General features: G+C 40.7%; 3 protein-coding genes and 1 pseudogene across 4 annotated transcripts; 1 reads left to right on the top strand and 3 right to left on the bottom strand.

Moving 5' to 3' along the window:
• The first annotated feature begins 551 nt into the window (after positions 1 to 551).
• On the top strand, positions 552 to 1,851 carry LOC148099738 (uncharacterized). Its single transcript, XM_087850527.1, has 4 exons — positions 552 to 609; positions 1,029 to 1,122; positions 1,269 to 1,356; positions 1,474 to 1,851. The coding sequence occupies exons 1-4, from the start codon at positions 552 to 554 to the stop codon at positions 1,849 to 1,851; spliced, it is 618 nt and encodes a 205-aa protein (XP_087706653.1).
• Positions 1,852 to 16,473: 14,622 nt separating this feature from the next.
• On the bottom strand, positions 16,474 to 20,231 carry LOC148099737 (uncharacterized). The gene is made up of 2 exons (XM_087851705.1): positions 18,969 to 20,231; positions 16,474 to 16,482 (listed from the first exon to the last, which is right to left on the bottom strand). Exons 1-2 carry the CDS (start codon positions 20,229 to 20,231, stop codon positions 16,474 to 16,476), a joined length of 1,272 nt encoding a protein of 423 aa, XP_087707831.1.
• A 19,925-nt stretch (positions 20,232 to 40,156) lies between these two features.
• On the bottom strand, positions 40,157 to 44,073 carry LOC148099736 (uncharacterized; annotated as a pseudogene). Its single transcript, XR_015720043.1, has 4 exons — positions 42,116 to 44,073; positions 41,938 to 42,003; positions 41,060 to 41,476; positions 40,157 to 40,559 (listed from the first exon to the last, which is right to left on the bottom strand). The product of XR_015720043.1 is annotated as an uncharacterized LOC148099736 (transcript).
• A 1,779-nt stretch (positions 44,074 to 45,852) lies between these two features.
• LOC148099735 (uncharacterized) lies at positions 45,853 to 65,532 on the bottom strand. Its single transcript, XM_087851704.1, has 10 exons — positions 65,509 to 65,532; positions 65,314 to 65,438; positions 64,586 to 64,664; positions 64,201 to 64,278; positions 63,454 to 63,531; positions 61,811 to 61,855; positions 49,797 to 49,841; positions 48,959 to 49,003; positions 47,331 to 47,420; positions 45,853 to 45,906 (listed from the first exon to the last, which is right to left on the bottom strand). Exons 1-10 carry the CDS (start codon positions 65,530 to 65,532, stop codon positions 45,853 to 45,855), a joined length of 663 nt encoding a protein of 220 aa, XP_087707830.1.
• Between the last annotated feature and the right edge of the window lie 6,557 nt (positions 65,533 to 72,089).

The following is a 72,089-nucleotide window of genomic DNA, read 5'->3' as shown; positions in this document are numbered from 1 at the left end:
GTTGTAATGATGGTCATGTCATCCATGTAGGCCCTAATGGGAGGAAGACGAAGGCAGTTAGGCAGTTTTGCAATCTTGACTCAATACACACAAACACACACACACACTCCATTTTTATCTGTATCTAACATTTCCGAGCAGCATGTCTTCATTATCTGTGAGAATAGTAACAAATCACACAGCAATAGTACATTTGTACTGGAACTGTTTGTATGTTATTTCTCCAGGCCCATAGGGGGCGCAGTTTTGCACAGTTTGCTATCTTGAGCCAATTAGTCACTAGAAGAAGTGTGATAGGAAGTGTTTGCTCATGAGTGAAGCAAGACATGGGCTGTGTCCCATTTCAGGGTCTGCACGCTTGAAGTACGCATTTCAAGTGCGATTACGTCACCGCCACGCGACGACGGCTGTCCCAATTCGAAGTGTACTCCAAATGCATACTCCAAATGCACCGTCGATTTCCCCAAATATCAAGCGTGGTCTGGTGCACGCTTCGTGGTCCCATATATCCCACAATGCATAGCGCGCGGCAGCCAGGCCAGTGCGTAATGATGTCAGCAGCTGCGGAGGAGGTTGAAACGGCGGCGGAGGACAGCAACTCCCGCAAATGTAAGATATGTGTGAAGGAGCGAAACAAATGCCAAGATGTAAAAGTTAATGGGAGGTTAATAGAAAATGTCAAGGTGAATCATGTGACACCTGCCCGACCCACGTAACCGTGAATGCACAGACCCGCAAAGCTGTAAATCCTGTACTAGACCGAGGGCAGTATGAATAGACGTATCACCACAGTGCAATCAACTGTACTAATATGAACCTGCCTGTGCCGCAAACAGGAATGGGCCTGATAAAGCAAATGTTTTGCCCCACTCAGTGCTGTCCCTGTCCCGCAGTAAACAGTATTGCCTGACATTGCAGTGTGTATGTTCCACACAGCTGTAAATGGTGAACTGACGGCAAATGGAGAAATGCCAAAACAGAAGTGCATGATGGTGGGGAATGAAATCCAATGTCACGCTGCATTACAGGGACCAAGGAGCAGACGGCAGACCTTATACGACTCCGCCGTGACAATGAGCACCTGTTCACGGGTGCGAAACACTCTGCCGCAGTGGATTGGAGGTACAGCAACAGTATGAGGTCTACAAGTATTGAGGCACAAGGGACAGTGAACCGTCTGCCCTGTGGTCCCAAGCCAGTACATCCTGCTGTGGATGCCATAAACGGAATGACCTGATATACATGTGCTCTCATATTTCGTTTGTCAGGGAGATCGTGGAGAAGATGGACCTGGCGGGGAAAATCTCCCCTGTGCAGGCCAAACGTAAATGGGAGAACCTGAAAAGAAAATACAAGGTATGTACAGTGGTAGTGACAGATGTAACTCCACACGGAACACTGAAAAGTCACCTATGTAAACCTGCACTGTTGCTGTTGTTGCTAACTGCCACCTGTGATGTATCCTCCCCTCAGGAGTGCAAGTATCCAGCGACGGGTGAGGGTGCAAGTGGGAAGCCCACTGCCGCAACATGGCCCTGGTTTGATGCCATGGATGAGGTGCTAGGACAGAGGCCCTCCACCAGGCCACCTGTCCTAATCTCCTCCATCCAGGAGGACGCACCAGGGCCCAGTGCAGCAGTGGGCAACCCACTCTCACACCAGGAGGGGCAGGAGGATGAGGAGCTGCCTGAGGCACGGGTGGCGAAAAGGAGGAAGGACGGGGAGGATAAGCTAATTGCCCTAATAAAGGAGGACATGGCCCAGCAACGGCAAATGGAGGAACGGAGAGCCGAGAGGATGGACAGGCTGATAGGCGTCCTCGAAAAGCTGGTGCAGCAGAAAAAGGACTGAGACAGCCACTGTACATAGTTGAACTTTATTTATGCTGACACCCCAACCTTTGTTTTGTACAAACATGATTATTTCAGTGATTAGATTTCTGTTGATACAACGCAATGTACATAGTTGAACTTAATTTATGTTGTTGTTCAAACCTTTTTCTTTTTTTTTCCAACCACAAAATTATTTCAGTTATGTAAATAAAGACAGTGGGAACATCCCAACTGTGAGTGCATGTCTGTCACAAACTACATGACACAATTTCGGGGGGCCTGACCTATTGCACGTGCCAAATTGTGGAAATGAAAGCAGTGCAACGTATAACACAACATGATTGTGGGAAATGCACTACCCACTGCAGTCCAGGATAAACCTGAGTGTCCCAGCATGCACACACATCATCAACCAGGCCTGACATGTGCCTGAGCAGGGAGTCTTGGGCAGTGCTGCTTGGTCCGCTGGACAAGGACCACAGAGATGAGGGAGGTGCCACAGGTAAGACCCCCGGTTCATAGCCAGGTACTGAGTGGAGCATCCCACATAGGCGTCCCCAGATGTTGCTCAGGCATGCTCATTCCCACTGTCCACCGCAACATCCTCCACTTGGGTCTGCAGGGCTGGTGGAACCGACAGCTGCCATGTCACTAGATTGTAATCATGGTGGTGGGAAAAAGACATGGTGAAAACAAGCATGTTAAGACAGATCTGTCACGTGAAATCCCAGCACTTTGAAGATGCACCACTAAGGGATACTTGCCTGCTGACAATAATCGTGGTCCGGGGGTACCTCCTCCAGGGCAGACACCTCAGCAGATAGCTGGTCCCGCCAGTGTGCACCACTGACTGCCTCCACACCAGTCTCCCCCTCATCTTGGGCATCATCCTCGGGTTCCTCATCTGGAGCCACAATGTCACCAGATGCAGATGTTGTGCAGCACGGCACATGCTGTTATGACCTGCGACAGATGTTTAATCTTGTAAGTACAGTGTACATGCCAGGGTATGCACTACAGTTGCCATTATGATTGGACATACAACAATGATGCTCGTATTAGCGTGACATACATGTGGCACGAAGGTGTGGTGCACCTCCAGCGCTTGCAGGAAGATGACACGGAACCTTGTCTTCATCATTACAAAGGCACGCTCTATGACAGAGCGTGCCCTGGAGTGATGTGCGTTAAAGCGCTGGGCTCCCACACCGTGGACTGGCCTCTTGTAGGGGGTGATGAGGGGGAGTGGATGTTGGAGACATGGGTACCCTCCATCTGCAAGGATGAAATGCCCTGGGGGAGGGTAACGGGCCTGTTGGTACAGTGGGCTGTGGCGGAGGACCCTGGAGTCATGCACTGATCCCGGCCAGCCCACATGTGTATCGACAAAGCGGCCCTGATGGTCACATACCGCCTGCAGGATTATGGACGGGTACAACTTCCTGTTCCTGTAGCACTGACCGTCAGGGCCGCTGGGGGGCTTGATGTGGACATGGCAGCAGTCAATTGCACCAGTAGCCTTCACAAAGGCCCTGTGGCCTGCCAGCTGTGCAAACCCATTGGACATGGCATCTAGGTCTTCTGGGGTCCGAGGGAGGTGGATGACCTGGTGGCGCGTGGCCACCACCACCTCTGTGACCCTGTGCACAATGCGGTGGACAGTGGAACGGGGTATTGCGAACACCCTGGACACGACCCTGTAGGCTGCTCCACTCGCCAGCCAGAAGAGGAACACAAGGGTCTCGATCGGGGCACCCCACCCATGTCTCCGTTCCTGGTTCAGTAGATTCAGCAGCGCTGTCACGGACTCCCTGCTGAGGCGGAAATCAGGTGTCCTCATTATTGAAGTATCTGTCCAGGACTGGGACACTCAGGTTAATCCTGCAGTACAGGGGTCTGGTCTGGTGAAAGTAAATACAGGACATGACCGACATTCTTTTATACTGGTTATTGTTCTGATTGTTGCTGTTCTTGTTTTCGCAGGCAGTGGACACTGTGCTTGTGGTGACCCAACTATTAACCTCTGTATATTTTATCTATTTTATTTTATTGTTTACTGTATTTAATTTGTAACATATGTATACACACACACACACACACACACACACGTGGCATGCCTGTTTTGTATACACATCCAGACATGCATACACTCTTATATTGTACATATATTTATTAGTCTCAGATTTAGCCATTCTTATATTTTGCTTGTTTTATGTTATTGTATTTTTGCACACCTCTACGCTTGTGAAGCTCGCACACAGGGATTTCACTCGCATGTACTGTACCAGTGTACCTGCACATGTGTGCTGGCTGCGGGCGCACACAGTTCTGGGACTCACATCTACAGTCGCATATATCAGGGTGTTACGCTAGTACACAGGTACACACGTCATATATCTCAGGGGGGAGGCATGTCGCTATGTATTTATCACTGTACCTGCACGTGGGTGTCCCGTAGTCGCAACAGGATCATTCGTCTGTGACGGGTGGGTTGTTGGGGCTCTTCCATTAGCAGGGAAATGGCACACGCAAGGACGTGGTCTGTGTCCATGTTGCCGATCGGGGGAGGTGGTACGGGCAGGCACAGCTGGTGACGCGAATTCAAAGGGTAGACCGTCCCATTTCACGGGCCTCTCACTTCCTACTCACTACAAGGTGGAATATTTGCAAAATCATGACTACTTGTGAAATTAAATGGTGGTTGCTCCTTATGTATGGACATTGCTTGTGGTGTACCCCAAGGCTCAGTTTTGGGCCCAAAATTCTTCAACTTAAACATTAACAACATCTGTAAAGTGTCCGAAGTATTAAAAATGGTTCTCTTTGCTGACGATACAAACATCTTCTGCTCTGGTGATGATCTGCAGAATTTATTGGAGGATATAACTAATGAAATAAGTAAAGTGAAGTTCTGGCTTGATAAAAACAAATTATCATTAAATTTGAATAAAACTAAAATGATGTTATTTGGAAATAGTACTTTAAATACAATGCTAAGATTAAACTAAATGGTGTTGATATTGAAAGAGTCAGTGAAAATAAATTTCTGGGGGTAATAATAGATGAAAAACTGGAGTGTATTACACTATTAGTACATCTCAGAGACACCTTCTTTCTCAAGAAGTCACATGAAGAGTAACAGATTACATCTCTTACTCTTAAATGAACGTTTGACTGAATGCTGATAAGTGAATACTGAGAATTTAGGAGGAAATGTTTTCAAATTTTCCTGCAGAGAATCTGATTAAAATGTTTTTTGCACTCAGCGAGCAAGAATCAGTTTGATCAGTGACCTTTTTTCAGCCAGTAACCTTTAAGGTCACACATCCGCTGTAATATTATAATTTGCTGTTCTTTTTTAAATACACCTTTATGGAGAAGAAAAGCATCTGGATGTCCTGATGCCAGATGTTTTTCTTTCCAAGCTCCTTATGTAGCTGAGCTATAATGTACTGAGTGAGTCATCGTGAACTTTCTCAAATGTGCATTGTATAGATTTTATTTTTTATTATTTAGATGGAATTTTTGTAATACTAAGGTTCCACATGTCACTGTTGTAGTGGGGCATCAGTGGGACACCGATAGTACATGTCACATGTGTGGGGTTTCCCAGCCAGAACTGCATGGACTCCACACTGATAAGGCTCATTCTCCGTAGCTCCTCCCCCTTTACTAAATTATAAGTCGGCATTTCCATCAGTGTAAAAGCACAGCAGGCTTTACAAATGCTGTTCATTTAAAACATATTCCCCCATCATTCCCCCATTTTAAACGCTTAAAACATGCTGTAAATAAAGACTGAGTGAAAACGTCCTGCTGATTTATAATCCAAAAATCAAACCAGCTCCGACAGTTTGAGTTTGTTAGTCCCTCAGCTGCAGATTCGTTTTTACCAACATGAGAAAGTTAAATAAAGTTGTGTCTATGACTTTGTTACTGATGCTCATCAAACAAACTTAAAGACTGTAAAGGCAGACCTGCTATTTTCATCGTCAACACGTTTCTGTTTGCAATACCCTGCTGGAAAACTCTCTACACAACTGATGAACGACCGCTTTTTAGTTTCAGAGACATGAGGAGTATTTCCCAAAGTCTGACCTGCGTCGATCCAGCCGTAGTTACCGTGGTTACTGCATAAGCTTACTGTGAATTAAACAGCTGGCACTGCAATAACTTACCACCTGTTCTGTTATCACTAAAAGTTGTGAAATGTTGTATCACCAAAATATCATTCTCAGTCAGTTGTTATTCATTATGTGTTTACAGCGCCCTCTGTGGTTGCTCCAAGTAATGCACTTTAGAAACGGCTTTATTTAGAAAAAACTTTATTGAACAGGAAGTCAGCTCAGTCAAGAAAAGCGAGTGAGCAAAAGAAGGGAAACATATCAGCATGCAGTTTATGGTGTCCTGTCGGAGAAAATACTGTCTGCATCTTCTGTTTGTGGTTGTGTCGCCGGCATGTACTTAAAGTATAAGTTGTAACTTTGTTTTTGTGCAATATGTTGCCCACCAATGCAGTATTTGGCTTTAAAGCTAGTCCTTTTGTTAAGCTAGTTACCCGCGATGTTGGAGGTTGTCTGGGATAGCATCGATAGTACAAGTTCACATAATTAGACATTAGACATTAATTAGACAATTAGACATATGCTATGTAGTAGCAGGGTGGTATATAAATGCATATTATGCTCCACATATGTATGTCATGTATTTTTTATCTTGTTTTCATCTGCATCTAAAGGTCAAAGGTCACTCTTTCGAGGATGCCAATGTTCACATTTTGGACAGAGAGGACAGATGGTTTGAAAGAGGAGTGAAAGAAGCCATTTACGTCCACTGTGAGCGACCATCTTTGAACAGAGGCGGTGGTTTACGACACCAACTCTCTGCCATCTATAATTCAGTTTTGAGTTCCCTCCCCAGACGCCTTAACGCCCACTCACATCCTGGGCCATCTGACCTCAGGACATCACATGATAGGGTCGGGCCAGGTTTCACAATGAGCTCACCCGAAACCCTGGCTGATTGTGACCCACACCCGCTTTCACACCTTGGCTCATGTGATTAGGTAGAGGATCATCAGGGGGTCCTTTGTCCCTCTTTGGGGGGGAAACTCCCACTAGGTTTAAATCTGGGACTCTTAGAACTGAAGAAGCTTCTTGGATGAGAGGTGAAACGTCTTCAAGCAACTCAAAGAAGTCCAGACGCTTTTCTTTCCAAGCTCCTTAGACTGTCTCGTTTTTAGTTTTACCCTTTTGAATGTCAGTAAACCTGTTGACAACGCTCATCTGTCTTCAGAGTGGTGATATAAGAAAGGTGTTAACGCCCTTGCATCAGACATGCACCCATAACGGCACACCAGCGATAGGAGTGTTTATGTTTTCATTACAAAAGAATGTATAACTCATAGTTTAGGATTATCACAGATAACGCCCATGTGAGCTGTGTCCTCGGAAACACCAGTATACTAAAATTAATAGGCTATTACTGAAATACACGTGCTGTATTATAAAGTATGATAATTTTTTTTTTTCAGTAAAAGATGTTGTAGTCCCTGATAATGCATTGCTTTAAATGGCGAGAATCTTGAGGGATGGCTGTTATGAGGAAAAGCAGCCCAGAAACTTTACCGGCAGCACACATCGTTGTGTGCCTAAACTTTCGATCTTTTACCCAAGCTAATCTACCATTTTTGGGGGGGATTAGAGATCTGATCTAGATTATCATATTAAGATTTGGGACACATCGTCAGTAGTGGAGCTTGGATTCATTGGGTGTTTTGGCCATTATCACTAGACATCCTCATCCAAGGAGGCCCTGCCAGGGTTGATCAGCCCCGGAGTGAGTCACTGGTTTAGAATCAGAATCAGAATCAGAATCGTGTCTATTGGCCAAGTATATGTGCAGACACATAATTTGGGAATGAATTTGGTTCCGGTAGATGGAGTCTCTCAAGCACAGCAATGTAAATCACACGCACACATAAACACACACGCACACACACACGTGTCTATATATACATTACACATACATACACAAAGCTGTGTAAACCAACTATAGATAACCAATCTAAACTTATGTACATAGAATACAAAAATGAGGTTGAATGAATACTACAGAATGTACATAAGGTGCAGTTGATGGAGGAGCACAGGACAGACTCAATGACGGCAGTGTAGAACTGGATCAGCAGCTCCTGTGGAAGACTCTACTTCCCCAGTTGTCTCAGGAAGTACATCCTCTGCTGGGTTTTTTGAGGATGGAGTTGATGTTGGTCTCCCACTTCAGGTCCTGGGAGATGGTGGTACCCAGGAACTTGAAGATCTTCACAGTCGACACAGGGCTGTCTGATATGGTGAGGGGGGGGGGGGGGGGGGGGGGGCAGAGTTGAGGGGTGTCTCCTGAAGTCCACTGTCATCTCTACAGTTTTAAGAGTGTTCAGCTCCAGATTGTGCTGACTGCACCAGCCGCTCAACTTCCTGCCGGTATGCAGACTCATCACCATCCTGAATGAGGCCAATGACAGTGGTGTCATCTGCAAACTTTAGGAGTTTAACAGCCGAGTTCTTGGAGGTGCAGTCATTAGTGTAGAGGGAGAACAGTAGTGGTGAGAGGACACATCCTTGAGGGGCACCAATACTGAGGGACCGAGTTTCAGAGGTGATCTCCCCCAGCCTCACTTGTTGCTTTCTATCTGTCAGGAAGCTGGTGATCCACTGACAGGTAGCTGGTGACACGCTGAGCTGGGAGCGTTTGGAGGAGAGAAGTTCAGGCACGATGGTGTTAAAAGCCAAACTAAAGTCCACAAACAGGACCCTGGCATAAGTTCCCGGGCGGTCGAGGTGTTGCAGGATGTAATGCAGCCCCATGTTTACTGCATCATCCACCGACCTGTTTGCCCGGTAGGCAAACTGCAGAGGGTCCAGCTGGTGGCCTGTAATGTCCTTCAGATGGGCTAACACCAGTCGTTCGAAGGATTTCATGACCACAGACATCATGGCGACAGCTCTGTAGTCATTCAGTCCTGTGATGGTGGGTTTCTTGGGAATAGGGATGGAGCGTGGAGCGTTTGAAGCAGGAGGGAACTTCACACAGCTCCAGGGGATCTGTTGAAGATGCCACTAAAGATGGGAGCCAGCTGTTCAGCACAGGTTTTGAGGCAGGAGGATGAAACACCGCCTGGTCCGGGGGCCTTCTTGGGCTTCTGGGTCTGAAATAGTCGGCTCACATCCTCAGTGTGTATTCTGAGTTTCAGGGAGGAGGAAAGGGGGGTGAGAGGTGTGATGGCGGTCGTTGAGTCTGGATTGGAGAGGGTGGTGGTGGTCATTGAGGCTGGAATGGGGAGGGTGGGGGTGGTCGTTGAGTCTGGAATGGGGAGGGTTGTGGTGGTCGTTGAGTCTGGAATGGGGAGGGTTGTGGTGGTCATTGAGTCTGGAATGGGGAGGGTTGTGGAGGTCATTGAGGCTGGAATGGGGAGGGTGGTGGTGGTCGTTGAGTCTGGAATGGGGAGGGTTGTGGTGGTCGTTGAGTCTGGATTGGGGAGGGTGGGGGTGGTCATTGAGACTGGATTAGGGAGGGTGAAGGGGGAAGAGGTGGGAGGTGTGTTGGGGGTCAATGTCTGAAGCAATGTCTCTGGGGAGGGGAGGGTGAGGCGTGGGAGTCTGTCTGTCTCAAACCTGCAGTAGAAAGTGTTTAACTCGTTGGCCAGGTCCTTCAGATGGGCTAACACCTCTAGGGACGGGACAGTGCACAAAGTATCATTGTATGCAGACGATTTATTGCTGTATATATCTAATCCAACGGCATCAATCCCTAAATTGCTTAAGGTATTATTATTATTATTGTATCCAGATATGCGTTACTTCGGACGCATATCTGGATACAAATTAAACTATTCAAAAAGCCTACTGTTCCCTATTAATAGAATAGAATAGAATAGAATTCAACTTTATTGTCATTGCACATGCACAGGTACAGGGCAACGAAATGCAGTTTGTATCCATCCAGAAGTGCTTTAGTGATATAGATATATTACAATATATATTAGCAATAATATAGATATGTAAGTATGTTACAGAAATGGGTCTATTATGGTATGTTATAATGTACATGGTATGAAGTATGTTATGAATATTCTATAACTATAAGTATGTACAGGCTGTAGTGAGTACAAGCTATGTACAGGCTATGAACAGGATATAAAAATGAAATAAATAAAAAAAACTATACAGAAATCTGAGATATACAGTTATACAGAAATGTGAACTATGCAAGTTATAAACAGTTGTAGGATTAAAAATTATCGTATGATTATTTACACGGAACTATACAGTAGTGCAGTTAAGATAAGTGAGATATGTGGATAATTTCTACAGAGGTATATAAAGTGCTGGTGGTTGTGAATGGTGGTTCAGTCCATGTTATTATTGTGTGTTTGAGGGTACGGTTGTCCATTGTGTGTGTGTGTAGGTGGTTGTGGGTGTGTGTATGTCCAGTCCATGAGTTTAACGTGGGTCAGATGTCAGGAGGCAGAGTTCAGGAGTCTGACAGCTGTGGGGAAGAAGCTGTTCCGGTACCTGGTGGTCTTAGTCCGGAGGCTCCTGTAGCGCCTCCTAGAGGGCAGGAGGGTGAAGAGTCTATGTGATGGGTGACTGGGGTCTTTGATGATTTTCCCAGCCCTTTTCAGACACCGCTTCCTGTATATGTCTTTTATGGCAGGAAGTGGTGCTCCGGCGATGCGCTGGGCAGTTTTCACGACCCTCTGCAACGCCTTCCGGTCCGAGGCAGAGCAGTTCCCGTACCAGACTGTTATGCAGTTGGTCAGGATGCTCTCGATGGTACAGCGATAGAAGTTCACCAGGATGTCTGAGGACAGGTGGTTTTTCCTCAGAGTCCTCAAGAAGAAGAGGCGCTGGTGAGCCTTCTTGACCAGCTTGGAGCAGTTGGTCGTCCAGATGAGATCCTCGGAGATGTGGACTCCCAGGAACTTGAAGCTGCTCACACGGTCCACAGCCGTCCCCTTAATGTGGATGGGTGGATGTGGGTCAGCATTCCTCCTGTAGTCCACGATGAGCTCCTTGGTCTTCTCTATGTTAAGCAGCAGGTTGTTTCTGTCGCACCACTCAGCCAGACGATCCACCTCCTCCCTGTAGGCGGCCTCATCGTTGTCACTGATGAGGCCAATCACCGTGGTGTCATCTGCAAACTTAATGATGGTGTTGGAACCATCAGCAGGTCTGCAGTCGTGGGTGAAGAGGGAGTAGAGGAAAGGGCTCATCACACAGCCTTGTGGTACACCGGTGTTCATTGTGATTGTAGATGAGCAGCGGTTATCCAGCCGGACATGTTGGGGGCGGTTGGTCAGGAAGTCCAGTAACCATTTGCAGATGAGGGGACTAATGCCCAGGTCTGTCAGTTTCCTGATGAGTTGTGAGGGGAGGATTGTATTGAACGCTGAACTGAAGTCTATAAACAGCATTCTGGCGTATGTGTTGTTGTTGTCCAGGTGTGAGAGGACAGAGTGCAGTGCGATGGAGACTGCATCCTCTGTGCTCCTGTTCTGGCGGTATGCGAATTGGTGGGGGTCCAGGGTGGGGGGGAGACAGGATTTGAAGTGTGCTAGGACCAGCTGCTCTAAGCACTTAGAGATGATGGGGGTGAGTGCTACTGGGCGGTAGTCATTGAGGCAAGATGGGTTGGAGTTTTTGGGTATCGGGACGATACCCAAAAACGATACGGACGATACGGCACTCCTGCAAGCTCCCCAGAACACGCTCTGAGAACACGCCCGGGGATGCCATCAGGACCTGCAGCCTTGTGGACATTGATCCTGCTCAGCACCGCTCCTACATCGGTGGGGGAGAGAGTCAGAGGTTGGTGGTCTGGCGTCATGTCTGTTTTGGTTGTGGTTGTTGGATTCCCTCGCTCAAAACGAGCATAAAAGTTGTTGAGCTCGTTGAGGAAGGAGACATCAAAGGATGCGGGGGAGGGTTTGGTGGTCCTGTAGTCTGTAATGGTCTGGAGTCCTTGCCACATGCGTCGGGGTTGGAGTTGGAGAAGTGTTCTTCTACCTTCTTTTTGTAGTGGTGTTTGGCTTTTTTGATGCCCTCCTTTAGATTAGCCCTGGCTGTACTGTAGGCGTGTGCATCTCCTGACCTAAAGGCAGTGTTGCGGGCCTTCAGGAGGAGACGAACATCCCGGTTCATCCAAGGCTTCTGGTTGGGGTACATGGTGATCCGTTTCTGGGTGGTGACACTGTCTGTGGTTTCGGAGATGTAATCCAGTACAGATGAGGCGTACTGGTCCAGGTCTGTGTGGGTGAACATATTCCAGTCTGTGTTTTTAAATCTGTCCTGGAGCACTGCGTCTGTCCCCTCTGGCCACACTTTAATTGTCCTCACAGCAGGTTTCACACGTTGGATGAGTGGTGAATACCGAGGTGTGAGGAACAGGGAGGAACAGGGAGAGATGGTCCGTTGTTATTAATAACACAGAGCAAGATTTCTCTGCCTTCCCTTTTAAATTAGAAAAAGAAACGTTTAAATATTTGGGAATAAATATAACCCGCACAATGAACGAGTTGCGGATTTATAATTTTGACACTTTGTTAGAACAAACATCACAAGATTTTAAAAAATGGGCAACACTTCCAATCTCATTAGCAGGCAGAATAAATATAGTTAAAATGGCAGTCTTACCAAAATTTCTCTATGTTTTCCAAATGGTTCCTGTTTTTATAACCAAATCAAGTTTCAAAGATTTAGACAGATTAATAGCAACATTTATTTGGAAAAATTCAAATCCCAGAATAGAAAAAACATATTTGGAAGTACCAAAAGAGGCTGGTGGGCTAGGGTTGCCAAATTTTATTTTTTACTACTGGGCGGCTAATATCACCAAATTATTGCACTGGAAATATGTTTATGAAAATAGCGAGGGTGAGGCTTGGGTAAAAATGGAACTGATGTCTAATCCACTTCCCCTCCTAACCTCATCCCTAGCTCTAAATCAAAAACAGAAAATAACAAATCCAGTTGTAAGAACATCTATTAAAATATGGCTTCAATTCAGAAGGCACTTCTGTTTGCAACAGGTTAGTAATTTTTTCCCTGTTGCTTTTAACCCTTTTTTCTGCCATCCATTTCAGATAAAGCATTTCAAATTTGGCACAATAATGGTTTGAAGTTTTTTTTACAATTTATTTTCAGGAGAAACTTTTAACACCTTTGACGCTCTGATGAGAGATTACAATATACCAACCTCACATATGTTTAGATACCTGCAAATACGAAGTTTTGCAAAAACATTGTTTCCTTCTTTCCCCTACCTACCTCCTAAAAATCAAGTGGATACCATTTTGGAAATAGATCCTTTTGGCAAAAGGAGAATCTCCGTCATATACAAACTGATACAGAGCTTAAGGCCTATTACTTGGGAAAAAAACTAAAAATAATTGGGAAAAAGACATTGGGGTGGATTTATCTGATGATGAGTGGAGATCTTGTTTGAATCGTATACATACTTCCTCCCTTTGCATTCGCCATGGTTTAATTCAGTTTAAAATTCTTCATCGTCTCCATTATACAAGAGAGAGGCTTTCAAAATTTTTCCCAGAAGCCGATCCTGCCTGTCCCAGGTGTGGACATAATCCAGCAAATGAGGGTCACATGATGTGGTCTTGTCCGAACCTGGATAATTACTGGGGAAATATATTTAAAGCATTATCTCATATCAGTGCGCAGAACTTAGTGCTTGATTTCCGCATTGGCATTTTTGGAGTTATGCCATCTCAATACAAAATTAGTAAATCTCAGGAAAATGCCAGAGCATTTGCTGCATTGCTTGCCCGTAGACTTATTCTATTCCACTGGAAGTCTGATAAGGCTCCTTCATACATACATGGTTAAAGGAGGTGCTTTTCTTTTTACCACTGGAAAAACTTAGATACAGAGTTCTCTCATCACAACAAAAATTCTCTGCGACTTGAAACCCATTTATTGACTATATAAAAACGTATTTTCCAGATGTGTGACATACATTTTTTGTTTTTTTTGTTCTGTTTCTCTTTACATGAGCCTCGGGTGGGGAGGGGGGGGGGGGGGGGGTTGTTTTCTCTTTTTTCATTTTTTTTTGTTTTGTTTTGTTTTGTTTTGTTTTTTGTGTATAATGGCAACGTTTTCATTATGTATTGTGACCATGATTTGTGAAAAAAAAATTTAAATAGAAGTTTCAAAAAAAAAAAAGAAAGAAAGAAATTAGGCCAGTCCAAACATTTGTGGCGTTCTAAGAGAATAACTGCAATTTTAAAACCTGTGTGTGACTGACCTCTGTTGGTGAAGGAGAACATTAAACTGAAATGTAAAGAGGAATAAACTGTTTTAACTGTTGGATTAACAAATATATATTTTGGCTCTTTTGGTTAAAAAAAAAAGGTATTTGTTTACATTTATCTCAGACAAAAAATTCAGTATGTGGTTCACAGAATACCTTCTTTGCATGTACTTTACATTTTTGTTTAAAATTGAATCAAAATATTTGAGAAATAGGTATCTATACTCATCAGTATCTCGTACTAAAATCATTAATTATTCAAATCAATATTATTTATTGTCAGCAACTACAACTGAAAAGTGTAAGTAAAACACAATAACGTCGAGAAAAACACAACTACATATTAGTTTGTTTGTTTTTTTAGACTTAGACTACCAGTGAAATACAATAACATTCATATTTGAAAGTTAGGGGGTGATCGTGCTCAAGAGTTGGCAGTTCGTCTTGTAATCAGAAGGTTGCCGTTTTGAGCCCCAGTACCGACAGTCTCGGCCGCCTACTGGTGGTGGTCAGTTTACATTATTAAGTAAATGGAACAAAATTTTGGATTAACTGACCATCTATATTTCAGTTACATTGACCAAGCATGTCAGTGTTATTTACTCACTTTTTTCATGTTTGTGTAACAACTACAATTATTCATTTCAACTTAATATGTTTAAGCTTTAGTTATTCAATTGATCAAGTATACTGAACAGATTTGACTAGTTTCCAATCTACTCAATATTTTTAAGTGTAAAAGTGTTGCCTCAAAAAATTTAAGTAAATGTCAGCTTTAGTTTTTAGAGTGTAAATCAGGTATCATACAAAAATAAAAATAGTTTCAAATACAGTCATGACAATAAAAGAATATAACTTTAAGGACTTAATAACATTACTCTGATACATTAGCACTAAGGGAACACTGAGTGACCTGGTGGTTTTTGTCCATAAAACTACTCATCTAAGATTACCACAAAGTAACAGATCTCTCAGCAAAATTATGCAACATTTTAGGCACTACTGCCCTCTATCAGATCAGTGAGCTGGGATTTTTTATTCATGAACTAGTGTTACAGCAACAGACATGGACTACTGGTGCCCCACACAACAACTCAATGTCCATGTGAAGGAGCCAAACCCACGCCTTCTTCTCTCGTTAATCTATAGCACCAAAACATCAGTCAGTCACCTGTGACCTCTTCACCTCTGTCCGAGCTACAACATGGCAGAGCTGCCTCTGTCACCTGATAAATAACAGTGAGACATTCCAAATACATGCACGTGTGTTTCAAATACAGTAATGAACCACCAAGTCATCTTGGGATGAGAGCTCCAAGGGAAGCACTACGAACACAAAGAGAACGAGGTAAACATGGTTAACCAAGACAGGCTGTGCTAACATAGTTTAGCAGACAAACTGGTGAAGGACAATCGAGAACACTGGCCTTAAATACAGCTGGCTGATTATCTCAGATTGCAGACAGGTGAGTATGTCAGGTGAGCTGATGAGGGCTCCTCCCAGAGGTGGTGCCGTAACCAAACATGGAGACACTCACCCACACATCCATGACAGGAAATGTGTTTCTACATTCAGTCAGTTGTTGTTATAAACTTCATCAGGTTGTAAATCCTGTTTCATTGTTACATTTACCTTTTCAGAGACAGCACAACGACTGAGAGAGAAGGATAGAGAGGGAGATAAAAAGCGAGAGAGACAAGTAACCACCTTTTTCCTCCCTTCAGCACCTCCTGACAGTGCCACGGTGCCTCTGCCGGATGAGTGTTGAAACAATAATGAATTGTAGCACGGAGAGCCTTCATCAGGAGAACCACATTTTGGATGTGAAAAAATGGTAAAAATAATAAACTTCTTTTTCTCTGTTAATAATAATAATAATAATAATAATAATAATAATAATAATAATAATAATAAAAGTAGGGATATTTCTGCATACATATGTCTTTGTGTGGTGCAGCAGGCTCTGTATCGTGATTGTGAGCTGCTAACCTCTGGATTAGCTTGCATGTCATTGCACTGAACAACTTTAAGGATTTTTATTTTTATTTTTAAACCGTGTCCTGTCTGGCAGCTGTTGCAGTCAGAACTGTCATCTGAACACACTGTGGTTCCAAACAGATGTTGCTCATCCAAGAACAGCTGTATAAGATCTCTCTAGACTCCTCTTGTTCATGTGAATCTTTTATCTTTATTTCTTAATTTCCACTTGTGTTATTTCAGTTTCAGTGTCTGAGGCAGGAGGGGAAAAGGAGGGCGAGAAAATATATTAAAAGGATAGAGTACAAATACACATGCAGAATGTGTCACTACCAGTTACTGCACCTGCAAGAAAAAAGTAAAGATACAACACCTGGAACACAAAAATTAGAAAATGCAGATACATAAACCCACAATCCTTTTGTAGCCTGAGAGGGAGAGGAAGAGAGTGCGTCTTTGACATGAAATGTACTTGAAATCGTTGCCCAGCAGCCACAGGGAGAGAGAGATGGAACCAGGACCACCGGACCATCCGCAGTCCCGAAGAGTACTGAAGACCTGAGAGCGCACAAAACAGTGACATCGGTGCATGCATCCCAGAAGGACAAGGAAGGAGGCCCCAGATAGGGTCCCCACGATGCTGCTAAAGGCCAGCCACCTGGTACAAGAAGTAAGAATGAGGTCCCAGGGCCCCAGGCACCCAAGAACCGCTTGTTACCCCCCCCCTTTCCCACAGGGGCCAAGTCTCAGCATGTGCTAGACCCAGGCCCAGGCTGGCCAAAAAGCTTTAAAGTTAACATTATGTCTTTTTTAAATAAAAAGTCTCCGTGTGACTTCCTGCGAAAGAAGGCGTTTCTGAGATGTACTAACAGTGTAGCGCTGTCTTTCTGGCAAAAAGATGAGACGTGTTTCTGGTTTCATTTCTTTTTGCTGTTGCTTTGCTTGCTGCAGTTTAGTATCTGCAGCAACAACAGAAAACATTGATCACACAAACAAGACTCACACAGAAAATCAAGGACTGAATCAGTCCAGCCATGTGCCAAAAGTTTCTCCTCTCTCCTTTTCCTAACATATTTTCCTTGACCACAGCAAGGTCACGGAGAGGTGGATAGGAGAACTGATGAGGAGTTATTAAAAGACAAGAGTGACACCATGCTGAAGCTACGATGTGCAGAAGATGGACAAAAAAACATCTTACTTCACCACAACATGATCTAACCTTGTTGTTTCATGCAGGTCATTTAAATGAGACGCATGTGTGAAAAATATCCGTTCAGTACAAAGATCGGAAATTTAAAGAAAAAGTTACACTTTGGGTCAAATTTACTAACATCTGCAGCAAAAAGTGTTTAATGTTAAAAAGCTGCTGGATTTACTGAAGAGGCACAGTGTCAGTTTTGTAACTGAAAGTTGTGAACAGGAATATTTTTGCAGCTAAATTTATGGCTTAGCCTGTGAGTTTGTAGTTACACTTATATGTGTCAAATAAATGTGAATAAGAAGTCTGTGGCACACAATTTATTGCTTTTCAAAAATGTCCTTTATGCACATTTTGACTGGGACGGCTCGTGATCTGAAGGTAAATAATGTTTTGTGCTCTTCAGCTCATTGTGCCGGTCACCTGTTCACATGCATTTAGTGTTTATAGGGTGGAACAGTTTGTAGTAATGCCACGCTCCTCTTGATGAATCTGCACCTGAGTCCTAATCCTCAGACCCTTTGCTCAGCAAATTCTACCCAAAGGGTTATTTGTGATATAAACAGCATGTTGATTTTTCTTCAGCCTCCTCATTTTTCTTGTTTGGAAATCAGCAAAGGGCATTATTACTGCAAACTGATTATATCGAGCCTTAAACACACCTGACTTTATATAAATGTGCGTTCTTCATGCAAAGCAACAACTCAACAAGAAGCAGTTTTTATTCCAGCAGTGTGATGTTCAGAGTTCAACAGTGAGCTTAGAAACTGTTAAAACTCCAAATATGACAGCAGGTTTTGGCATGAATAGGAAAATACAGTTAAAATGAACATTTGCATGATCTGTGCCACTTTATTTATTGTGTTAATGGTTTTCATGAATGGAGGCCCGCTGCAGTGAATTATGGAACAGCATCTTCTCATCTTCTGTTAAATTAGATTTAGATATTTTTATTTCAGAAATGATTCCTAACAAAAATGGAGAATATAAAAACACAATCAAAGCAGTAACGTCCATATTATGAAGTGTTTGCTGTATCAGACAATCATGTTTATTCACAACAATGAAAACAATATAGTGCAGATGAACATGGTGCTGTAATGAATCTGCTCTTCAACACAATAACAAAATACATTTTCCAAGAGAGATGATAATGATTCACATCAGAGTGAAGAACGAATACATTTACAACTGGTTTCTAACATTTATTATAGATCGAACTGATCACTGATAGAAACAGAAGAATATTCAAAATGATACTCTGAGAGATACATGAATGAGATATGGATAAACATCAAATCACATAAAACAAAAAAGCACATAATCATTATAACTGAAATAAAATATGAGCAGAAATAAACAAGAATTAAGTCGAAAGATAGAAAAAGGCAAAATGTTTAAAATATATAATCATATAAGAGACTGAACCGTCCAGTCAGGTCACAGATTCATATCTACAATAATATTTTTGTTTGTTTTTGTTTTGATTTCTTCACTTCTATGTATTATTATTATTATTATTATTATTATTATTATTATTATTATGAGCATATTAAGTGTGTGTCTGAGCTGAAAGCTGCTCTCCTCTCCTGGTTTTCTGTGTCACACAGACCACAACAACACAAAGCATCACCTGCAGACTGCTGAGCAGTATCCACCTGACTCTGTAGAAGGTCGAGTAAACCCCAAAGGGCTCTCTGTAGATCAGAACAAATTTTTCTGCTGACACACACTCATACGCTAAATGAAAACCTGCACACACATACTCTCCTGCATCTTCCAGTGAGACATTAGAGATTATCAGGCTGTCACTGGAACAAGTGATTCTATTGTCACTGCAGAACTTATCATCGAACAAAATGTTACCTTCTGTTTGGATCAACTTAATGAACAAAAAGCCCGCAGGACTATTTTTCCAATCATCAGAGCATCTCATAGTGACTTCATCTCCCTCTGAAAAAACCTTTACTGCAGGTGGACCAAGTTTAGGGCACACCAAAAGCTCGTACACATGTTTTACTGTTTCACCTACACAGTAGTAGAAATCTGAATCATTTAACATTAGTGATGGAAGTACCAGCGAGAAGTTTCGACCAATTTCTTGATCAGTATTGTAGGAACCTGCTTTCTTCATCCAAACTGGGGGCTGGTCATGAATGGGGTCCATGAAGGGACACTCCAGCACAGCTGTGTCTCCCTCTGAAGCATAACGTCGCTTTATTTCTTTGGTCAAACATACAGAGTAAGTGCTCACACACTGCTGTTGGTTCATCACCAGGCAGATGTAAACAGTATGTTCTTCATTCAAGACATGAAGAAGTGATGTGTTTGTCACCTCCAGGAAACTTTCTTGGACTTCATTCACCTTCAAAATTGTTCTGTCTTCAAAACGATTCGGCCCGGCTTGTTGCCGCTTACTGTCATGTCTGATCCAACGCACCGTCAGATTCTCACCTGCTCCTTTACATTGTACGTCTACAGTGTCTTCAGGACTTGTGATATCTTCCTCCCTTACTGTCTTACACACAGTCAGGCTGATGTTTCTCTCATATGTCACGCTGCCCTGAGTCCAGCACACTTCTTGGTACAGTCCAGAGTCTGAGTGGGTCAGGTTGTTGAGAGTAAATGAAGGAGAACCATGAAATGTCTCAGGAAATGAGAGTCGTCCTGTCAGGTCTTCATGTACTGTGAAGTTTCTGTTCCAGGGGTCAGAGATGTTCCACAGGACCAGAGTATCTTCACCAACACGTCTGGAGGTGATGCAGGAGCTGTTTTGATCTGGGAGCTTGAACTGTAAAGAGCCTCCTTCTTCTCTTATGGCGATAAATTCTTGTGCATGAATGTTGCTGATGAGAGTGAACAGCAGGGAGAAGCAGAGCTGTGCGACTGCAGCCATCCTGCTCAGAGGTCTCGTGGTGAGTGTCGTACAAGCACTGACACTGCTCGCTTCATGAGCTTCCTGTTTGTGGTTGGAGGAGGAACGCCACTTCTTTATCACATCATCAAGGAACACTTTGAAGCATTTGGCTCGATATCACGCCGTATATCTGCTTTCACTCTTCACAGGCCAAAGTGTGGACACGGTTTTTTATACTTCGTTGCATGGGTCCAGGGGTATCAAACATGTGGTCTGGAGCACAGAACCGGCCAGTCACAGTGTCCAATCTGAACCATTACAAGTGAGATAATGTCAGCTTTACCACACAGCCATGAATATTGTGAAAATGTAAAAGTCCTTTCTAAACTATTTTAAACTTTTTGAATAGTTATTTAGTTTCAAAAACAACTAAAAAATGTTGTTTCTTATGTGATCCTTCATAAAACATCACATATTTTCCAACATAATTCAGGGTTTGGTTTGGTCTAAGTAAGCAGAGAAGTCCAGGCATCCAGTTTCCATGCAGATGTTTACATGAAGCTCATCATCTGATGATGAAACTTACTTTGTACCCAAGCAGCCCAACCAGAAATTGAAAGTGTACATGCATCAAGGGACGGAGCGCATCCCGTCAATAGGTCCAAAGTGCAATCGAGGCTAATCCCATGATCTTCTTATTTTCTTGTAGACCGAAGTTGAAAATCTGGCAGTATTTATTTTTGTGATTTTTTTCCACTCTCAGCTGTCCTTCTCCTGTATTTGGGCCTGTTTGTTAATTTATTTCAATCATGTAAACAATATACAGGTACATTTAGCAAAGAAAATCTGAGAAAAAAATACTATACAAAATAAAGTTAATACATTTCAATATTGCTTCTGTTCTGATTCAGTTACATGTGGAAAGGGAGAGGGAAGAAGTACACACTTATTTAATCCCACCCCTTTGCCATAAGTTATCAGTCAATATTTAGTCACTTACTGATATAATCTGTAATAAAAATAGTGAACAGATTTCTGATATAATATATACTATAATATCACATCATGAAGTTTTCTAAATAGTGACATTCACTTAATTTCAACATTTTCCCTTTTCTTTATAGCTCAAGAAGATCATATCTTTATAACTCTTTTTGAACTGTTTTATGTTTGGATATTGCTTCAATTTCATATTCAAACTGTTCCACAGCTTCACTCCATGCACAGAAACACAAAAGCTTTTTCCTGTTGTACGTACCTTCCCTGTTTTGAAGTTACAAAAACCCCTTAAATTATAACTTACTCTGAATATAATCTGGCAGTTCCTTATTTTTTGCTTTGAATATAATTTGTGCTGTTTGGAATTTCACTAGATCAGCAAATTTCAATATTTCAGACTGCAAAAATAGTGAGTTTGTATGTTCCCTATAACCTGCATTGTGGATGATTCGAACTGCTTTTTTTGTTGAAGAGTAAAAAGTGAAAGTAATGTGGTTTAATAGTTGTTGCCCCAGACCTCTGCACAAAAGCTTAAGTATGGTGAAACCAGTGAACAGTAGAGAATATGAAGTGATGTCCCGTGTGATACCTGCTTTGCCTTGTTTAGTATTGCAATGCTACGTGATACTTTGGAATGAATATATCTTACGTGAGCACTCCAGTTTTTCATCTATTATTACCCCCAGAAATTTATTTTCCCTGACTCTTTCAATATCAACACCATTTAGTTTAATCTTAGCATTGTATTTAAAGTACTATTTCCAAATAACATCATTTTAGTTTTATTCAAATTTAATGATAATTTGTTTTTATTAAGCCAGAACTTCACTTTACTTATTTCATTAGTCATATCATCCAATAAATTCTGCAGATCATCACCAGAGCAGAAGATGTTTGTATCGTCAGCAAAAAGAACCATTTTTAATACTTTGGACACTTTACAGATGTTGTTAATGTTTAAGTTGAAGAATTTTGGGCCCAAAACTGAGCCTTGGGGTACACCACAAGCAATGTCCATACGTAAGGAGCAACCACCATTTAATTTCACAAACTGCTTACTTAAATAATTCAGGACCCAATTTAAAACTACCCCTTTGACAGCATAACGTTCCAGTTTTCTTATTAATATATTGTGATCTATAGTGTCAAATGCCTTTGTCAAGTCTTTGAGTAACCCAGCCACATATTGCTTTTTGTCTATGGAATTTGTGATGTATTCTATTGAATTCTGCTTGATCCGTACTCTCAGTGAGTAGTTTATGTTTATCTATAAATTTTTCCAGTTGGTTGTTAAACAGTTTTTCAAGAATTTCTGAGAATTGAGGTAGTAAAGACACCGGCCTGTAGTTTATGAAATGGTGTTTGTTGCCAGATTTGTATAGAGGTATAACTTTTGCTATTTTCATTCTGTCTGGAAATCGACTAGTTTGAAATGATAAATTACAGATGTACGTAAACGGTTTTATAATAGCCTTACTAAATCTTTTAACCACTATCATATCAATATCAATTGGGTTCCGGCTTGAGTGAACGCTGGTGCGCCTAGCTACCGCTACTCACCGGTACATTTTCGATTATTTGGATTCAGATTTGAATGAACAGGGACATTCACACTCAGGACCAGATTGATCTCTGCCAGGGATTGATTTGCAACGCTTGTCCTCAACATCTGCTATTTCAGCTGAATGTGCTCTGACGTCGTCTTCTCAGTGAGCTGCACTAGCTTAACTGTTTGAGCTATTTTAGCCTACCTGTTCGTCGCTCCGGCTGGCTCGGCTCCTTTTCCTCCACATAATCGAAGATGTGGCCCAAGATGTTCCTGAGCTGGTCGGCACTATTATGGATTCTCCTGACGCTCGTCTACCATCCTATGGCTGGTCTGCTCCGCTATACAGCCGCTGAGCTCCTGCACCTTCGCGGGCAGCTGTCGCTCCCGTCGCCGGCGGAGCTCCACTACCACCCAGACATCACTTTCCAGCCTCGCCGGAGATACATCCATCGCGGGTCCCGCTGGATTTTCCATAACTCCAATGGAACAAAATTGTTTTGGTCTGCTACTCGCCGCCCTCGCAGGAACCCTGATCGGGCTGTCAACCACCGATCTCTAGCCCACCTGCCCAGGGCGCCGACCACGATTAGCAAAAAAGAAAATACTCCACTCAACTTCTGTCTTCTAAACATTCGCTCACTGACAAATAAGGGGCCTCTCATCCAAGACCTCCTATCTGACCGTAAGTTTGAGTTTTTCTGCTAAACTGAAACCTGGCAACAACCTGATGACTTTTCTCAGCTAAATGAATCTACTCCTCCGGGGTTTGTTTACCTTTCTAAACCTCGCTGCATAGGTCGTGGGGGTGGTCTCGCGATCTTCTTTCGCCAGCACTTGAATGTCCTGCCAGTTAATCTTGATACCTTTAGTTCCCTTGAGTGCCTTGCATGTGAGCTGACTGGACCCATTCCCACCATCATAGCTACTGTATACCGCCCCCCTAAACCTAACCCTGTCTTCCTCAGTGACTTTGCTAATCTACTAACCCATCTTTCATCTCTCTCCCCAAATGTGATCTTGGTGGGAAATTTCAACATTCATATGAATAATAATGACCGTCTGCTCACCAGAGACTTTTCCTCTTGTCTCGAAGGCTCTGAATTTAAACAATTTATCGACTTTGCCATTCACTCTAAAGGACACACCCTGGATTTGGTCTGCTGTTCTGGTCTTTCTCCCTCGAATCTTTCTGCTGCTGAAATCCCCATAACTGACCACTTCCTCCTTTCATTTAACCTCACTCTCTGCTGCTCTTCTACCAAGCCAACCCGTCTCATCTCGTTCCGCAACATCAACAACATTGATATGGACATTCTCACTACCAGTTTGGACAATGTTCAGATTCCGGACTTCTATTCTACTCCTGATGATTTGTTGTTATATTATAATAATTGTCTACACATTGTCCTTGATTCTCTGGCTCCTGTAAAAACCCACTCTGTTTCCTTTGCTCCCTGGTTTACCTCTGACCTCTGAGCTTTGAAGGCCAAAGCTCGGCAGCTAGAGCGTAAATATAAGAAATCTAGTTTAACTGTTGATTCAGAAATCTATAAATACCATGTACTTCAGTATAAAGACTCCATCAGCAAGGCCAAACAAAGTTTCTACTCTGGTATTATCAGGTCTTATTAGGGTAATGCAAGGACTCTGTTTTCAGTTCCCAACAAACTAATTCAACCCCCCAACGCTTTACCACCACACTTCTATTCCTCTGAAACCTGCAACTCCTTGATGCTGTTCTGGACTACGAAAATGAATAACATCCACCAGCAACTCAGATCTAATGTTGTGTCTACCTCATCTCCAGAACCTTTTCTCTTTTTTGAGTCGTTTTCCACTTTTTATCTTCCCGATTTATCCGATATTTCCGAGTTCATATGTAAATCAAAGCCTGCCAAATGTCATCTTGACCCCATGCCTACAGTGCTTGTGAAATCCTGCCTCTCTTCTCTACTCCCACTCATCTCTGCTATCATTCACTCTTCTCTCACCACCGGTATCGTTCCCTCCTTATTCAAGACTGATTCAAAAAACCTTCTTTAGATCCTAACAACTTTAACAACCTCCGTCCGATTTCCAATTTACCCTTCATTTCTAAAATACTTGAAAAAGTGGTTGCAGCTCAACTTCATGTACACCTGGTTAATAATAATATTTACGAGAGATTTCGATCTGGTTTTCGCTCATGTCACAGTACAGAAACTGCTTTACTTAAAGTCACTAACGATCTTCTAATCGGAGCTGACTCTGGCCTTCTCACCATTCTCGTCCTTTTAGATCTGAGCTCAGCCTTCGACACCATCTCTCACTCTGTACTTCTAAGCAGACTTTCCTCTCTCGGCATCTCTGACACACCGCTCGCCTGGTTCAAATCATATCTCCTCGACCGCTCCCAGTTTATTCAACTAAGATCATTCCGCTCTCGTCTATTGCCCGTCACCTCTGGTGTACCTCAAGGCTCAGTTTTAGGCCCTATTCTCTTCATCACATACATCCTCCCTCTAGGTACCATTTTCCGCAAATTTGATCTTCAGTTTCACTGTTTTGCTGATGACACCCAGTTATATCTCTCTTGCAGACCTGATTCCTCCCTCCCACCTTCCTCCCTTTCAGAATGTCTATCCGAGTTAAAATCCTGGTTTATCTCTAATTTTCTCAAGCTCAACGAGGATAAAACTGAGATCCTTCTTATTGGTACCAAATCCAACCTTTTGAAGGTGAACCATTTCTCACTCACCATCGATAACTCCATAGTTTTCCCTTCTCCTCAGGTTAAGAGCCTTGGTGTCATCCGAGACAGTTCACTATCCCTTAAATCTCACATCAATAATCTCACCCGTTCTGCCTACTTCCATCTACGCAACATTAACAGATTGCTTCCTTCTCTTTCCACCCAGTCTACGTCCATTCTTGTCCACAGTCTTGTTACCTCCTGTATTGACTACTGCAATTCTCTTTTGCATGGTCTCCCCCAAAAATACCCCCATAAGCTTCAACTGGTTCCGAACTCTTCTGCTCACATTATCAGCAGAACCCCTCCTACAGCACATCACCCCTGTTCTTCAGGAACTTCACTGGCTCCCTGTGAAATTCCGGATAATATTCAAACTTCTGCTCACCTTCAAGGCCCTTCATAACCTCGCTCCTCCTTACCTTTCTGACCTGTTAAGCAGTACCTGTTCTGCCCGTTCACTTTGATCTTCTTCTATCCAGCTTGCTGTACCTTCTTTCCGCCTCACCACCATGGGAAGCAGAGCTTTCAGCTGCTCTGCTCCCAGACTGTGGAGCTCTCTACCCCCAAATATAAGAAACATTGGTTCTCTCCCCCAGTTTAAATCCCAACTCAAAACCCATCTGTTCAAATCTGCATATTCACATTATGTTTTGATCCTATTGTAAAGTGTCCTTGGGTGACTTGAAAGGCGCTCATAAATAAAATTTATTATTATTATTATTATTATTATTATTATTATTATTATTATTATTATTATTATTATTAATATCAGTACAATCCAAAGATTGCCACAACCTCCATATTATATTCTTCACGGTCATTACAAATTAAATACTTGGGATAGTTTTCTTGTCCAGCCCCACGTTTTATAACACTGTTCAGTATTTCCCATAAACTTTTAATATTATTTCTATTTATATCTAATTGCTTCCTATAGTATTCCTTTTTACTATATTTAAGTATATTAATTAACTTATTTTTATATCTTTTGTATCTGATTTCAGCATCTTCAGTTCTCTTTCTTAAGAAATCTCTGTATAGAGCATTTTTCTTTATAGATGCATTTTGCAGACCTTTTCTTATCCATGGACAGCCCATATATTTATGTTTCCTACTATATTGCTTTATTGGACAGTTGGTATTATACAATAATGTAAATATTCAAAGGAATTCATTATACGCACTATGAACGTCTTGTTTCTGATATATTTCACCCTAGTTCTGTTTCATTAAATCTTTTTTCAGGGCATTCACTCTTTCTTCTGTTCTTGCTTGTCTGTACTCTTATTTACTGTCCACTTTATTGATCTTGTAATTCCTATCATAGATGGTAAAAATTGGAAGATGGTCACTTATGTCTTTAATCAGGAGTCCACTTACAGTCTTATTTTTAATGTCATTTGTAAAAATGTTGTCTATGAGAGTTGCACAATGTGATGTGATCCTGGTAGTCTAGTAATTTTTCTGCATTTTGGATCTGAAGGAGCTTTACCTCCACAAGTTCAAGGATACTTTTCTGCTGCAACCTGATAGTGGAAATTTCCTCCATTAAGAAGTAAAGAGACCTTTTAATGTCCCCGACTTCCTCAGCTGACGGAGTCCTCTTCAGCCCCATTGTATCTGGCTCCACTGGTAGCAGGTTCAGTCAGCTGTTTCCTCGGTCAGCTGTTAGCTTTCTCAGCTGTTAGCCTGGTAGCTTGTTGGCTAGCCTGCAATTACCTCTTTAACTTTGATAATCCAGTCCAATATCCTGTATCAGAGTCATACAGTTATAACTGTCATGATTGTGTTTTTGAATGGATGTCCAAGGTGTAGTTTATACACTGGAGTAAGTATCTTGTTTGCACTAAAGAGGTTTGATATTAATGTCATAGACGGCTGTAATGCAGGCACCCAAAATGCAGACGGAGACGGGAAACTCAAAAACACATCTTTACTTGCTGAAAGGCAAATAATGCAAAACTTTACTGGGACATATATAAACTAAACATACGAAGAGGCACACAGGGGAAACGCACAGCCATGAGGGAGAATGCGACACTATACTTAGAGAGACAGCGGCAAACACAAAGTACAATGACGAGGGAACAGAAGACACATAAGGAACGCAAGACTGACACATGAGTTTGACAGAGAAGTGGAGGAAAGGTAGATTAGAGGGAGCGAGGGAACGAGAGGAGACATGAGAAACATAACAGGCAGGGGGGAAGAGAATGAAACATGAGGAGGGAAGCAAGACACAATAACTCACAACATATATAAACACAGACACACACAGAGACACAGAGGCCAAAAACACAAGAGGGAATCTGATCATCAAGACGCTAAAAAGGGAATATAAGAAACTCAAAACAGAATAACTAAGACTACAAATGAACCAGAGTATGAACTATGATACAAAGTAACACTAAAACACAAGAAGTCAAAAACACTGAGTCAAAAGGAACCAGAGCTGTGACAATTAAAAGATTCTGAGCTCAAGCACATTTTATTTCAAAACATTAAATAATTAAATTGTCTTCATTGCAGTAATTGGGTGTGAAGAGAGAGTCTCACTTCTCTATTCACTATGGAGAGCAGAGCAGCAGCGTAAAGGATGCTTTACACAAAAATGTATTTGAAATAATATTAAGATGCTCAAACAGAAAAACATTAAACAGAAATATATAAAATATAACTATTTACAGAGAGACAGGAATAAAAAGGACCCAGCTTAAAGTGAAAGGGCCTCAGGGAGAAGGAGGAGAAAAATAAGAACATTGTTTCTGCCCTGGAGAGCCTGCTGCCTCATCAGAAGACTACTGGTTGCTAGAATGAATGGCTGTGGCTGGACCTGCCCCTTTGAACTAGGTCAGAGCATCACGTCACCAGGCTCCTGATTGGTTGTCGTGGCGCGACTTGACGCTGGAGTTCAGATTTTTCCAACTCGAGCGGTAGACGCGATAAGCAGTAGCGGTCCTAGCCTGTTTGGCGCCCTGGGCGAACACCTCCTCTGGCACCCCCCCCCCCCCCCCCCTCCTCACACACACACACGAAGAGAGAGACGAAGTATGCATTGTATGCAAACGTTGTATGCAAACGGCTACTAAACAGACATCATAATTCCTCATACAATGAGAACAGGACAAATCAACAACTGACACTGACTAATTAATATTATATTATTGTATATATTGTTTGGAGTTTAGTCTGTTACTGTTACTATTTTTACCATTTCTTCTTGGAGGAACTGTAACCCAAATAATTTCCTTAGGGATTAAGAAAGTATCCTGATTCTTAATGTTTTAGGACACATGACCTGCCATTATCCAATGACACATCTGCTTACCTGTATCTTTTGCTCGTTCCTCCTTGTAGGAGTCATAATTAAATGTATTGAATTTTAATGATCACTCGGTTTTCATTTGTTTGGTTGCTATGGTGATGTGTAACGGGAGTCATGTGGGTGCTAGCGGCGACATTAAGAGGGCGTTGTCAGTCTGTCTTTCACTGGTTTGATTTTGACAGAGAGGAGGGCTGGGTAGCCGTAGTTTTTGTTGACCGCAGCACAACGAGTTTTCCCTTGTTGCATCAGAGCCTGTGATGTTTTAAGAGTTTGAATCGCGAGTTGATCACATTGCTCTGTAAACTTTTCAAGCACTTTAATAAACAAGCGAGCAATTCCACCTCTGGCATTACTGCGTAAAGTTGAGAGGCAAATAGGCAGGCTCAGTCCCCGGCCTCTAGCGACTGTGGAAGTCGCTACACTCCTCCTCTTCTTTTCTCATTTAAAAAATGAGAAAAGAAGTTTAAAAACGGGTTGTGTGTGAGACTTTAGATCAACAAAATATAAAATATACATTTTAAATTGTTATTGATCCCTTTACCCCTGGTCCTAAAGTGTATATTTATTTTCTTACTCTTCTTATATATATTGTTTGTTTACTTGCACTGTTGTAACTGGAGCCTCGTCGTCTCGTCTCTCTATATACTGTAGCGGAGATGACAATAAAGTTTACTTTGACTTCAGCAGCGAGCAGGCGCACCGAGGGCTCTCGCTCACTTTTCGCGTATAGAATTTTGAAAAAACATCGGTGCAAATGATAAGTCTGTATCATGATGTCTGGTGTTTTCGTGTTTGTTGGTTTGTTTGTAATTTGTTTTATTTTGCGAGTTGGTAATTTTTGCTGCTCCAGCCAGCCAGAGCATCCCCCGCCGCCTCGCCCTTTCCTCCCTGTGCCGCAAGCAGCAGGCGCACCTCGCAAACGGAGGGCGCCCTTACTCCCAGCAAATGGGCGATAGAAAACCGATGCCATTCCCAGTATGAGCTGGCATGATGTCGGGGCAGCATGAGAGCGAGCCGCGATGCCGCCCCCACCACGATGCCGCCCCCACCACGATGCCGCCCCGGGCAACCGCCCGTGTCGCCCGTATCTAAAACCGCTACTGGCGATAAGCGTGAATGCACAAAATGCTCCACACAAACTGCAGCGCGTATTTTATTGCGCTTCAAACGCGTCAGTCGTGCTACACGAATCAGGCAGAGAAGCAGATCTGCTTCTGAAGTTTTGCATGACCCCCAGTCGCGCTTTATCGCGCTCCTCCATTGACTTTACATGTAAACCTGAAGCTCAGGTCGCGTCCATCGCGTTCGGTGTGAACGCACCGTTATCCATCAAGCTCAGGGGGCGGGGTTAACGCTGCCATTGAAGCTTGTCTAACATCTAATTGTTACCCTGCAAAGTAAGTGAAGAAGGGCCTAAATAATCAATTGCTATGAACTGGTGTGTGGACTTGGGGCAGCCAGGTATCCCAGAATGCATTTCAAAACACAAGGACCAATCGTGCTGGTGCCCTAAACTGTAAGTAAAGTTTTAAAATACCACATTTTTCTGTCACAAACTACATTTTTAATAATGTAGTGGTGTAATCTTCACGTTTGGTTAGGTTATGAAAAGTCAACAGTTGATGTTTTCGGTGATGTCGCTAGCTCTGCTAACAGTCAGCTGACAGAGTGTACCGAGCTCACAGCCCCGGTGTTCCAGGGTAACTGTTTTTATGTTAACCAGGAAGATTAACACAAAGTGACTGACCTGGGTTAAAGATGACAAACAGGATTTAAAAGGAGGAGATGGACACTTAGAAAACTACAGAGCACTTTATAGGCGAACCCACTTTATCAGTGGCTGACATCCAACACACAGCTTTAAAACTTCAGCTGAGTTTTAGCTCTCAGTGGTTCAACATTGGACTTAATTCACTCAGGTTCTGTCTGTCAGGTTACGTTTACTTTGCTGTTTTATTTACAGCTGAGCAACTGAGGTTAGGCTCAGATTAAAGTTTCATAACTGCATAGATTTACTGAAGTTTAATGTCTCACTGGCACACATGTTAGACCAAAACATTCGGTTTTCTTTATCTGGTTTTCATATGTGTTGTTTTTTTCTTTTTAACCATGAATTTTGAATTAAAACTAACATTAAAAATCTTTTTTATACGAGGAGGAAAGAGAAAGCACCTTTTCCACCGAGAGGAGCAGCGTCTTAACTTATAACTAAACATGTTAATAGCACCTCTAGATTTAATACCTGTGGAAGCTGATGAAGGTAGCGTGGCAGAAAGGAGTGATTCTAAAGGTTTGGCGAAGAGCAGGAGGTATTCTGATCCCTGAGGAGAAGAACTCCTCATCCATCAGCCAGTTTCGCTAGATCAGCCTGCTGAACGTAGAGGGAAAGATCTTCTTCGGTGTCTTGGCCCAAAGACTATCTACTTTCCTGCAAAGAAACAACTATATTGACACATGAGTGCAGAAGGCCGGCATCCAGGGCTTCTCGGGATGTCTGAAGCATGCCAGCTTCATCTGGCACCAGATTCAAACTGCCAAGAAAGAACAAAGAGACCTTCACGTGGTCTTTTTAGACCTTGCCAATGCCTTTGGATCAGTTTCGCACAAGATCTTGTGGATGGCCTTCAACTATTTCAGCGTACCAAACCACATCACAGGACTGGTCAAGACCTACTTTAAGGATTTACAGTTTTGTGTGACAGCTGAGAACACCACCCCAGCCTGGCAGCACCTGGGCAATGGAGTTATGGCAGGCTGCACGATTTCCCCTCTGGCATTTATCATGGCAATGGAGTTGTTCATGCGGGCATCTCGGTGGGTAGTGGGGGGTGAGAGACTCAAGAGTGGACATTTTACATACATGAAACTGTCAGAGAAAACGGAGCCTCGAGCAAGCCAGGATATTAGTTTATAGAAGCTGTTAAAATTATATGTCTAACGTTAAAATGTTGGTGACACAATAATTTCATCCTAATGGTACTGACATATTCATAGGGCTAATTTTTGAGGCAAAATATCACGAGGTAGTCATGATTTTGCAAATATTCCACCTTGTAGTGCAGTTTGCACAAATTGTTTTAAAAATGCACTCAGCCTACAAACATTACTGATGAGTCAAGATCTGCACAAACTGACAGAAACACTAAAGCAGCTACACATTTTATTCTTATTGTCATGTATGTCCTATTTATCAGGTGACAGAAGAACCAACACAGAGCTCAGAGAGTAATGGTGATACAAGATCACAGGTGAGATTGGATGATGACTTGGTGGTTCATGTAGGCAAGTATATTTCTCCCTTTTGTTAATCTTTTTTTTTGTCTTTAGCAAAGACAAAAAGGGGGAAAAAGAAACGGGGCAGGGTTCGGTGGTGGAATCATCCATCCCCACCAATGCCAAAACCAAATCTACGCCCTTGGATTACAGAATACATGCCCCAACATGTATTTGTAACGTAATCCGTTACGTTACTCAATGAGAGTAACATATTCTGAATACTTTGGATTACTTAATATATTATCATGCTATTTACAACTACATGAATGTTATACTGTTGCACCCAATGTGACCCAGTGTCCTATATTGAGATTCACAGCCAGCTAAACTCTCTCTTGCATCACTTCCTCCAAGGAACAGGCACGTGTTGTATTTGGACAGGATTTAATGCAAAAAAGTGTGAAACTGAAATGATACAGAATACAGAAATGTCACATAAACATTAGCTTGGGTTGAACTTAAGTGGACATATAAAACACATCAAATGTTTCCAAATCACTTCAATAATGTCATATACCCTGTCTTAAAGGTAAACACAATTAAGAAACTTACTCATATTGCCACTCAAAGGGATTTAACAGAGTGGATGGCTTTGGATCGGAAGAAATACACCATGGCCCTTTCTCAATTCTCAAGTACGTGAGTACGTACTCGCGTTCTCGGCGAGTACGTACTCACGTACTCACCGAGAACGCGAGCACGGACTCGCGATTTGTACAATTGGAACACCAGCGTACTTGATGATGTCACAGGTCCGGAGTTTTTACTGCCGTCCTTAATTTAACTGTGAGTAATATGTTATGAAGCTTAACTTTAATCACAGCCAAACCGGTTTACTCAGGAACAAATAAAACACTGAAATAAACCAAACATTAACATTTAGAAGTGATGTAAGTGACTTATATATCATGTTTAACCTCAGTAGTGAAATCTCTATTAATAAAAATAGTGTACATGTACATACGTGTACATACCTTAATAAAAACAAGCAGGTGAGATGTTAGAACGCTTTTATTTTTATTTTAGTGGACACTCAATACAATAGACAGCTGCTGGGGTTTGTTTAACCTGAGTAGCGAAAAGACCGCGGGGGGGTTGAAAACGATGTGCCTGGAGTCCGCTGTTCTCGCCGGCTGTAATAATCCTCGACCTCGCTGTCTGCTATGGAGCTGGCGGGTCACAGACGTCTCCGAAAACGTCGGAGCTCGTTTGTAAATATATGATATCTTGATAAATCGAGCAGATATTTGAAGTTTACACAGCTACATTCTCGCTTGAAAAAAACTTAAAAGTTTATTTTGTGACCCAGAAAGAGTAATATTTAAAAGTTTTTAGCCCCGCTCGTCCGCCATTGCCGCGTTTGAGTTTTGGACGAAATGCATTCTGGGATATTTAGCCACATATCCCAGAATGCCACAAGTCCACACAAGTCACCACCGATGCATGCTCGATAAAACAGGCGGAGTGAGAACACATCCGGGACTTTTTCGTGTTCTCGGCTTGATGCGTACTTTGAATTGGGACAGTACTTGGTCTCCGACTGATGACGTATCACGAGTACACGAGAACGCAAGTACGCACAAGTACGCATATTGAGAAAGGCCCCATGTCTTGCTTCACTCATGAGCAAACACTTCCTATCACACTTCTTCTAGTGACTAATTGGCTCAAGATAGCAAACTGTGCAAACCTGCGCCCCCTATAGGCCTGGAGAAATAACATACAAACAGTTCCAGTACAAATGTACTATTGCTGTGTGATTTGTTACTATTACTGTAGGCTACTCACCATACCAACACCAACTAGATGTTTAAATCTTAATATAAATGAGTAACAGTAGGTGGACATTAGGTAAGGCTGCACTTTTAGCAGCGATCTCATATAGAAAACTATTCCGCGCGTATATAAAACAGGTCCGCGGCTCTGAACCGTAGTAAAGGGACCTCTGGCTAATACGTCGGGTTCCGTGTCGGCTCGTAGCTGAAAACTAGCTTTACTTTGTTGTCTGGGTCAACTTTGCTAGCAGAGACAGAGAGAGGCGTTGAAAGGCTGCTCCAACAGAACTTATTGTTTCAGAGGAAAACACGAACACGGTGTACAGTCGAGTCTTAATAGCTTACTTACAGCTGGGCTACACTGCCCATGAGGCTACATTCTTTAGGGCTCTGCCTGGAACAGTCTGCCTGTTGCTTTTATATTAAATCATTTTTGAACAATTATTGAAAAAAAATTTCTCCATGTCATTATGTGGGCTGCAAGTAGGGTGACATGGGCCGCGAGATTGAGACACCGCCATTAGAGCCTCTTAATGCGTGTTTTTTTGGGGGTTTCTGTTGGCATGGAATTACCAAAAACAGAGAGGGCATAGCCGAACATATGAAACAGGAAAAGACGGCCGTGTAATCCCTTTATTTCAAAAAAGTAACTGTATTCTGAATACCACCATTTTAAATGGTAACTGTAACGGAATACAGTTACTCATATTTTCTATTTTAATACGTAACTTCGGTACATGTATTCTGTTACTCCCCAACACTGAAAATAAATAAAAGAACATTGAAGTTCTTGAGATGTTCAGTGCAATAACACACAAGCTAATCCAAAAGTTAACAGCTCACATCATGACTTATGACCTCAAAGTCTGCCTGGATCTAAATGAGGGAACCATGCGGACCTCATCAGTACAGGGCCTGCTGCAGCACACAAACTAATTTATATATATATACACACACACATATATAGATATAAAAATATAAATTTGTTTTATTTTTATTTATTTTTTAATTACCTCTTCATCTGCTTTCAGCTGCACAAACTCAAGTCTCACATATCAGTGACAAACCACAGTTGTGCTGTTGGAGCATCCACAGCCTCTGTGTGAGTGCACTGCAACATCATGACATGAAGAACACTGGACACTTGAACCCGCTTTCAGTCTAACTTTAACTTTTTATCGCCAATAGACAAGTTGGCAAAATGTAACACTCAGAACATGGAGTCAACAAATAATACTAAAATGTTTAATTATTACTACATTACCTTTGACTAAAACTCTTGTTTGCGAGCAGCTTATTGATCTTGATAAAGACGTGCTGCTTACTTGTGTAAAAACAGTGAAATATAAAAAGTGTTTACTAATTTGTACCAACGTGAGAGAGAAATGGATCTGAAACCACTGAAACCAGAGTGTTTGCAGACACACAGATAATGAAGACATGCTGCTCGGAAATGCTAGATACAGATAAAAATGGAGTGTGTGTGTGTGTGTGTGTGTGTGTGTGTGAGTGTGTGTGTGTGTGTGTGTGTGTGTGTGTGTGTATTGAGCCAAGATTGCAAAACTGCCTAACTGCCTTAGTCTTCCTCCCATTAGGGCCTACATGGATGACATGACCATCATTACAACAACAGAACCATGTACTAGGCCAAGGGCGTAGATTTGGCATGGACAGAGGGGGCATGGCCCCACCAATAATTTGATTTCTTTAAGTAAAGAAAAACAAACACGATAGAAAGAAAAAAACAATCTGTCAACGTCTCGTTCAACCAGCGGTGAAGAAAGATTTAAATGACGTTCTGATAGATGGTAGATGACGTTTGTTTGTTTGGTCAAATGTACAGAATGACTGCTCACACATTGCTGTTGGTTCATCACCAGGCAAATGTATACTGTGTTCATTTTTATGTTCGATACATGAAGTGTTGACATGTTTGTCTCCTTCAGGAAATGTGCCCTTCTACTGTCATTCATCAAAAGATACCCAGAACCTTCAGTCCTGAAATCTTCATCAAGCGTCAGTTCATATTTGATCCACTGGACCGTCAGATTCTCTTGTTTCCTTACTTACTGTCCTACACACAGTCAGGCTGATGTTTCTCTCATATGTCACGTTGCCCTCAGTCCAGCACACATCTTTGTACAGTCCAGAGTCTGAGTGGGTCAGCTCATGGAGAGTAAATGAAGGAGAATAATGAATTACTGAATATACGACTCGTCCTGTCACATCTTCATGTATTTTGGGGACTCTCTTCCCAAAGTGAGAAATGTTCCACAGGACCAGAGTGTCTTCATCAATAAGTTTGTTTAAAAAATATGAACATTAGTGTGACAGTTTAATCAGATCCTCAGATGAAAATATTTCCTTCTAAATTCTCAGTTTTCACTTATCAGCTTTCAGTCAAACATTTTTATCTCTGTGTCTAAAAAAAGACTTTCCACAGCAGCTGGTTGGTCTGATACTGTGAGAGATGTAATCTATTACTCTTCATGTTAGGGATGCAACGATACCAATTTTTTCAAACCGATACGATACCGATACTTGGATCTGAGTACTTGCCGATACAGAGTACAAAAACCGATACTTCTACCACACACACACACAAATGCAATGAATTGGAAGACAGGTTTTATTTTATTCTCTGCCGATATTAAATAAAATCTTAATAAAAATGACCACAAAAAAATTTCAAGTGAAAAATAAGCACTTCTGTTAAATTATTGCAGAGTCTCCACATTGTAATTTAAAAGAATATCACTGAACTATTGGCACTGTCTCTAGGGGATGTCCCCCTAGTGGCCAATCTAAAAAACTACAACAAAAATGACAAGCCACCCTCTGATTTATGAAATCAGTATCGGTTCATGGTATCGGTTAACTTTTATGAGTATGAGTACACGCACATTTTACAGTATCGGCTCCGATAACCGATACCAGTATCGGTATCGGTGCATCCCTAATCTGAGGCTTTCTGGGAGTTTGTTCCAGATATAAGGAGCATAAAAGCTGAATGCAGCTTCTCCGTGTCTGGTTCTGACTCTGGGAACTGATAAAAGACCGGATCCAGATGACCTGAGGGATCTGGAAGGTTCATACTGGGTCAGGAGGTCACTGATGTATTTTGGTCCTAAACCATTCAGAGCTTCATAGACCAGCATCAGAACTTTAAAGTCTATCCTCTGACGGACAGGCAGCCAGTGTAAAGACCTCAGAGCTGGACTGATGTGGTCCACTTGTTTGGTCTTAGTGAGGACTCGAGCAGCAGAGCTCTGAATGAGCTGTAGTTGTCTGACTGATTTTTAGGTAGACCTGTAAAGATGCTGTTACAGTAATCAAGCCTACTAAAGATGAATGCATGGACTAGTTTTTCCAGGTCCTGTTGAGACAGCAGATCTTTTATCCTTGAAATATTCTTGAGGTGATAGTAAGCTGACTTTGTTATTGCCTTAATGTGTTTTTACAAATTTAGGTCTATGTCCATCACTACACCCAAATTTCTCACCTGGTTTGTGGTTTTTAGGTGTATAGATTGAAGTTCTGTGGCGACCTGTGATCGTTTTTCTTTGGCTGCAAAGACTATTACCTCCGTTTTCTTTTTGTTTAGCTGGAGAAAATTGTGGCACAACCAGTCATTAATTTCCACAATGCATTTACCAAGAGCCTGTACAGGGCCTCGGTCTCCTGGTGACATTGTGATATATATTTGTGTGTCATCTGCATAGCTGTGATAGTTTATTTTGTTGTTCTTTATAATCTGTGCCAGTGGGAGCATGTAAATGTTAAACAGAAGGGGTCCCAAGATGGAGCCTTGGGGAACTCCACATGTGATACTTGTCTGCTCAGATGTGAAGTTACCTGTTGATACAAAGTATTTCCTGTTTTCTAAGTATGTTTTGAACCAGTTTAGTACAGTTCCTGAAAGACCTGCCCAGTTCTCCGTTTGAGTAATATGTTGTGGTCAACTGTATCAAATGCTGCACTGAGATCCAGTAAAACTAAGACTGACATTTTTCCACTGTCTGTATTCAGACATATGTCATTAAACACTTTGGTCAGAGCAGTTTCAGTGCTGTGGTTCTGTCTAAAACCTGACTGGAAGGTATCATAGCAGTTATTCTGTGTTAAGAAGTAATTGAGCTGTTGAGAAACTGCTTTTTCAATGATCCTACTTAAAAATGGGAGATTTGAGATCGGCCTGTAGTTCTTCATTTGTATCTTGTCAAGATCGTCCTTTTTCAGTATAGGTTTAATTACAGCAGTTTTTAGTGGTTCTGGAAACACACATGACATTAAAGAAAAGCTGACGATCTGTAACAGGTCTGACTCCAAAGTCTTTGAGACCTTTTTGAAAAACAGGACATCTAAACAGCAAGAGGAGGAGTTCAGTTGATCTAAGATGTCCTCCAGGTCGTTGCTGTTAATAGGGTGAAACTGTTTGATGGTGTTTAAACAGTTTTTTGGTGGACACAGTACATGTCCTGAATCTGCTGTTGATGTATCAATTGCTTGTCTAATCTTTTGGATTTTGTCTGTGAAGAATTTGGCGAAGTCATTGCAGGCCATGGTCGAAGTTCAGCTGCCACTGACACAGGAGGGTTTGTTAGCCTGTCAACTGTAGAAAATAAGACCCGAGCATTATGACTGTTTTTGGTGATGATGTCAGAGAAGTAGGACCTTCTTGCACTCCTCAGTTGTAAATTATAATTGTGAAGTTTCTCTTTATAGATGTCATAATGAACCCGAGTTTTTAGGACATCCTGATAATATGAATTGCAGTAATCCAGCCTGGAAGTAATAAAGCTGTGCGCGTGAACAGTCGCGCACTGCTGACACGATCTCCCCACACAGAAAATCTGCGCTGCGCACAAAAAAAATCAAGCCTGAATTGGAATAAAAGTAAATACATGTCTTTATTTTATTTTGCGTATTTTCAGTGCGCGGAGACTGTGTTAGCAGTGCATGATTGCTCACGTGCTCAGAGGGAACAGTGACTGACACAATATCTGAAATGACACAAAAAGGCAAAAAAATAGAAAAAGTATAAAAAGTGGATAATAATCAGTACTTGACGATAGTACGTTTACTGCACATAGCTTGGAGGACTGTGCTGAATCAACTCCGTTCACTGAGCAACACAAAGGCCTACCACACCCGGTGCACGGCATTGGTGCATGGGGGTCGTAGTGCAAGATGTAATAAAAGAATAGAGTCCAAATAGAAATGCACAATCACCAACTGCTGCACCTGTAAGAAAAAACAAACATACAACAGCTGGAACACAAAAATCTGAAAATGCACAGATACATAAATCAACAATCTTCTCCTGCAGCAGTCAAACAGTCTCGTTATCACACCTGCATGAAGCACTGTGTAAATGACGGCATCTACCACGTGCACGCGCTATTTCTCCTGCATTGATTGTTTGTGTGTGATAACAGTCTGAAGCACAAAGCTGTACGTGAGCTCCACTGCAGTGGCTCGTGCACCGCTGCGTTCACGGTGGGACATATGTATGTAAAATGTTTACTGAAGTTAGTGAAACAGTGTTTGTAAGGACTATAAGGTCCATAATTACTGAGGCAGTTAGACACACACACACACACACACACACACATACGTGTTTTCATGATATATCAGTACCTATGACAAAAATGTGACAAATGGGAACGTGCCTTTCCGAAGGTCCTAGAGGCATGGGAATCACAAAAAGTTTGACCCATGCTTCCAGGAACACGCCCATCTGTTGAGATTTTGGCTAGGGTTAAATTTTGGTCAAACCTGAATTTACTGCTACTTATGAGGACACTGTCAGGTTTATGTGACTTATGAGTACCATAAGGTCACACACTGATATTTCATGTTTAGGTGAATTGTGAAGCCCATGGAAACACATAATTTTCAAGTATACATGACTTATAAGGACCAGGTAAGGGTAGGGTCTGTATTTTCAGCTTGGCTCCTTTTGAGATTACAATATAATAGGCATGGATGCACAATAGTAATGCTCACCAGTCGGGTAACTTCTGACAGAAATATCAGACATTCATGTGTTAATACAACACAGTAAATCTGAGCTGTATAGAGATATAAAAAGAGACATAGCTCAAAAATGTGGTCAGTCTACTTTTTAAGTCTTAATATTGTATTGCATTAATTTTGCAGTGAATGTTTATGTGAATAAAAACATGGAACATTATCTGCCTTTCTTATTTTTTAATTACAAAATGCACCCATAATAAACAGATTTATGGGTATAAACAACGCAATGCAGAGACCTGCAATACTGAAATAACTGTGAGAGTAACAAACTATCTCCCTTGCTTGTTTAAACTGAAAACAGAGTATGAACTTATGATGGCAAAAACCAGGAGAAAGGACTGAGTAACTTAGTCATTACTAATCCAACAGACATAAAGTCAAAAATTTAAAAAAATAAAATGAAAATAAAGTTAATTTTAATTGATGCAGCATTCCTGAACCTGCATTTTATAATTTTATTTATTCATCTTTCTTTTCAATGTTATGATCCTGTTGTGGATGTAATACTTTACGGCAACCCAGTCTCTGCCTTTCAGAGCTGCCGGCTCTGCTTGGATGCAGGAGTCACATTCTTTTTTGCCAGGTACTTTGCAGCTTGTTATGAAATGAAGCAAGTGCCGCTCAACAGCCTTGACTTCATCATTTGTCCACTTGCACCTTGCCTTCCCAGCTGTCATAAATGGAAACAAAAAAAAAATATCTTAATGCGAATGTAAGATAAGAGAGAAAACATTCTAGTTTATAATGTGAATACAAAATGTTCTTAAACCTTGCTTTCTACTGGAGCACTTTAAAGGAGCAATAAGCACAATTCATCATACTTAGGTTGAAGGAATTAAAAATGGCTATGTGAAGAATTAGAGGTGTAATTTCATCTGGAGTACAGCATGAAGTCACACTCCCTCTCTCTGTGTTGATCTCCAGCCATAGACTTTGGTTTGGTTTACAGGCAGTGCACAAAAGCACACCTAGCAGTGAAAAGATATTGCTTAATGCTCCTTCAAGGATGCTTGGGATGAACCATTTGAAGTGCTGTGTTCTGCTGGGAATCAAATAAGATGAAACGGATTACGATAAAAGCTCTTAATAGTGTCATGCCTGAAAAGAATAAACATGTCCATTGATAACAAGTATATTCACTTAAAACATTTTGTATATGGGTGCCTTTACCCTTTCCTGGTGCAGTGTTGCTGATGTTTTTGCTGTCCAGGGTGGTTGAGGCAGAAGTGCCCTCCATATTGTCCAGGGTGGTTGAGGCAGAAGCGCCCTCCATATTGTCCAGGGTGGTTGAGGCAGAAGCGCCCTCCATATTGTCCAGGGTGGTTGAGGCAGAAGCGCCCTCCATATTGTCCAGGGTGGTTGAGGCAGAAGCGCCCTCCATATTGTCCAGGCTGGTTGAGGCAGAAGCGCCCTCCATATTGTCCAGGGTGGTTGAGGCAGAAGCGCCCTCCATATTGTCCAGGGTGGTTGAGGCAGAAGCGCCCTCCATATTGTCCAGGGTGGTTGAGGCAGAAGCGCCCTCCATATTGTCCAGGGAAGCTGAGTAAAGTGTGTGGCTTTGGTTCCCAGAATTCTTGGTCCTTGAGCCTTTGAAAAGTAACAGTGAAATATGAGAATTAATGCATGCAATAGGTTTGTTTGCTTTTTTGTTTGCATTGTAGGCAAAGTCAGCATTGGGCAGTGTGTAATTTTACATTTGATATGAATATTTTACATGTGAACATAATCTACTAATAATACTCATCAATACTCAGGCATCTCCCTAGCAACACATTACTTGCATGCACTACCTCTCAACTTGTGTGCCTAATCTCACAGAAGTGGACCTCCTAATCCTTATATTTAATATTTGCCTTTGTATTGCTTATTTATGCATTTTGCCAGACTTCAATGTATCCAGATCTTTTAGTACCATATTAATGAATGGTGTCTACCATTCTGTCTAATTTATATACTGCTGTCCCTTAAGCCCATCTAACATGACATGAACCTATTAACTGTCTCCAGTCTCATAACTTAAAGATATTATCACACACTGGTCAAGATACCTTTGTGTTGTTGAGGGTCAGTGATGGTTTCTCCACTGGAATCATCATCACTTGTAACTACTTCATCTTGTTGGGGAAAAATAATTAAGACAAAATATTTATATTAGAATCTGCTGAACATTCACAAATGTTATATTCAAAGCTAACTATGTTTCAAAAAAAAAGAAAAAGAATTCACCATCAGGATTGATCGCAATGTCATCCAGCCCTTTCCCCTGCAGGTCAGACAGTTTTCCTTTCTCCATTGCAATCAACAGTTTGCTGACTTTTGCAAGCTGCAGGGTACTCTAGGGAAGCCGGTAGAATTCTCGATGGACACGGATGTCGTGTCCGAGAAAGGTGGCAAGTTGATCCATTTCATTTTCTTTTAGATTTAGTACTGTGGACAAAGTGGCAACTTGTTTCCGCAATCTTGTTGAGGTAAGGGCCTCTGGGTACTTTGCACCACATTTATTTGCATACTTGCGAAAGCAGTCAGAGCCTCTGTAATGGGAAAGGACACCTGGGCGTGCAAACAAGTACACATTCTCTGTGTGGACTTGACACTCACTTCTGGCTTTTGCGAGGAGCTCCATTGCAGTGATCATGTCAGGTGTGAGAAGCACAGGTACCATTCTTGACCTTTTACCACGAATCTCAACTCTGTCAAAGTGCTTTGCAAGTTTCCTTTCAAACTCAGTTAGGCCGATCATAATGTCAGGATTCAACTCTGTGCGATTCCGGGATGTAAAAACCTGGAGCTCCATTTTTGAAACTTCTCCTTGCCTTTTTCTGTTAAATAGCACTACCTGCGTCAAAGTCACTTGAGCAAGATTTCCGAAGGTTGTGCTGTTGGGTTTTTCCTCAAGGTCCTTCATGTACATTGCAGACTTAGTAGCAAGAAACTTATGCAGCAGTGACACATCCTGTGTAAATGGCAAAATCTGTGGTTTATTCCATTTGGCTTGTTGAAGTGTGCCCAATGCAGCAGCTGAAATGGACTCTGACCACTTTTTTTCATACAGAGTGGCAAACTGCTTGGCTGACTCTGCAACATCATAGCGATTTGCAATGATGGCTTTACACTGCACAATGCTTGCAACTTTAGCCAAACTGTGTCCCAATTTCAAAGCCAAGGATGGGGTTTTATATGAGTTGCTCTCCAGCTCATAACCAGCAACAGCTCTGACTGCTTGTATGACATGGGTAAAGTTACCAGGCATAACAAGGTCTTCTGTGCTCTTCAAAGGTGTTATAGCTCTGGCGGTTATCAATAACCTTGCGATCTCTCTCATTTTTTGGCGTATGTAATCATTCCTTTTCTCATTTGGTTTTCTGCCATTGTACAGTGACTCACCAAGGCTAAGAATGTCTCTTTCACTCGTTACTACCAAGGAAATGTCATCCTGATTCATTTCACAAGCAATCTTCCATACAGCTTCATGAACTTGATCAGGTTTCGGTAATTGCAGATGCATCCGTCTTTGCCCAGAGGGAGCTTTCTCATTAAACCTCTGAGGGCACCTTCTCACATGCCTCCAAAGGCAATTTCTTGCATATAGTCCTTGACAAAATTTGCAATGACGGTAGTCCTCAGATCCTGTTGCAGTAGTGGGTCTTCGACAAGCAACCATTTCTCCAGCACCAGAAGTTGCCACAGTAGCATTATGGTTAAAGTTTCCCCTCTTCTTAATAGAGCGCAACAAATCTCTTCTTTCACGGGATCTTTTATCATAACTGAAGGCGCTTGCAACTTCCGGCACATTACCGTGGGCAGATTCAAGGTGTCTTGCCAATTTAGCAATGGCCTTTTTACAATATAGACAGTATTGCTTCTTGTTGTACTTGCTTTGTCTTTCTGTGTTTGGCAAAGGTAGGACTATTATGGAGCTGTTTTTAGGTGATGTGACCCCTGATGAATCAAAACTGCGGCTTGTTACCGAAGTACTGTGACTGCTACTTCTCAGTGACGAACTAAATGTTGTAGGTTTCTCTGAACTGGTGATCTTCCCACTGTGTCCTGAAGCCGTCTCCAATGCCATGTCATTTAACATATTTTGGGGAACCACAGATTCTGTGATTTTCATGTCCACACTATGGAGACTTGTGTCAGAGGAACTGCCACATGAATCTGGGACATAGTCTTTATCTTCATAATCTGTACAATCTGAGAATTCATCAGTAGAGATCTGAACGAAAATGGAGAAAAAGCATCTTTGTATTTATTAATAGCTAGAATGTCATTCCCCCTCCAGTAGCAGAACATTCTGCAATCCATGACTTGATGAAAATGTGTTCATGTAGTAAATATGCATAATTACATAGCATAAACAATTTGAATGAAGAAGAAAAAGGCAGTTGGCTTACCTGCTCCGAGGTAGCTGTCTGGTGAAAGGTGAGAACTCGAGATTTTTGTCTGGCCTTACATGAAACGTAACAAATTCAATGTTTGTAATTATAATTCATTTGAATACTGTAACTCAAAATTATTATGCAATTCAGTATACTGTAAAACAAATTAATAGTAGGTTAAGAAATGAAAAACAATGCATTGTAACTTAATAGTGAGAATGATTTAACATACATATCACACACTTTGTGTCATGTCATTTTGACATGAAATCTTGAGTGAAAATTCATTTGTGAACCCTGTCAATCATTAATTATATTTGCTGAGATAAAAGGCTGCATTGAGTTCACATATATGTCACAGATACGTTAGTGAACATTATTACAGAAGGATCTGACTTCCTTATACCAGATTCTATAGAAACTTAACACTGTACAGTTCTGCTACCCAACAATATGAGGACAGTGTAACACACACTACAGTTGTTGGTCCAACCATATGAGGACGTAATCTGAAACACACTCATGTCCTTCACAGCTTGAAACAATATGAGGACATGACGACTGAACACATGTAGAGTTCATGTTCCTGACTTCTAACTTGTCCTGCTGTTGTCAGTAAAAGCTCTAAACCCAACACTGATGTAAAGCCAACTATTTCCCCAGAAATCCAATCATGTAAACTGATCAGCTTCAGGTTAAATGGACAAAAACATGTGTAAAAGGACAAAAATATTACATTTAATTGGAATAAAGACCAAATTGATGCTTTAAAGGGAAAGTTTGGACTAACAACTGGTATAGCCAATTTCTTTCTCCTAATGCTAATGTTGATTTTGGGAAACTTTCACTCAAACTGATTGTTTTAATACAATCAAAGGGCATTTCATTTATGCACTAGGCCCAGCTGACTCATATACTTGATTCCAAATACAAAAAATAATGTGTAACCTGTTGGAAGAATAAAGTGGATTTGTCACTCACTTCTTGGTCTGGAGGAGGTTGGGACAGGGTCTCAACACTTGGTGTCTGCAACAAAAGACAACAATATAATGTCAGAAATATTCTGTACTATAAATGCTGACTAGCTCATTAACTACAGATCATACTTGTTTCAGTGAACATTATTACAGAAGGATCTGAGTTTCTTATTCTAGATTCTATAGAAACTTAACACACTACAGTTGTTGGTCCTACCATATGAGGACGTATCCTGAAACACACTCATGTCCTTCACAGCGTAAAACAATATGAGGACATGACGACTGAACACATGTAGAGTTCATGTTCCTGACTTCTAACTTGTCCTGCTGTTTTCAATAAAAGCTCTAAACCCAACACTGATGTAAAGCCATCTATTTCCCCAGAAATCCAATCATGTAAACTGATCAGCTTCAGGTTAAATGGACAAAAACATGTGTAAAAGGACAAAAATATTACATTTAATTGGAATAAAGACCAAATTGATGCTTTAAAGGGAAAGTTTGGACTAACAACTGGTATAGCCAATTTCTTTCTCCTAATGCTAATGTTGATTTTGGGAAACTTTCACTCAAACTGATTGTTTTAATACAATCAAAGGGCATTTCATTTATGCACTAGGCCCAACTGACTCATATACTTGATTCCAAATACAAAAAATAATGTGTAACCTGTTGGAAGAATGAAGTGGATTTGTCACTCACTTCTTGGTCTGGAGGAGGTTGGGACAAGGTCTCAACACTTGGTGTCTGCAACAAAAGACAACAATATAATGTCAGAAACATTCTGTACTATGAATGCTGACTAGCTCATTAACTACAGATCATACTTGTTTCAGTGAACATTATTACAGAAGGATCTGAGTTTCTTATTCTAGATTCTATAGAAACTTAACACAGTACAGTTCTGCTACCCAACAACAATATAATTGACTACTGAGTCATACTCATTACCTGGTCACTTAGGCTTGCAGAGTTTCCATCATGAAATCCACCATCATCAACCAAGGGTTGTTGAACCTGTAAAACAATATTAATAATTGACATTAATATTTACTGAATAGACAGTTTACTCCTAGTTATATCAAGTTGGAAATGATTAAATAATTTTACTTTCAAAATATTTTGCTCACTTAGCTACCAGTGACATACTATTAGGACTGTAATCCCTCTGTCATATGATGTAAAAGTGTATGATTGTATGCCTATGATTATTGGCCCATGGATGTTTTAAAATACTGTTCTAGTAAAATAAATAGCTTAAAAATAATTCATTTGTATATAACTAAAACAATGTTTGGTCTTTGGTTGGATTTGCATACTCACAGAATTATTCATTCTGCTCAACAGAGTCAAAGTCCTCTGCTTCTCTCTCTTACATATCTCTATCATGGCTTCACCATAACGTTCCTCACACAGAGCATGATGCTGCTTTAGATTTTGCAGACGGTGGCTTGCTCTCAACTGTCCATATCGAGAATCAAATATGAAGAAACTTAGTCTGACTTGTGGTTCTACCATATGTTTTCATGTAGTAAATATGCATAGTCACATAGCATAAACAATTTGAATGAAGAAGAAAAAGGCAGCTGGCTTACCTGCTCTGAGGTAGCTGTCTGGTGGTAGGTGAAAACTTGAGTGTTTTGTCTGGCCTAAAATGAAATGTAATAGATTCAATATTTGTAATTAATTTGTAATTATAATTTATTTGAGTACTGTAACTCAGTTCATGTTCCTGACTTCTAACTTGTCCTGCTGTTTTCAATAAAAGCTCTAAACCCAACACTGATGTAAAGCCAACTATTTCCCCAGAAATCCAATCATGCAAACTGATCAGCTTCAGGTTAAATAGACAAAAACATGTGTAAAAGGACAAAAATATCAAATTTAATTGGAATAAAGACCAACTTGATGCTTTAAAGGGAAAGTTTGGACTAACAACTGGTATAGCCAATTTCTTTCTCCTAATGCTAATGTTGATTTTGGGAAACTTTCCCTCAAACTGATTGTTTTAATACAATCAAAGGGCATTTCATTTATGCACTAGGCCCAACTGACTCATATACTTGATTCCAAATACAAAAAATAATGTGTAACCTGTTGGAAGAATGAAGTGGATTTGTCACTCACTTCTTGGTCTGGAGGAGGTTGGGACAGGGTCTCAACACTTGGTGTCTGCAACAAAAGACAACAATATAATGTCAGAAACATTCTGTACTATGAATGCTGACTAGCTCATTAACTACAGATCATACTTGTTTCAGTGAACATTATTACAGAAGGATCTGAGTTCCTTATACCAGATTCTATAGAAACTTAACACTGTACAGTTCTGCTACCCAACAATATGAGGACAGTGTAACACACACTAGAGTTGTTGGTCCAACCATATGAGGACGTATTCTGAAACACACTCATGTCCTTCACACCTTAAAACAATATGAGGACAGTGTAACACACACTACAGTTGTTGGTCCTATCACATGAGGAAGGCAACTGAAACACACTCATCTCCTTCACAGCTTGAAACAATATGAGGACATGACGACTGAACACATGTAGAGTTCATGTTCCTGACTTCTAACTTGTCCTGCTGTTGTCAATAAAAGCTCTAAACCCAACACTGATGTAAAGCCAACTATTTCCCCAGAAATCCAATCATGCAAACTGATCAGCTTCAGGTTAAATGGACAAAAACATGTGTAAAAGGACAAAAATATTACATTTAATTGGAATAAAGACCAAATTGATGCTTTAAAGGGAAAGTTTGGACTAACAACTGGTATAGCCAATTTCTTTCTCCTAATGCTAATGTTGATTTTGGGAAACTTTCACTCAAACTGATTGTTTTAATACAATCAAAGGGCATTTCATTTATGCACTAGGCCCAACTGACTCATATACTTGATTCCAAATACAAAAAATAATGTGTAACCTGTTGGAAGAATAAAGTGGATTTGTCACTCACTTCTTGGTCTGGAGGAGGTTGGGACAGGGTCTCAACACTTGGTGTCTGCAACAAAAGACAACAATATAATGTCAGAAATATTCTGTACTATAAATGCTGACTAGCTCATTAACTACAGATCATACTTGTTTCAGTGAACATTATTACAGAAGGATCTGAGTTTCTTATTCTAGATTCTATAGAAACTTAACACTGTACAGTTCTGCTACCCAACAATATGAGGACAGTGTAACACACACTACAGTTGTTGGTCCAACCATATGAGGACGTAATCTGAAACACACTCATGTCCTTCACAGCTTGAAACAATATGAGGACATGACGACTGAACACATGTAGAGTTCATGTTCCTGACTTCTAACTTGTCCTGCTGTTGTCAATAAAAGCTCTAAACCAAACACTGATGTAAAGCCAACTATTTCCCCAGAAATCCAATCATGCAAACTGATCAGCTTCAGGTTAAATAGACAAAAACATGTGTAAAAGGACAAAAATATCAAATTTAATTGGAATAAAGACCAAATTGATGCTTTAAAGGGAAAGTTTGGACTAACAACTGGTATAGCCAATTTCTTTCTCCTAATGCTAATGTTGATTTTGGGAAACTTTCACTCAAACTGATTGTTTTAATACAATCAAAGGGCATTTCATTTATGCACTAGGCCCAACTGACTCATATACTTGATTCCAAATACAAAAAATAATGTGTAACCTGTTGGAAGAATGAAGTGGATTTGTCACTCACTTCTTGGTCTGGAGGAGGTTGGGACAGGGTCTCAACACTTGGTGTCTGCAACAAAAGACAACAATATAATGTCAGAAACATTCTGTACTATGAATGCTGACTAGCTCATTAACTACAGATCATACTTGTTTCAGTGAACATTATTACAGAAGGATCTGAGTTTCTTATTCTAGATTCTATAGAAACTTAACACTGTACAGTTCTGCTACCCAACAATATGAGGACAGTGTAACACACACTAGAGTTGTTGGTCCAACCATATGAGGACGTATTCTGAAACACACTCATGTCCTTCACACCTTAAAACAATATGAGGACAGTGTAACACACACTACAGTTGTTGGTCCTATCACATGAGGAAGGCAACTGAAACACACTCATCTCCTTCACAGCTTGAAACAATATGAGGACATGACGACTGAACACATGTAGAGTTCATGTTCCTGACTTCTAACTTGTCCTGCTGTTGTCAATAAAAGCTCTAAACCCAACACTGATGTAAAGCCAACTATTTCCCCAGAAATCCAATCATGCAAACTGATCAGCTTCAGGTTAAATGGACAAAAACATGTGTAAAAGGACAAAAATATTACATTTAATTGGAATAAAGACCAAATTGATGCTTTAAAGGGAAAGTGTGGACTAACAACTGGTATAGCCAATTTCTTTCTCCTAATGCTAATGTTGATTTTGGGAAACTTTCACTCAAACTGATTGTTTTAATACAATCAAAGGGCATTTCATTTATGCACTAGGCCCAACTGACTCATATACTTGATTCCAAATACAAAAAATAATGTGTAACCTGTTGGAAGAATGAAGTGGATTTGTCACTCACTTCTTGGTCTGGAGGAGGTTGGGACAGGGTCTCAACACTTGGTGTCTGCAACAAAAGACAACAATATAATGTCAGAAACATTCTGTACTATAAATGCTGACTAGCTCATTAACTACAGATCATACTTGTTTCAGTGAACATTATTACAGAAGGATCTGAGTTCCTTATTCTAGATTCTATAGAAACTTAACACAGTACAGTTCTGCTACCCAACAATATGAGGACAGTGTAACACACACTAGAGTTGTTGGTCCAACCATATGAGGACGTAATCTGAAACACACTCATGTCCTTCACACCTTAAAACAATATGAGGACAGTGTAACACACACTACAGTTGTTGGTCCTACCACATGAGGAAGGCAACTGAAACACACTCATGTCCTTCACAGCTTGAAACAATATGAGGACATGACGACTGAACACATGTAGAGTTCATGTTCCTGACTTCTAACTTGTCCTGCTGTTGTCAATAAAAGCTCTAAACCCAACACTGATGTAAAGCCATCTATTTCCCCAGAAATCCAATCATGTAAACTGATCAGCTTCAGGTTAAATGGACAAAAGCATGTGTAAAAGGACAAAAATATTAAATTTTGTCAATAAAAGCTCTAAACCCAGCACTGATCTACTCTGGTCATCATAACTAGAATAATATCTATCTTTTCATCTACTAATATTTAACATTTCCTGTACTGCACAATCTATGAAGAGGATTTACTTACCAGAGCTCGCCATGGCCACATAGATTTTCCATAGTCATAGGTGATTTCACTCTCCGCTTGGATATTTTCAATAGCAAACAAGCAGAGATGAGGTTTATCCTGGACTGCCAGCTGTTTCATCTTGCAGTTTGGGTACTTGTGGTCATCATTAACCAGCCGGCCAAGTGAGTCTTCTTCACGGGAGGCATCAATGCTAAAAGTGAAGAAAAGAACATATGTTTTGTTCACTAAAAACATAATGTTGTAAAGAACAACTGATATTGTATATGCCTTTACTTACCACCATGTGCTATTTTTCCATTTAAAATCAAATAGGAAAGCAGTTTGCTTTTCTGTGTACTTTTTCTGCCGCTTGTCCCGTTCATGTTCTGAGATAAGCTCCCCACGGTACTCGACCACAAAGGATCCCTTTTCAATTGGTTCAGAGGCAAATACACCACGTCCTAATACAAGATGTTCAATAAGTAGCGTTAAGTAATACAATCCAAATCAGGTTTACTGCAGCTGATCAGCCAGTGACAAAACATATGCAGAACGAACAATCATAAAAAATTTTAATTGTGAGGGGAACATCTAGATGCTTACGTTCAGGGCTGCAACAAATGAGTTGATACAATAAATAAATACTAATAATAAAAAAACAATTATTAAAATAGTTTGCAACAAATTTCAAATACATGCAAATATAAAACATTTTTTAATCTAGATAGACAGATAGATAAATAGATAGATAGATAACTTTATTGATCACTTTGGGAGGTTCCCTCAGGGAAACTGAAGCAATTGTTATATATTATTAAATATTATAATAAACATTAGTTGCAGCTCTGGTAATATTCATGCAGTAGCCATAAGGAACAACATATAACATACCTTTATAGTCATTGATCCATTGGGCCTTTAAACAAGGCTTGTCACTTCCAGATAAAATAAAGTGAGCAGCCTCTGCTTCAGGACGAAGTCTGAGTCTTCTTTTTGACATGTTCTTCACTCTCAATCTGCTCAACCTGTACACATCTTCATGAGAAAATGACGAAAAGTCAGCAAGACAAAACAGACCAGTACTTTCTTTACATGGTATTTTAAATAGTATTTTTCTGCCTTAAATCACAACACATTTGCTAATCAGACTAATATACCAGTGCAAACACTTTGCAAATGTAATGTGACATTAAATTACCTTCACGAATAATTTTAACATGCCAATACACGGAAAAATACTGTAAACTGTGCACTTTACTACCATTACTGAAACACTAATGTCATTGATTTGTGCTAAACAGGAAAACATTAATATTATCAATTAAATCCCAGAAAACATATCTTGCGTTGAAATAAAATGCGTGTTGCAGTAGCCTACACTTAAAAAGAGCTTAGACTGACTGTCTCTGCAGTTGCAGATGCAGAGAGGGCCGCAGGCCCCTTTAACTCCGGTGGAAATTTAAAAACAATTAAATTTAACTTCTAATATCTGTTGCTGAAGATAAAGCTAAAGTATATTTATTACCATGTATCATCATGCACAACTTTCATTTATTCATATCGATTGTGTGTTGTTTTAATTCCATTTAACTAACGTTAATTAGCTTGTTAAACATACAACTTTACCTTGCGAAACGTGCGTCGAAGGATGGATATCAAAGGTAAATACATAGTTCAAGATAAGTCTCTCCTGAGTGCTGAAGCTCCCGGATGTGCCGTTCACTCAGTGCTCCGGCGAGTTTGTATCTTGCCTTGAACAGCTGCTCTTTGATTGAGGCTTTTGACCAATCGAATGCTGTTTTATTGACTCACTGACCAATCACAGAAGTCGTTCTAGGCTCCACGGACGAAATGCTGCATTCTCACCAGCCACGGACTCTTCTGGTCCAGTTAACAACAAGAACACAGCAACACGCTCTGCATTTGAGGTAGAAACACTTTACAACTGTCACAATGTAATTTGTTTGGTTCCTATTCTTAAGTAACACTTAATACACATGTAGTTAGCTAGCTGGTCTAGTTTAAGCTAGCATGGGCATGCTGTGCACTGTTGCAGTAATGACAAAACTGTCCGGATTCTGTCAGTGTGTTATCATAAACATGTCCTAATTTGTCATGAAAACAAGAGCAGCACCCCTAGACCTCCAGGTGAAAATACAGATATTAGATAAGCAATTTAAAAAATAAGTATAATGTGCATAATGAATGACTTTACTGTCACTTTCCTGGGTCTGTTGACCCAGCGTTTTAAATTTTAGTTTGTTTGGATGTCACTGTTTATTTATTTATTTATAAGTTCTTTAGGTTAGCTAAGTTCATTTTTTTTATTATATTCCCCTTGTGATGTCTGTTTTATTGTGAAAGTCCTTGTCCTATGTGCAGTGTGTCTAGTTTTGCTTCCCCTTGTCTTGTTAGGTCTGATTTGTCCCAGCTGTTCCTCATCCCCTCATTATCTCTCTGTGTACTTACAGTGGCTTACAAAAGTATTCGGCCCCCTTGAACCTTTCCACATTTTGTCACATTACAGCCACAAACATGAATCAATTTTATTGGAATTCCACGTGAAAGACAAATACAAAGTGGTGTACACGTGAGAAGTGTAACGAAAATCATACATGATTCCAAACATTTTTTTTTACAAATAAATAACTGAAAAGTGGGGTGTGCGTAATTATTCAACCCCCTGAGTCAATACTTTGTAGAACCAGCTTTTGCTGCAATTACAGCTGCCAGTCTTTTAGGGTCTGTCTCTACCAGCCTTGCACATCTACAGACTGAAATCTTTGCTCATAACAATCATCAACCCCTATGAGCAAGCACTTTGGCGACAGTGGGAAGGAAAAACTGCCTTTTAACAGGAAGAAACTTCCGACAGAAACAGGCTCAGGGAGGGGCGGTCATCTGCTGCGACCGGTTGGGGTGAGAGAAGGAAGACAGGATAAAGACATGCTGTGGATTAATAACAAGTATGATTCAGTGCAGAGAGGTCTATTAACACATAGTGAGTGAGAAAGGTGACTGGAAAGGAAAAAACTCAATGCATCATGGGAATCCCCCGGCAGCCTACGTCTACTGCAGCACAACTAAGGGAGGATTCAGGGTCACCTGATCCAGCCCTAACTATATGCTTTAGCAAAAAGGAAAGTTTGAAGCCTAATCTTAAAAGTAGAGATAGTGTCTGTCTCCCGAATCCAAACTGGAAGCTGGTTCCGCCTCTTTTGCCAGCCTTAATAAACGGCTTGCTTTCTGTTATTTTCAAATTTTCTTTCACGTTCCTTTGTGTCTGCATTTTGGGTCCACTCCTCAAATTCATACATGTGTCTAACCGTTTTTCCCCACTCGGCGACACACCCATCAGGGGTCAAACTCTGGTAACTGGTGATTCTGTTCTCAGACATGTGAAGCTAGAGACACCGGCAACCATAGTCAATTGTCTTCCAGGGGCCAGAGCAGGCGACATTGAAGGAAATTTAAAACTGCTGGCTAAGGGTAAACGTAAATTCAGTAAAATCATAATTCACGTCGGCAGTAATGACACCTGGTTACGCCAATCGGAGGTCACTAAAATCAATATCGAATCGGTGTGTAACTTTGCCAAAACAATGTCGGACTCTGTAGTTTTCTCTGGTCCCCTCCCCAATCAGACCAGGAGTGACATGTTTAGCCGCATGTTCTCCTTAAATTGCTGGCTGTCTGAGTGGTGTCCCAGAAACGATGTGGGCTTCATAGATAATAGGCAAACCTTCTGGAGGAAACCTGGTCTTTTTAGGAGAGACGGCATCCATCCCACTTTGGATGGAGCAGCTGTCATTAGAAATATGGACAAATTTATTAAACCCCCCAAAATATGACTATCCAGAGTTGGGACCAGGAAGCAGTCTTGCACGCCTCTCTGCAGCTACTCTCCTCCTGTTACACCCCCCCCCCCCAAAAAAAAAAAAAAAACACATCTCCTTTGAGACTTGGTCAGCTCCCAAACAGACAAAAAAACAAACTAAAAACCAGCAATAAACAACAAACTTAAAAAATCACAATGAAAGAACAATACAGTATCCACATCTTAAACAAAGAGTAAAACTGTGAAATGTGGATTATTAAATATTAGGTCTCTCTCCTCCAAGTCTCTGTTAGTAGAGCAGGGCGATATGACCAAAAATATTTATCACAATATACATTTGAAAATTTGCGATAACGATATAACTGACAATATAATTGACACTAGACAAAATACTTTACAACTCCACAACTTTATTAGTGCAAAAAACCCCATCAAAGTATTTTCACTTAAACAAGCAGCTGTTGTTTATGTGCATTAAAGTTATATAAAAATGTAACAGTGCAAATTCCTTGCTGACAGTTTAACCAAAAGGCATTTCCAGTGGAAATTGGCCGACATATCCTCAGCATAACCATGTATAATATCCACAAAACTTAAAAAGAGGTTATACACACACAATACGGTAATATTATGTTGAAGCACAGTACATATCACTCCGCGAGGCTCCTGCCTACGATAGCCGTAATGCTCCGACAATCCATCAAGCGGTGCGGCTTCTTAGCTTAGCAAAGTCGTACTGAAACATTTGACAGATTTTCGAGCGCCGTGTACCACATAAAATCATTTCGAGATCAGTAAACACAACCAGAATTCATACATAAGGCACACGGGATTAAAGGGGCACTGTCAATTTTCAGAAAAATCAAAGGATTGATTTTAAGTGTGCCGTATTTTCCAAACAACACGGTAATAACGACGGCCTGCTAGCATGCGCTACCAAAAGTAGGGCTTTGTTGTGTGTCTGACGTATGAAAGCTAAACCAGTTCCACACCACTGAAGTTGCAGCATTTTTATAAACCAATTCTGGTTCATCCGTTTCATTTAACGATCCACTTTCGCTCTTCTCATTCTGCGTCGCCGCCATGTGCGTATGTAAACATAGGCACTGCGCATGCGCGTTTTACCCATATGCTATCACGATATTTCATTTTCCTATCGTTGCCCAAAATTACACCGGTATTTCCGTGAACGGTATGATATAGTCCAGCCCTATCTGTTAGTACATGACTTAATAATTGATCAACAAATTGATTTACTCTGCCTTACAGAAACCTGGTTGCAGCCGGGTGATTATGTTAGTTTAAATGAATCAACACCCCCGAGTCATTCCAACTACCAAAAACCTCGAAGCACAGGCCGAGGGGGCGGTGTGGCAGCAATTTTTCACACCAGCCTATTAATTAACGAAAGACCAAGACAGACTTTTAATTCATTTGAAATCCTGATGCTTAACATTGTCCACCCCAGCTGCAAAAATTTAGAAACCAGTCTTATTTGTTATCATATATTGTCCACCTGGGCCTTACACAGAGTCTGATTTCTCAGACTTTTTATCTGATTTAGTGCTCAGCTCAGATAAAATAATTATTGTGGGTGATTTTAACATCCATGTAGATGCTAAAAATGACAGCCTCAACATGGCATTTAATCTGTTATTAGACTCAATTGGCTTCTCTCAAAATGTAAAAGAACCTACCCACCACTTTAATCACACTCTAGATCTTGTTTTAACATATGGCATAGAAACTTAACATTTAAGAGTGTTTCCTGAAAACCAGGCTGACAAAAAGTCAGAGCTCTTTTGAGCCAACCATCGTTAACTAGTAATGACTTCATGAACTTCTTCACAAATACAATTCTTATCATTAGAGAAAAAATTACCAATAATCATCCCACAGATTTAATATTTTCTACAGCTACTTTTAGTGCCATTGATGTTAAGTTAGACTCTTTTTCTCCAATTGATCTTTCTGAGTTAACTTCAATAATTACTTCCTCCAAACCATCAACGTGTCTTTTAGACCCCATTCCTACAAAACTGATCAAAGAAGTCCTGCCATTAATTAATTCTTCGATCTTAAATATGATCAACATATCTCTAATAATCGGCTATGTACCACAGGCCTTCAAGCTGGCTGTAGTTAAACCTTTACTCAAAAAGCCATCTCTAGACCCAGCAGTCTTAGCTAATTATAGGCCAATCTCCAACCTTCCTTTCATATCAAACATCCTTGAAAGAGTAGTTGTCAAACAGCTAACAGATCATCTGCAGAGGAATGGTTTATTTGAAGAGTTTCAGTCAGGTTTCAGAGCTCATCACAGCACAGAAACAGCTTTAGTGAAGGTTACAAAGGATCTTCTTATGGCCTCTGACAGTGGACTCATCTCTGTGCTTGTCCTGCTAGACCTTAGTGCAGTGTTCGATACTGTTGACCATAATATCCTATTAGAGCGATTAGAACATGCTGTAGGTATTACAGGTACTGCACTGCAGTGGTTTGTATCATATCTATCTAATAGACTCCAGTTTGTACATGTAAATGGAGAGTCCTCTTCACCCACCAAGGTCAATTATGGAGTTCCACAGGGTTCAGTGCTAGGACCAATTCTGTTTACATTATACATGCTTCCCTTAGGCAGCATCATTAGAAGACATAGCATACATTTTCACTGCTATGCAGATGACATGCAGCTCTATCGATCCATGAAGCCAGGTAACACACACCAATTAGTTAAACTGCAGGAATGTCTTAAAAACATAAAGACCTGGATGGCTGCTAACTTTCTGCTTCTTAATTCAGATAAAGCTGAGGTTATTGTACTCAGCCCTGAAAATCTTAGAAATATGGTATCTAACCAGATTCTTACTCTGGATGGCATTACCTTGGCCTCCAGTAATACTGTTAGGAACCCTGGAGTCATTTTTGACCAGGACATGTCCTTCAACGAATATATTAAACAAATATGTAAGACTGCTTTCTTCCATTTGCGCAACATCTCTAAAGTTAGAAATATCCTGTCTCAGAGTGACGCTGAAAAACTAGTTCATGCATTGATTACTTCCAGGCTGGACTACTGTAATTCATTATTATCAGGATGTCCTAAAAACTCGCTGAAAAGCCTTCAGCTAATCCAAAACGCTTCAGCAAGAGTACTGACAGGGACTAGAAAGAGAGAGCATATTTCTCCTATTTTGGCTTTCCTTCATTGGCTTCCTGTTAAATCCAGAATTGAATTCAAAATCTTGCTCCTCACATACAAGGTCTTAAATAATCAGGCCCCATCTTATCTTAATGACCTTGTAGTACCATATCACCCTATTAGAGCACTTCGCTCTCGCACTGCAGGCTTACTTGTTGTTCCTAGAGTATTTAAAAGTAGAATGGGAGGCAGAGCCTTCAGTTTTCAGGCCCCTCTTCTGTGGAACCAGCTTCCAGTTTGGATTCAGGAGACAGACACTATCTCTACTTTCAAGATTAGGCTTAAAACTTTCCTTTTTGCTAAAGCATATAGTTAGGGCTGGACCAGGTGACCCTGAATCCTCCCTTAGTCATGCTGCAATAGACGTAGGCTGCCGGGGATTCCCATGATGCATTGAGTTTTTCCTTTCCAGTCACCTTTCTCACTCACTATGTGTTAATAGACCTCTCTGCATTGAATCATATCTGTTATTAACCTCTGTCTCTCTTCCACAGCATGTCTTTCATCCTGTTTTCCTTCTCTCACCCCAACCGGTCGCAACAAATGGCCGGCCCTCCCTGAGCGTGGTTCTGCCAGAGGTTTCTTCCTGTTAAAAGGGAGTTTTTCCTTCCCACTGTTGCCAAAGTGCTTGCTCATATGATGGGTTTTTCTCTGTACCTATGAAGTGCCTTGAGGCGACGTTTTTTGTGATTTGGCGTTATATAAACAAAATTGAATTGAAATTGAATTGTACTGCTGCATACTGTGACATTTACAGTTGCTTAGTTAATTAAGTGACTTAATTACTCACTTTTATTTACTAATTGAATTACTAAATGAAGCTGGAATTGTGCATTCTGCAGTTTTTAATAGTGTGTTATTAGTTTTTAAAGAAACAATATGCATTTTATACTATATTGTAAAAAAGTATAAGGTAAGTTGAATTTAAAATATAATTAATGAAGTGTTGACTTTTTTCATCAATTCTTGTAGATACACAGAGTTGAGACTGAGCCTGATGATCATACTGAATCAGATGACAGCGGCAGGAATCTCCAAGTTCAACTGCAGATTGCAGATGCAATTATATTAATGCAGATTAATATAAACTCTTCAAGGGTCAAAATCTGCACACACATCATTCTGCATAGAGAAGGTCAGACAATTTGTGCATTGATCTTGAGAAGTAAGACTCATTAATTAATAGTAATATAATTAGACAAATGTTGAAACTTTATATTTCGAGACATTTTGTCAACAACAAAAAAACCCAAGATGTGCAGGCACTGATAACTGAATCTAAAGACCTTCATTTTTGTCAAGATTTGCCTGATTTAACTGTTGTTACCCTTGCTTATAGCTCACCCTAATATGTATAAAAATGTGAAAAGTTTTTGATGTGTGTTAGAATGATTGTTTAATTGGCAAGGTTTGAACGAACAATTTTCAGAAGCCTCAAATCTTATCTGTTATTATTCCACGAATGATTCAAATACAGTTCACCTCCATTTCAACATTGAATACGACTGTGGACATAAGAGCTAAAAGGTGCTGTCCACGCATGTGTCCGCTAAGCCCCAGAAGGGTATAACCTGGGTCAAATGTGTTATTGTGTCTGACACACCTACAATATGAGGACTCGCAGAGTGACGTCACTGAAAGTGTGTTTAAAGTGTGTTAAGTTCCAAAACTGGCCAGTAGGTGCGAAGACTGAAAATGAGGAAAAACGCTAAACACACTTAAACACACTTTTTCATAAAATTGTGATGTTTCAGGACTTTCGAGATTTTTGGTTTGGGAGCATGTTGGGAGCCTCTAGAACACTTTAGAAGGCTCAGAAAAATGAGGACCTCAAAAATGTCCTCATTTTTCTGAGCGTCCTCATTTTGTGAGTGTGTTATCATAAAATTGTCCTAAGATGTCATGAAAACAAGTACACACACACACACACACACACACACACACATACGTGTTTTCGTGATATATCAGCACATATGACAAAAATGTGACAAATGGGAACGTGCCTTTCCGAAGGTCCTAGAGGCATGGGAATCAGAAAAGGTTTGACCCATGCTTCCAGGAACACGCCCATCTGTTGAGATTTTGGCTAGGGCTAAATTTTGGTCAAACCTGAATTTACTGCTACTTGTGAGGACACTGTCAGGTTTATGTGACTTATGAGTACCATAAGGTCACACACTGATATTTCATGTTTAGGTGAATTGTGAAGCCCATGGAAACACATAATTTTCAAGTATACATGACTTATAAGGACTAGGTAAGGGTAGGTTCTGTATTTTTAGCTTGGCTCCTTTTGAGATTACAATATAATAGGCATGGATGCACAATAGTAATGCTCACCAGTCGGGTAACTTCTGACAGAAATATCAGACATTTATGTGTTAATAAAACAGTAAATCTGAGCTGTGTAGAGACTTAAAAAAAGACATAGGTCAAATGTGGTCAGTCTACTTTTTAAGTCTTAATATTGTAATGCATTAATTCATTTTGTAGTGAATGTTCATGTGAATAAAAACGTGGAACATTATCTGTCTTTCTTATCATTTAATTGCAAAAAGCACCCAGCATAAAACACAGATTTATGAGTAAGAACAATGCAATACAGAAAACTGCAATACTGACATAACTGTGGAAGTAACAAAGTATCTCTCTTGCTTGTTTCTTTTTTTCTTGCATCTTTCTTTTAATGCTATGATCCTGTTGTGGATGTAGTACCTTATGAGAACCCAGTCTCTGCCTTTCAGAGCTGCCGGCTCTGCTTGGAGGCAGCAGTCACATTCCTTTTTACCTGGTACTTTGCAGCTTGTTATGAAGTGAAACGTGCCGCTCAGCAACCTTCACTTCATCATTTGTCCACTTGATTCTCACCTTCCCAGCTGTCATAAATGGAAACAAAAGAAAATATCTTAATGTGAATGCAAAATGTTCTTAAACCTTGCTTTCTACTGGAGCACTTTAAAGGAGCAATAAGCACAATTCATCATACTTAGGTTGAAGGAATTAAAAATGGCTATGTGAATAACTAGAGGTGTAATTACATCTGGAGTACAGCATGAAGTCATAATCCCTCTCTCTGTGTTGATCTCCAGCCATAGACTTTGGTTTGGTTTACAGGCAGTGCACAACAGCACACCTAGCAGTGAAAAGATATTGCTTATTGCTCCTTTAAGGATGCTTGGAATGAACCATTTGAAGTGCTGTGTTCTGCTGGGAATCAAATGAGATGAAAGGATTTATGATAAAAGCTCTCAATAGTGTCATGTCTGAAAACAATAAACTTGTCCTTTGATCACAAGTATATTCAGCTAAAACATTTTGTATTTGGGTGCGTTTACCCCTTCTTGGTGAAGTGTTGCTAATGTTTTTGTTGTCCAGGGTGATTGAGGCAGAGGTGCCCTTCATGTTGTCCAGGGCAGCTGAGTAAAGCGTGTGGCTTGGAACCCCAGAATACTTGGTCCTTGAGCCTTTGAAAAGTAACAGTGAAATATGAGAATCAATGCATGCAATAGGTCTGTTTGCTTTTTTCTCTGCATTGTAGGAAAAGTCAGCGTTGGGCAGTGTGTAATTCTAAAATTAAGGGGCTAAGGGGCTCAAGAGTTGTAATCGGAAGGTTGCCGGTTCGAGCCCCGGCTCCGACAGTCTTGGTCATTGTGTCCTTGGGCAAGACACTTCACCCGTTGCCTACTGGTGGTGGTCAGAGGGCCCATGTCCTCATGTCCTTCACAGCTTAAAACAATATGAGGACAATGTAACACACACACTACAATCACTGGTCCTACCATATGAGGACTTCTACTTAAACACACTCGTGTCCTTCACAGCTTAAAACAATATGAGGACATGACGACTGAACACATGTAGAGTTCATGTTCCTGACTTCTTACTTCTCCTGCTGTTGTCAATAAAAGCTCTAAACCCAACACTGATGTAAAGCCATCTATTTCCCCAGAAATTAAATCATGTAAACTGATCAGTGGGAGGTTAAATGGAAAAAAACATGTGTAAAAGGACAAAAATATCAAATGTAGTCAGAATAAAGATCAAGCTGATGCTTTAAGGGAAAGTTTGGACTAACATATGGTATAGACAATTACTTTCTCCTAATGCTAATGTTGATTTTGGTTAACTTTGACTCAAACTGATTGTTTTAATACAATCAAAGTGCATTTCATTTATGCACTAGGCCCAACTGACACATATACTTGATACCAAATACAAAAAAATAATGTGTAACCTGTTGGAAGAATGAAGTGGGTATGTCACTCACCAATTGGTCTGTACAAAGTTGAGACAGGACCTCAGCACTTGGTGTCTGCAACAAAAGACAACAATATAATGTCAGAAACATTCAGTTCTGCTACCTGACTAGATAATTAACTACAGATCATATTTGTATGAGTGAACATTATTACAGAAGGATCTGACTTCCTTATACCAGATTCTATAGAAACTTAACACTGTACAGTTCTGCTACCCAACAATATGAGGACAGTGTAACACACACACTACAATCACTGGTCCTACCATATGAGGACTTCTACTTAAACACACTCATGTCCTTCACAGCTTAAAACAATATGAGGACAATGTAACACACATTACAATCACTGGTCCCACCACATGAGGAAGGCAACTGAAACACACTCATGTCCTTCACAGCTTAAAACAATATGAGGACATGACGACTGAACACATGTAGAGTTCATGTTCCTGACTTCTTACTTCTCCTGCTGTTGTCAATAAAAGCTCTAAACCCAACACTGATGTAAAGCCATCTATTTCCCCAGAAATTAAATCATGTAAACTGATCAGCGGGAGGTTAAATGGACAAAAACATGTGTAAAAGGACAAAAATATCAAATGTAGTCAGAATAAAGATCAAGCTGATGCTTTAAGGGAAAGTTTGGACTAACAAATGGTATGGACAATTACTTTCTCCTAATACTAATGTTGATTTTGGTTAACTTTGACTCAAACTGATTGTTTTAATACAATCAAAGTGCATTTCATTTATGCACTAGGCCCAACTGACACATATACTTGATACCAAATACAAAAAAATAATGTGTAACCTGTTGGAAGAATGAAGTGGGTATGTCACTCACCAATTGGTCTGTACAAAGTTGAGACAGGACTACAGCACTTGGTGTCTGCAACAAAAGACAACAATATAATGTCAGAAACATTCAGTTCTGCTACCCGACTAGATAATTAACTACAGATCATATTTGTATGAGTGAACATTATTACAGAAGGATCTGACTTCCTTATACCAGATTCTATAGAAACTTAACACTGTACAGTTCTGCTACCCAACAATATGAGGACAGTGTAACACACACACTACAATCACTGGTCCTACCATATGAGGACTTCTACTTAAACACACTCATGTCCTTCACAGCTTAAAACAATATGAGGACAATGTAACACACATTACAATCACTGGTCCCACCACATGAGGAAGGCAACTGAAACACACTCATGTCCTTCACAGCTTAAAACAATATGAGGACATGACGACTGAACACATGTAGAGTTCATGTTCCTGACTTCTTACTTCTCCTGCTGTTGTCAATAAAAGCTCTAAACCCAACACTGATGTAAAGCCATCTATTTCCCCAGAAATTAAATCATGTAAACTGATCAGTGGGAGGTTAAATGGACAAAAACATGTGTAAAAGGACAAAAATATCAAATGTAGTCAGAATAAAGATCAAGCTGATGCTTTAAGGGAAAGTTTGGACTAACAAATGGTATAGACAATTACTTTCTCCTAATACTAATGTTGATTTTGGTTAACTTTGACTCAAACTGATTGTTTTAATACAATCAAAGTGCATTTCATTTATGCACTAGGCCCAACTGACACATATACTTGATACCAAATACAAAAAAATAATGTGTAACCTGTTGGAAGAATGAAGTGGGTATGTCACTCACCAATTGGTCTGAAGGAGGTTGAGACAGGACCTCAGCACTTGGTGTCTGCAACAAAAGACAACAATATAACGTCAGAAACATTCTGTACTGTAAATCCCGACTAGATAATTAACTACAGATCATATTTGTATGAGTGAACATTATTACAGAAGGATCTGACTTCCTTATACCAGATTCTATAGAAACTTAACACTGTATAGTTCTGCTACCCAACAATATGAGGACAATGTAACACACACACTACAATCACTGGTCCTACCATATGAGGACTTCTACTTAAACACACTCATGTCCTTCAAAGCTTAAAACAATATGAGGACATGACGACTGAACACATGTAGAGTTCATGTTCCTAACTTCTTACTTCTCCTGCTGTTGTCAATAAAAGCTCTAAACCCAACACTGATGTAAAGCCATCTATTTCCCCAGAAATTAAATCATGTAAACTGATCAGTGGGAGGTTAAATGGACAAAAACATGTGTAAAAGGACAAAAATATCAAATGTAGTCAGAATAAAGATCAAGCTGATGCTTTAAGGGAAAGTTTGGACTAACAAATGGTATAGACAATTACTTTCTCCTAATGCTAATGTTGATTTTGGTTAACTTTGACTCAAACTGATTGTTTTAATACAATCAAAGTGCATTTCATTTATGCACTAGGCCCAACTGACACATATACTTGATACCAAATACAAAAAAATAATGTGTAACCTGTTGGAAGAATGAAGTGGGTATGTCACTCACCAATTGGTCTGAAGGAGGTTGAGACAGGACCTCAGCACTTGGTGTCTGCAACAAAAGACAACAATATAACGTCAGAAACATTCTGTACTGTAAATCCCGACTAGATAATTAACTACAGATCATATTTGTATCAGTGAATATTATTACAGAAGGATCTGACTTCCTTATACCAGATTCTATAGAAACTTAACACTGTACAGTTCTGCTACCCAACAATATGAGGACAGTGTAACACACACACTACAATCACTGGTCCTACCATATGAGGACTTCTACTTAAACACACTCATGTCCTTCACAGCTTAAAACAATATGAGGACAATGTAACACACACTACAATCACTGGTCCTACCATATGAGGACTTCTATTTTCCTGTTGGAGGTTGAGACAGGATGGAGGGACAGCAGGGTAGTAGCTCGCACAAATGATTCTATTGACACAACAGGGAAGTGAGATTAATGAACTGAACACAACAGACTCTTTCAAAATAAAACAGGAAACATGGCATGAAAATACAAACGTGGTAATATACAGCCCTAACATAAATTCCTTAAAACAATGTTAATAACGTTATGCCAAAGTCAGCTAACCCACCACCAAGCATAAGAAACTCAAAAACTTTAGAATAAAGTCAGAAACGCTGGGCCAGAAACCCAGACCGTGAGCGAATAACTATAATACTATTGATTTGTGCTAAATACGAAAACATTAATATTATCATTTAAATCCCCCCAAACATATCTTGTGTTGAAAAAAATGTGTGTTGCAGTTAGCTACACTTAAAAAGAGCTTAGGCTGACTGTTTCTGCAGTTGAAGATGCAGAGCACATGCTAGGCCGCAGGTCCCTTTAACTCCAGTGGGAATTTAAGAACAGTTAAATTTAACTTCTAATATCTATTGTTGAAGATAAATCTTAAGTAATTTTTTAACATTTATCATCATTCACCACTTTCAGTTTGTTCAAATCGATTGTGCATTGTTTTAATTCCGTTTAACTAACGTTAATTAGCTTGTTAAACATACAACTTTACCTTGCGAAGTGTGCGTCGAATCATGGATATCAAAGGTAAATACACACGTCAAGATAAATCTCTCCTGAGTGCTGAAGGTCCCGGATGTGCCGTTCACGCAGAGCTCAAGCGAGTTGGTATCTTGCCGTGACCAGCAGCTCTTTGGTTGAGGCTTTCGAACAATCAGATGCAGCTTTACTCACTTGTTGACCAATCACAGACGTCGTTCTATGCTCCACTGACAAAATGCTGCATCCTCTCACCAGCCACGGACTCTCCTCGTCCATTTAACAACAAAAACACAGCAACACGTGCTGTATTTGAGGTAGGAACACTTGAGAACTGTCACAATGTTTTGCAAACTGCTGTTACAGTTAATTTCGTTCCGTTAATTTGTTTGGTACCTATTGTTAAGTAACACTTGGTACACATGTGGTTAGCTTGCTGGTCTAGTTTAAGTTAGCATGGGCATGCTGTTCACTGATGGAGTAAGGCCAAATTTGTCTTGATATTGTCAGTGTGTTATCATAAACATGTCCTAATTTGTTATGAAAAGAAGAGCAGCACCCCTAGACCCCCAGGTGAAAATACAGATAATAGATAAGCAATTTAAGAAAATAAGTATAATGTGTATAATAAATGATTTTACTGTCACTTTCCTGGGTCTGTTGACCCAGCGTTTTAAGTTTTAGTTTGTTTGGATGTCGATGTTTATTTATAAGTTCTTTAGGTTAGCTAAGTTCATTTGTTTATCAGATTACCCTTGTTATGTCTGTTTTATTGTGAAAGTCCTTTTCCTATATCCAGTGTGTCTAGTTTTGTTTCCCCTTGTCTTGTTAGGTCTGATTTGTCCCAGCTGTTCCTCATCCCCTCATTATCTCTCTGTGTACTTACAGTGGCTTGCAAATGTATTCGTCCCCCTTTTCCACATTTTGTCACATTACTGCCACAAACATGAATCAATTTTAATGGAATCCAATTGCAGCAAAAGGTGGTTCTACAAAGTATTGACTCGGGGGGCTGAATAATTACGCACACCCCAGTTTTCAGTTATTTATTTGTAAAAAATGTTTGGAATCATGTATGATTTTCGTTCCACTTCTCACGTATACACCACTTTGTATTGGTCTTTCACGTGGAATTCCAATAAAATTGATTCATGTTTGTGGCTGTAATGTGACAAAATGTGGGAAAGTTCAAGGGGGCCGAATACTTTTGTAAGCCATGCTGTGGATTAATAAGACATGCTGTGGATTAATAACTAATAAGTATGATTCAGTGCAGAGAGGTCTATTAACACATAGTGAGTGAGAAAGGTGACTGGAAAGGAAAAAACTCAGTGCATCATGGGAATCCCCCGGCAGCCTGGATTCAGGAGACAGACACTATCTCTACTTTCAAGATTAGGCTTAAAACTTTCCTTTTTGCTAAAGCATATAGTTAGGGCTGGACCAGGTGACCCTGAATCCTCCCTTAGTTATGCTGCAATAGACGTAGGCTGCTGGGAATTCCCATGATGCATTGAGTTTTTCCTTTCCAGTCACCTTTATAACTCAGTATGTGTTAATAGACCTCTCTGCATTGAATCATATCTGTTATTAACCCTTTAAGACCTACCATAGAACCAAGTCCGCCAGAGCTTACTTTATATTTTTACATGCTGTAGTGCCATTTTTGGGAGCATTTCAAGTTGCTATACATCAATACAACCATTACAGCCTAGATTTTAATAATATGTATGAATTAAGTGCATAGTGATTACATAAATTGCAAAAAAGTGCAATAAACTACAAAAAAATTGAAAATCGTTTTTGTTTTTTTAACATATATTTCTAGTTAGAGAAATTTAAGAGGCTTATCCCTCAAAACTGTAAATACAAAAAAGTTGCACAAAATAGTTTCCCACCACAGGAAATTTATTTTGAGTGCCTTCATAGTTTTATTTTTGAAATACACCAATTTTTATACACTGCAGGAAAAACAAAAATAAATATTATGATGCAAATTTGCAAAAAAGCAGCATATGCATCAAAATAAACTATTTCCAGCAGTGCAATATGAGTCCTAAGCATCCCAGAAACGACACAAAAAGTTATAAAGTCAAACATAACTTTTAAAAACACCAGTGTTGGCTCATTGAGGCCTGGACGGTAAAAAACTACATTTCCGCGAAAATGACGTCACTTCCGGTTTCGGCCAGGTCATGGCGGACATGCGATAGTTCGCGCTGACGTCTAATCCAATGTAGGCAGTGTTATGAACAGCTGATCGGATCGGCAAAGCATGTTTCTGGAATATTATGTTTTTGGTGCTGCAAGCGCTTTTTATGCAGTTTTTGCAAAGCTATATGTGGAAGGAAACTGTGACCGAGGACAAGCTGATGGCATAAGATGTAAGTACAACTCCTCCGGTTTCATATGAAAAAAAATTATTGCGCTAGCTTACGTGGTTGCAGAGCTACCGGGATTTAAAAATAGTTAGGCAAAACAGAGCGTGCCCGCTCCGACCGGTTTTAAAGGGTTAACCTCTGTCTCTCTTCCACAGCATGTCTTTCATCCTGTTTTCCTTCTCTCACCCCAACTGGTTGCAACAGATGGCCGCCCCTCCCTGAGCCTGGTTCTGCCAGAGGTTTCTTCCTGTTAAAAGGGAGTTTTTCCTTCCCACTGTTGCCAAAGTGCTTGCTCATAGGTGGTCATATGATTGTTGGGTTTTTCTCTGTACCTATGAAGGGCCTTGAGGCGACTTTTTTTTGTGATTTGGCGCTATATAAATAAAATTGAATTGAAATTGAATTGTACTGCTGCATACTGTGACATTTACAGTTGCTTAGTTAATTAAGTGACTTAATTACTCACTTTTATTTACTAATTTAATTACTAAATGAAGCTGGAATTGTGCATTCTGCAGTTTTTAATAGTGTGTTATTAGTTTTTAAAGAAGCAATATGCATTTTATACTATATTGTAAAAAGTATAAGGTAAGTTGAATTTAAAATATAATGAAGTGTTGACTTTTTTCATCAATTCTTGTAGATACACAGAGTCGAGACTGAGCCTGATGATCATACTGAATCAGATGACAGCGGCAGGAATCTCCAAGTTCAACTGCAGATTGCAGATGCAATTATATTAATGCAGATTAATATAAACTCTTCAAGGGTCAAAATCTGCACACACATCATTCTGCATAGTGAAGGTCAGAAAATTTGTGCATTGATCTTGAGAAGTAAGACTCATTAATTAATAGTAATATAATTAGACAAATGTTGAAACTTTATATTTCGAGACATTTTGTCAACAACAAAAAAACCCCAAGATGTGCAGGCACTGATAACTGAATCTAAAAACCTTCATTTTTGTCAAGATTTGCCTGATTTAACTGTTGTTACCCTTGCTTATAGCTCACCCTAAAATGTATTAAAATGGGAAAAGTTTTTGATATGTGTTAGAATGATTGTTTAATTGGCAAGGTTTGAACGAACAATTTTTAGAAGCCTCAAATCTTATCTGTTATTATTCCACGAATGATTCAAATAAAGTTCACCTCCATTTCAACATTGAATACGACTGTGGACATAAGAGCTAAAAGGTGCTGTCCACGCATGTGTCCGCTAAGCCCCAGAAGGGTATAACCTGGGTCAAATGTGTTATTGTGTCTGACACACCTACAATATGAGGACTCACAGAGTGACGTCACTGAAAGTGTGTTTAAAGTGTGTTAAGTTCCAAAACTGGCCAGTAGGTGCGAAAACTGAAAATGAGGAAAAACGCTAAACACACTTAAACACACTTTTTCATAAAATTGTGATGTTTCAGGACTTTCGAGATTTTTGGTTTGGGAGCATGTTGGGAGCCTCTAGAACACTTTAGAAGGCTCAGAAAAATGAGGACCTCAAAAATGTCCTCATTTTTCTGAGCGTCCTCATTTTGTGAGTGTGTTATCATAAAATTGTCCTAAGATGTCATGAAAACAAGTACACACTCACACACACACACGCACACACACACACACACACACACACTCCATTTTTATCTGTATCTAGCATTTCCGAGCAGCATGTCTTCATTATCTGTGTGTCTGCAAACACTCTGGTTTCAGTGGTTTCAGATCCATTTCTCTCTCACGTTGGTACAAATTAGTAAACACTTTTTATATTTCACTGTTTTTACACAAGTAAGCAGCACGTCTTTATCAAGATCAATAAGCTGCTCGCAAACAAGAGTTTTAGTCAAAGGTAATGTAGTAATAATTAAACATTTTAGTATTATTTGTTGACTCCATGTTCTGAGTGTTACATTTTGCCAACTTGTCTATTGGCGATAAAAAGTTAAAGTTAGACTGAAAGCGGGTTCAAGTGTCCAGTGTTCTTCATGTCATGATGTTGCAGTGCACTCACACAGAGGCTGTGGATGCTCCAACAGCACAACTGTGGTTTGTCACTGATATGTGAGACTTGAGTTTGTGCAGCTGAAAGCAGATGAAGAGGTAATTAAACAAATAAATAAAAATAAAACAAATTTATATTTTTATATCTATATATATGTGTGTGTGTGTATATATATAAATTAGTTTGTGTACTGTAGCAGGCCCTGTACTGATGAGGTCCGCATGGTTCCCTCATTTAGATCCAGGCAGACTTTGAGGTCATAAGTCATGATGTGAGCTGTTGACTTTTGGATTAGCTTGTGTGTTATTGCACTGAACATCTCAAGAACTTCAATGTTCTTTTATTTATTTTCAGTGTTGGGGAGTAACAGAATACATGTACCGAAGTTACGTATTAAAATAGAAAATATGAGTAACTGTATTCCGTTACAGTTACCATTTAAAATGGTGGTATTCAGAATACAGTTACTTTTTTGAAATAAAGGGATTACACGGCCGTCTTTTCCTGTTTCATATGTTCGGCTACGCCCTCTCTGTTTTTGGTAATTCCATGCCGACAGAAACCCCCAAAAAACACGCATTAAGAGGCTCTAATTGTTAGGATGCCTTTTTGAGTTTATTATATTATTTATAATTTCTAGTCTTTGGGTTTTCGTTAGAGTCATGTCTTATGGTTTGTCTCTGTGTAATCCTTAGTTGCTGTCTCCCCTGTCTGCTATATCCCCGTGTCCAGTCAGTGTCTGTGTCTGCCCTGGTCCCACGTCTCTGTTCCCTCTGTTGTAGTGCCTGCATGTGAGTCTGTGTCTTTTGTTCAGTCTGTGTTATGTGTTTCCTGTTTTAATTTGAAGGTCTCTGTCTTATCTCAGTGTGTTCAGTTTACGCTTCCTTGTCTCGTCAGTTCTGATTTGCCCCAGCTGTGTTTCCCTCCTGTTGTCCATTCCCTGATTGCTCCCTCTATGTATTTGAGCCCTGTTTTTCAGTTTGTCATTGTCGCGATCTACCGTTTATCTCGCTGTGTGTTCTGTCAGTCTGTTTGTGTAAGCTTATTTTTGGATACTCAGTTTTGTTGCTTTTTTGAGTTTAACATTAAAGCTGTTTTGAGTTTAAGTTTTGCCTCCGAGTGTCTGCACCTTGGGTCCTATTCCTGTCTGCACACAGCCGTTCCATAACAGAAGATCGCGACCATAACATGGACCCAGCAGACTCCGTGTGGTATCGGCGACCCGCAGTTTCTGCCTTCCTCAAGGAGAGCGTGAGGCAGGAGGCTAAGCATGCCCGGGAGCTCGAGTCACCTTTCTATGGTTCACGTTTGGCTTGGGGAGGGCCCCGCAGCCTCCAAACTGCCATGGCTACGGCCGAGCCGGCGCCTATGCCTCGGGCGATCAGATTGAGCACGTGCTCATTCTCTCCAGTCGCTACACCTCCGCCTCCACCCCTGGATTACCAGTCCGACAAGAGGGTTAAGCGGCGGAGGAAGAAGGATTACGTGACGCCGGACGTTAGACTCCACTGCAGTCCTTTGCTCTGTTTTTGGGTCTGCCACGTCCTGAGCTTCACAAACTCTCTGCTTCCTCATCACAGCCTGGTCTTTTGGAGGATTCGCAGCCCAGTTTGCCACCTCCCACTTTCCGGAGAAAGCGGCGCTCACGCGGTCGCCACTCTGTCTCTGCTGAGCCACTCCCCGTGGTGAGGTATAATGACTGTTTTCATTCTGCTCCCTCTGAGCTGGAAAAAGACAATCATGTGCACACTGTAAATTCTGAGACTGTGAAAACTGTTCAGACTGTTAGACGTGGTGGTAGGAAGCTAAAAAACATAGAGGAGTCTGTGTTTGCTGAGCCTGCTCCTTCACACCGTTGTGTTCCTGCTCCCAGCGCTGGCCCAGCATTCCCCTGCACCTGTTTCAGTGCTTCAGGTGAGGGAGGCTGAGGTCCAGCTGGTCCCTGCTCCGGTGTCCAGGCCGGCTGAGCCTGTCGCTGCACCCATGCCAGCTCCTCGGGTGGGGACGGCAGCTGCCCAGCCATTGACGGTGCCTGTCCCGGCTCCCAGTGTGAGGATGACCGGGAACCAGTTAGCTCCGGCACCCGTACCTTCTCCTCGGGTGGGAGTGGCTGGTGTCCGGCAGGTACCTGCACCTGTTTCTGACCTCGCTGGAGGCTCAGGTGAGCCCGTCCAGCAGTTTTCTTCAGGTTCTGGAGGCTCAGGGGAACTAGCTCAGCTTACTGCTAATCCAACACCTTACCCACCATTACTACCATCTTTACAACAGTCGATACATATTAAACTTCTCTCCGTAGCTCAGACTTTAGCTCACCTATCAGCTCAGTCACCTGCTCAGTTCTCACCTCAGTCATTTACTCCACCGCCTGTTCCTGCTGGAGGGTCCGAGGGGCCCGTCCAGCCTTCGTCTGCCTCCGCTGGGGGGTCCGAGGGGCCCGTCCAGCCTTCGTCTGCCTCC

The sequence above is a fragment of the Neolamprologus brichardi genome, chromosome 14 (assembly GCF_056152115.1).
Source record: "Neolamprologus brichardi isolate AB-2024 chromosome 14, ASM5615211v1, whole genome shotgun sequence".
Classification (NCBI taxonomy): domain Eukaryota; kingdom Metazoa; phylum Chordata; class Actinopteri; order Cichliformes; family Cichlidae; genus Neolamprologus; species Neolamprologus brichardi.
Note: the sequence above shows the minus strand (reverse complement) of the source record. Positions and strands in the feature narration are given on the sequence as shown.

Bases quoted from the DNA above. Each gene is read 5' to 3' on its own strand.
- LOC148099738 (XM_087850527.1), top strand. From the start codon at position 552: ATGTCAGCAGCTGCGGAGGAGGTTGAAACGGCGGCGGAGGACAGCAAC. The intron at 610-1,028 runs GTAAGATATGTG...GCTGCATTACAG, and splicing joins GGACAGCAACTCCCGCAAAT to GGACCAAGGAGCAGACGGCA. The intron at 1,357-1,473 runs GTATGTACAGTG...TCCTCCCCTCAG, and splicing joins ACCTGAAAAGAAAATACAAG to GAGTGCAAGTATCCAGCGAC.
- LOC148099737 (XM_087851705.1), bottom strand. From the start codon at position 20,231: ATGGCTGCAGTCGCACAGCTCTGCTTCTCCCTGCTGTTCACTCTCATC.
- LOC148099735 (XM_087851704.1), bottom strand. From the start codon at position 65,532: ATGGACGAGGAGAGTCCGTGGCTG. The intron at 61,856-63,453 runs GTTACACATTAT...CTTTTGTTGCAG, and splicing joins CCACTTCATTCTTCCAACAG to ACACCAAGTGCTGAGGTCCT. The intron at 45,907-47,330 runs TTTTTGTATTTG...GGTTACACATTA, and splicing joins TCCAACAGGTTACACATTAT to TTTTTTGTATTTGGAATCAA.